Source organism: Peromyscus eremicus, chromosome 9 (genome assembly GCF_949786415.1).
Source record: "Peromyscus eremicus chromosome 9, PerEre_H2_v1, whole genome shotgun sequence".
Classification (NCBI taxonomy): Eukaryota; Metazoa; Chordata; class Mammalia; order Rodentia; family Cricetidae; genus Peromyscus; species Peromyscus eremicus.
The window spans coordinates 92560126-92632214 of NC_081425.1; the positions used below are offsets into that span (position 1 = coordinate 92560126).

The window sequence follows — 72089 nt, forward strand, 5'->3', positions numbered from 1 at the left end:
ACCACAGATGGGAAGCAAGTTTTGAAAATTTATGTGTAATTTACACTTTTGCACATCTCAATTTGGGCAAGTTACATTTCACAAGTGGCCAGTAGCTACCATAACAGATATCCTGGAAGCCTGTTACTTGAAAGACATACTCAGAAGGAAGCTTGAAGGCCAGCACCTTCCCGTGCCAATGGAGAGTTTTCATGGCAAACTCCAGACATGCAGTGAGGGATGGAATAAGCCAGAGGCCTCTGGACCATTAAGATGCCACACTGGCATGTTCGGGGTTAAGTTGAGAGTCTGAGAGGACAGAACTCACAGTAAGAAAAGTAGCTCCTTACCCACAGGCACCAGATGTCTCCAGGGAACTCTCACAGCCCAGGGAAACACAGTAGGCTCACACCTGGGCAAGCGTCCCAGGTGTGAAATAGACTTACCTGAATGAAACACTTCCCAACTTCCAGTGAGCGCTAACTCCGGTAGCTCAGCTTCTACTTGGGCTTCAGAACTTCAGCAATCCTGAATGAGGTCCTGCAGAGCATCAGCTACAGATGGTCTTGCGGTAGACTACACGGCAAACCAGCTCCCCAGCCTTGAACAAAGTGCTCAGCAAGGCCCTCTCTGAATGGCACACTGCCAGCTAGTTAGTGCCTCCCCTCAAGCTCCGAACACTTCCTGATCAATGGCTGGGGCTCTGCAACCCCCTTTCTGTGTGGCCAGTCCTTCCCTATAGAGTCTACCAATCCAGTGCACTAGTGGAAATCCACTGGCTGGGTCGATTGCTCTGGAACTGCTGCCCCTCCGGGAGTACTTCCTGTTGCTCCTTCACCCATCAATGGCTTCTCTTCCCAAAGATGTAAAGGAGTTCAGTTTGCATAGTAACACCTTTCAAGCCAGTCTCAGGGTGTGTCCCTATGGGACAGCAGCATGGTCAGGTCCCCGCTGCAGCTTCTCAGTTTTATTTTATTTGTGCGTGTGTGCGTGCGTGAGTGCGTGCGTGTATAATACATACCTACCTGTGCATTCACCTGCAGAGGCCTGCATAGAACAACAGATATCATCTTATCAATCTCCTTATCTTTTGAGGCAGGTCTCTCACTGAATCTGAAGTAACCATTTTGGCTAGGCTAGCTGATCACTGTGTTCCCAGAATCTTCCTGTCTTATAGGCACAAATGGCCATGCCCATCTTTTATGGAGTGGTGGATATTTGAACTCAGATCCAAGTGTGCTTACCCATTCAGCTCTCTCCTCAGTCCCCAGATTCCCAATTTTAATTCATCCAACTGGTCCCTTTATTCTGCAGCCCTAGGATGGGAGCTTCCTGATACAGCTTCTCCCCATACATCTAGAATTTCCTCTTGGTTTTGTGCACTCAGTCAACAAATTAATACAATAATTTATAATAAATTAATAATTTAATTTAAGCTTGTGAGTATTTACAATAAAGTCTTTCTGGTGAAGCAGCTGGTATATTTTGGTTTCTGAGTCTTACAGTGCTTACACACTGACATTACCATCATTATTATGGGCAAGTGGCTCCACACATGGGCAAACTGTCAGACACTATACAGACGATGTATCCTTCAGTCCTCTCAACCTGCATTTCCACCCAGTTCTCAACTTCCCTCCCTGAAAAATCTCTCCCATCCATATTCTTACAGGACCCCACTGCTCTTTTACCCCATTGGCTAACCAAACATTTTAAACAAACCTGGCCAATCAGAATCCTTCCTAGAACATCTCAACTTGGAATTGAGGAAGGAAAAAATCAACTCCTCATCAGTAGCAAAAATCCTAAAACATCCAATCAGGGTTAGCCTCCTGGAAAACTCAGACAGACTTTGAAGGGTTGTGTCTCACCCACACAGAAGCCCCATGTGACTTAGGAGTCCCTAGTTTCTCCCCACCCCTCCCACAATTTCACTGTCAACCCTTTCTCAAAGCAGGCAAACCTAAATGAGCCAATCTAAGAGGGTCTTCCATGTCAGCCAATACTGCTTCATTGTCTTCATTTCTCAAATAGGGAGCTGGGAGAAGGTTCATGAGATGGATCTCAGACTTCAGGTCTATTGGGCTCCGCGAAGCCCATGATCTTTCCCCTAGCTCCCAGAGTTAGGAAGAGTTGAATAGAGGCCATACCCAAACTTATCCAGAAAACCTACAGGGAGAAGAGACGGAACCTCAGTTCATTACCCCTGAGTTTAGTGGGAAGTCCACAGAGCTGCCTCAGACATCTGTTTAATTATGAGATAACATGATTTGATGTGTGCTTCTCTGGGAGACAGGCCATGGGTTCAGTTTCTGGAGAGTCAAACATCAGGTGACAGTCTGTCTCAGGAGCTGAATGTGTGAAACAAAGTAAGAAGAATTTGAGTCTACCTCCTCATCCAAGTTATTCCCGTCCTGATTTATACATCTCTCTTTCCAGGGCTGGAGAGACAGCTGGAGTCAAGAGCAGGTGCTGTTCTTGCAGAGGACCTGCATTTGGTTCCCAGCACCCACATCATCAGGTGCTACATCACCGTCTATACCCACCTCCATCTTTTGTGTGATAACCGTCTATACCCACCTCCATCTTTTGTGTGTTTAACCGTCTATACCCACCTCCATCTTTTGTGTGTTTAACCGTCTATACTCACCTCCATCTTTTGTGTGTTTAACCGTCTATACCCACCTCCATCTTTTGTGTGTTTAACTGTCTATACCCACCTCCATCTTTTGTGTGTTTTAAGGCCACACCCTGAAGAGTAAGAAGAGAGAACAGACCATAGCTTCAGAATAATTAAGGATAAAAATGAGATACCTCAGTTTTTCCTCCATGGAGATGAAGCTCCGGTGCCAACCTACTCTGACAAAGCCTAGAAACCTGAGAACCATACCAAAGCTCACAGCCAATGACACAAGCCTCCCTCCTGCTGTACGCACTCGGGATGAAGAGGTGTGTGTGTGTGTGTGTGTGTGTGTGTGTGTGTGTGTGTGTGTGTGTGTGAATAAAGCAAAAGGGTGTAGGGGGGTGCACAGCTTGTCCTCGAATGTACATGGAGGACAAATGTCAACCTTGGGTATGGTTCCTCAAGAGTCATTCTCCTAGTTTTTTGAGACAAGGTCTCTCATTAGGACCTAGAGTTCATTTATTGGGTTGGACTGTCTGGCCAGCAACACCAAGGGTCTACCCAGTGGTTGGATTATGAGTACACAGAAGCATACCTGGCTTTTTACATGGATTCTGGGGTTCAAACCCAGGTTCTCAGGGCTGCATGACAAGCATTTTACTAACCGAAGAATTTCCCCAGCCTCAGAAAGAAGGTTCTTTTTTTTTTTTTTTTTTTTGGTTTTTTTGAGACAGGGTTTCTCTGTGTAGCTTTGCGCCTTTCCTGGAACTTTCTTTGGAGACCAGGCTGGCCTCGAACTCACAGAGATCCGCCTGGCTCTGCCTCCCGAGTGCTGGGATTAAAGGCGTGCGCCACCACCGCCCGGCTAGAAAGAAGGTTCTTAAAAGAGGCCTTCCCTCTAGGGAAACTTGGCATCCATCTACCACCCACAAAGGGCTACAAATGACATTTACAAAGTGGAACAGGCTGCCGGCTTCACAAAGCACACTACCTCACAAGAGCTATCTCAAAGTTTTCACCAGCAGGCTAATATTCTTTACTCTGAATGTGTGGCCTATTTCCAGTCTCATTTCTTTGAAAGTCATGCCCTATTTACATATTTACGAATGAAGGGACATGCATTTAAGAGAGCTTTGGGCTGGCCTCCAATTGACTACTTTGATAAACTCTTTTCAGAGTCAAAGGGAACAAATTCCAAGTAAGTGGTGATATTTAGACTAGGAGAAAACAAGCCATGATTACCCAGCCACACACCCTCCTTGAGGTCACAAAACTTGAAGAATGGGGAGGGGGTCCTTTAGGGTCAATGGAGATTCAGGTTCTCCTTTGATTAATCCTGCTCCTTTGAATAATCCTGCTCCTTTGATTAATCCTGCACAGATTCAAGGAAACCTTGAACTAGTTGTTAAAAAGGAAAGTCCTCTTTAAACTAAGTAAACAACCTTCTTTAGTTCTGCCCTTGGCCAATTATAGTCAGATTTTTCTTTGGGTCACCAGCTCACAAATAATGTTATGGAGACTTGTTATTAATTATGAAAGCTCGGCCTTAGCTTAGGCTTGTCCCACTAGCTCTTATAACTTAAATCAACCTGCTTCTATTAATCTACGTTTTATCATGTGGCTTTTTACCTTTCTTTCATTCTATATGTCCGTCTCCCTCTGTGTCTCATTGGTGTCTTGCTGGCATCTTCCACATGCCTAGATTCCTCCTCCTCTTCCTCTCTCTCTCTCTCCCTGGAAGTCCCACTTATCCTTGCTGCCTAGCTATTGGCCATTCAGCTCTATACTACACCAATCACAGCAATACATCTTCACATAGTGTACAAATAACCCACAACAGCAAACATTTGTTGAGTTCATACTCTATCCAAGGGCATGTGAGAGTCACGGGGATGTAGAATGGGCTTCTTGGGCTTTGCTCTCCAAGAGCTCATAGTCTTGTGGTATAATTGGTGTGTCTATTGAAACCCAACATCCATAGCACAGGAGACTGTGCAGCACATCAGAGTGGCTACCCCTAGGACCAGCTGTTACAACTGCACAGGTAAGTTAAAAGATCCATAAAAGGCAGTCTCTGAGTTAGTATTTCTATTGCTGTGATAAAACACCATTATCAAAAAGCAAGTTGGGGAGGAAAGGGTTTATTTGGCTTACACTTCAGCATTGCTGTTCATCACTGAAGAAAGTCAGGACAGGAACTCAAACAGGGCAGGATCCTGGAGGCAGCAGCTATTGTAGAGGCCATGGAGGGGAGCTGATTACAGGTTTGCTTCCCATGATTTGCTCAGCTCACCATCTTACAGAACCTAGGACCACCAGCCCAGGGATGGCACCACCCTCCATGGGTTGGGCCCTCCCCCATTGATCACTAAATGAGAAAATGCCTTACGCTGGATCTCATGGAGGCATTTCCTCAGCTGAGGCTCCTTCCTCTGATGACTCTAACTTGTGTCAAGTTGACACACAAAACCAGCCAGTACAGGCAGCATGAAGAATCTTAGTTTAGATTTCTTTTTTTTCAGTCTTGTTCACCATGTTCCTGCCATGTAATGAGCCATCAGTATTTGATGGATGGGTGTAATAATCAATAGTGACAGTGGACTTGTGTTTTGAAGGAAAATGAAGATTTAGACTTATTTGAACGGTGAGTAAAACATTGGCCATTGATGGGGCAGAGGCTTTTGGGGAGGCAGGAGGGAAAACATCAGGAGTAAATGTACAGAGTGGGAAACCCAGGCCTGCTGGGGAATTGTGTGTCCTTTGCAATGAGACTATATGATACAATATAAAGCAAAGGACAGGGAAGCTGAGATGGAGAGAGAGATTGCTGGGGTCAAGCTGTGTTCAAGGGTTGGGCTTATCTCCAGTGGGGACCCCCTCACACTCCTGTGTCCCGGGGTATTTTCTCCTGCTGTCCCAGATTGATCATTATCAGGGTTCAAGTACCCCAGTTTAGATGATGAAGTAAGTACTCAGTTGCATTACTACTTTTCTGTTGCTGTGATAGAATACCCTGGCAAGAAGCTAGACAGGAAAGAAAGGGGTTTATGTTGACTCATGGTTCCAGACGGAGAGAGTCCATAATATAGGGGAGAGGTGGAAGCAAGAACAGGAAGCTGAGAGATCACATTTCCTTCACACACTGGAAGTCAAAAGAGAGAGAGCACAGGAAATGTGACAAGGCTATAAACCCTCCAAGGCCCACCCCCAGTGATACACTTCCTCCAGCGAGGTTCCATCTCCCCAAACAGTTCCACTAACTGGGGACTGAGTATTCAAATACATGAGCCTACATCGGGCATTTCTCATTCACACCACAACCACAGTCTTGCATAACCATGTGGAGCCCCTGCAGCCTCACAGAGATAGCAGCTGAACCTAGAAAGGTCAGTGTTCACAGGCTGGGTGGATCACAGAAAAAAGAAAGCAGATATACTCTAGACCAGGTAATTCTGGACAAAGACTTTGGTAATGGTAAATGGTAAATCTTCAACAGCAGCCCAGAGCTGGAGAAATGGCTGGGCTTAAGAGCAGGTACTGCTCTTACAGAGGACCCAAGTTCGGTTCCCAGGACCTCCATCATCAGGTGCTGCATAACTGGTTGTCTATAATCCCAGCCCCAGAGTTCCCAACACCTCTGGCCTCCAGGGGCACCTGCACTCATGTTCACAAACCAACACATAGATACACATGCTTACACATAATTCAAGATAAAATAAATCTTTTTTAATAAATAAATCTCTCTTTCCCACCTCCATCTTGTATGTGTTTTATGGCTGCACCCTAACAGAAAGGAGAAAGAGCAGAGAACAGCTTTGGAATAATTACTGTACTCACCACTGTACCCCTCAGAGCTAGTACAGCATCTAGCAAATTTGGTGAACAAGTTAGTGAAAGAAATATGGACAGAAAGAGAGAGAGAAAGGGAAAGAGAGAGAAGGAGGAAGGAAGAGAGGGAGGGGGAAGGAAGAAGAAAGAAAAGAAAAGAAAAGAAAGAAGGAAAGAAGGAAAGAAAGAAAGAAAGAAAGAAAGAAAGAAAGAAAGAAAGAAAGAAAGAAAGAAAGAAAGAAAGAAGGAGCGAGCTGGGCAGTGGTGGCGCACACCTTTAATCCCAGCACTCTGGAGGCAGAGGCAGGTGAATCTCTCTCTGTGAGTTCGAGGCCAGCCTGGTTTACAAAGCGAGTTCCAGGAAAGGCCCAAAACTACACAGAGAAACCCTGTCTCGAAAAACCAAAAATAAAAAATAAAAAATTTTTAAAAATTAAAAAAAAAAAAAGAAAGAAAGAAAGAGAAAGAAGAGCCAGTCAGTGGTGGTGTACACCTTTAATCCCAGCACTCAGGAGGCAGAGGCAGGCAGATCTCTGAGTTCAAAGGCAACCTGGTCTACAGAGCAAGTTCCAGGACAGCCAAGGAAGGGCTACACAGAGAAACCCTGTCTTGAAAAAAAAAGAAAAAATCAAGCTAAGCCACGTGTGGTGGTGCCGGCCTATAATCCCAGCACTCAAGAGACAGAGGCAGGAGAATCACAAGTTGGAGGCCAATTTGGACTGTACGGTTAGTTCCACAGTAGCCTAAGTCACATAGCAGTAGCCTGTCTCAGGTGAAATAATCCTTAAATATTATGTACATGATCCTTAAATACTATATAATGTAAATATCAATACATACACAATTTAATCTCAGTAATATTTTTTAAACGGACACATGCATGTACTAACTAAAAATGAGCCCCAAAAATATAAGCAGTGATTATCTTTGAACAATGGAACTGTGGACAATTTCTTTCTTTAACTTTATTTTGGAACATGTTTACTTTTGAACGGGATTACTTTTAAAAGGCAAGTCAAGGTTGTTTATTGAAGAGGAAAAGGCTAGAGTCAAACAAGATTGAGCTCTTACTGCCAGGATTTGATAAGGCTTCACATAGTCTCAGAACTCCCTCCCAGGCTTGCTTTGTGGGAAGGTCTCCAGAGCTAACCCCAGCCCTCCTCCACGCGGAAGGGCTACTAACTTGGCCATAGGAGCCTTCCCCACAACCACCCGCTGCGAGGAGTTACATAGGAATGCTGAGGGGTGCCAGCAGTTTCTGAACTGGTAAGCAGCTAACAAAACCAATGGGAAAATGTTAGCAGTAGAGTTTTATGTGACGTAGAGCAGAATACAAAGGGCAGGCTCCCTGTGAATGGAGGTTTGCACCCTATGTATTTGGCAAGTATTTATTGTAATAATGGAAAAGCTGCACAAAAAATATGTCCACATGTGGCCAGAGAAACAACAGCCAAAACAGAATATCTCTTTTTTAGCAACTCAACGTTTAAAGCGCTGTTCAGAACATAGATCCACTTCAGCCCCCAGAGTGTACATTTACAGGTTTTCACCCAAGCCCCGGGATGACCTACTTCCTAAGCAGAGCTTCCTGTCTTCAGTGTGCCTACAATTAACCTACATCTTCTGGCCAAAAGCAGGTTCATCTTCAGCACATCTGCAGCAAAGACTGCACATCTAACAGCCTCCAGGTGCAAGGGCGACTGGTCTGCAGAACATGCTCAGGTTGGCAAACATCAAGGAAGCTGGTAACCATCAAATCCTGAGCCATTAGACGCCAGGACACTAGGATCAGGAAACGGCCATCCGGGTAGGCTAATGTCATCCTAACCAGGGTTGGGGGACGGGGACAGAATAGACACTCAGGTCAGCTTCTATATAGCATCTCAATTCCTAACACCTTCACCAAATATCTAACCTGAACCATTGGCATCTTGGCCCCATTGAGCCTAATTAATGAAAAGCATAAATTCTAGGAACCAGAACCGTATCTGGAGAAGGCTGAGGTCCTGGTTGTTTGTGTGTGTGTGTGTGTGTGTGTGTGTGTGTGTGTGTGTGGTGTATGTGTGTGTGTGTGTGTGTGTGTGTGTGGTGTATGTGTGTGTGTGTGTGTGTGTGTGTGTGGTGTGTGTGTGTGTGTGTGTGTGTGTGTGTGTGTGTGTGTGTGTGGTTTGGATAATGACATCTTGCCAGGGTGGTCCTGAAAGTCTAGCCTTTGCTCAAAGTTGGTCACTTGAAATAGTCAGCACTAGCCTCTAGCAGAGAACAAGAGTGCCTCAAACACTCATCTCTCATGATGTGTGTGATGACTTATGCTTCAACCAGTGCTGAGAAATGAGGCTTGGCAGGAGCTCTAGGCCAGCCTGGGCTACACAGTAAGACCCCATTTCAAAAAAGAAAAGAAAAGAAATCTCAAAATCCAGGAACAAAGGAGTTAGACTGGAAATGTGACAACGCTGACACGAGCTGGAAGGAAGTGGTGGCCGGAAGCACCTGTCCTGGACATCAGTTACACATGTGCTTGGTAAGGGACCAGGGCCGGGAAGCCCATCAGACACTGCTCAGAGTGGGGGCAGGCCTTCCATGGGACTGGTGTATTCACTGTACTGGAAGGTGGCTCTACACAGACAGAACTGGGCTGCAATATCCCATCGTATGTGGGCCAAGAGCAATGTCGGCATTCCCTTCTTTCTAAGGACAAGCTGTCTCGTGGGTACACTGAGGATGCCTCGAACCCAGTTCAGCAGCCAGGAGGGGCACTGAACTTTGACCTCCATAGATGAGATAGTCACATTCATTGTAGCCCATTCCTACTGTCCCTGTTCCTTTATTAAACAGACTTCCGACTCCCTGAACATGCTTCTGTCGAAGGCTACTGGGACACCCAGCATCCCTTGAAAGAGCATAAGTTAGCTGAATGCCCAGGACGTGGATGAAGGTTCTTAGGCCGGGCATCTGTGCTGAGTGGCTGTTAGCGCCCACCGTCTCTGGCTGTAACACCCTGAAGCTCAAGCGCCAAGTTCACTGTGTAATCTGCAGAATCTGGATTCAAAATTCTCCCACAAGCAAATGTCTAAACCATCTGACTGCCAAGCTTCAAGTCTCTTGCCAGCCTATCTTAGTTTTCCCAAAGCCAAAAATAACAGGATGCTAACCCGGTCTGCAATGGGTCTACTTAAGCTAAGTGAAAGGGTCTGTCAAAAGAAAATGGTAAGGAAAAGCCTGGACAGGACTACATGAAGTTAGACTTGCTACCCAGCCTCAGAGATCCTTTGGAGAGGTCCGTGTGCACAGTGGACAGGGGCAGATGGTCCGACTCCCTCCGGGGTGACCTGCAATGGCAGGTCAGCACCAGGGCCTTCATATCCTTCTTGAAGTTGGTGTTGAGAAAGCCATAGATGAAAGGGTTGACACAGGTGGAAGCCATGGCAAGCATGTGGCATAGCAAGAAGATGAGGTTGCCATGGCAAGCAGGTATGGCCTCCTGGTACCAGTCCTCCAGAGTGTTGAACACATGAAGGGGCAGCCAGAGCACGGCAAAGGCAGCCACCATTGCCATGAGCATGCCATTGATCCGATTCATCTGCCCCACTCGTGAACTGCAAGTGTCCTTGTGGAAAGCACGCCTCTGCCTCCGCAGGCGCTGGTAGATGCGTACATAGCAGACCAGGATGAAAACCAGAGGGATGGAGTACTGGAAGAGCAGCAGGAAGCTGGTGTAGATGAGACGGTGGTGGTCTGAGGACCAGAATACAATGCAGACCACCTTGTCCTCCAGAAACGCTACAGCCTTAGAGTGGTTGTGGTGGAAGAGGTCACTCAGGATGCTGTTAGCCAGAAAGGGCAAAGAGAGGAAGAAAGAAATGAACCAGATGATCACAATCCCCAAGTAGGCATGGAAAATGCTGGGCTTCCAGCCTGTTGGATGGATGATGAGCTGGTGCCTTTCCAAGGCCACGAGGACCAATGAGAGGATGGAGACTGTCACTGACATGCACTGGATGAAAGTTAACATCTTGCAGAGGACTTCACCAAAGATCCAGTAGTCCATGATGGTGTAGGTGGCTGTGAGCGGCTGGCATATGAGGCACATGAGGAAGTCAGAGAAGGCCAGGTTGGCAATGAGTAGGTTGGTCACGTTGGACTTCTCCTTTTGCCTGGTGGTCACATATATCAAGCAGAGGTTTCCCAGAACCCCCAAGATGGTCTCGATGCTGTAGGTGGTGATGATGAAGGCTAACAGGTCCACTGAATCCTGGCAGCCAACAGAGAAGTTGTAGAGGAAATCCAGTGGATGGGTCCCATTCTTACCCTGCAGGAATCCTGGGAAGAGGGAGGTCAGGAATTGGGAGGTATTCATGGTGGGTGTGAGAAGATCCAGGAACTCCAGGACTGAAGGGCCCAGTGCAGAGGTGCAGCCTGCAAAGCAAACAAATAGGATTCCGAGATCATGTCTCTAGGATGGAACCCAGGTAAGAACAAGGGTGAGGGAGAAGGTTCTTGGCTCCTTCTATCCATGGCATTAAGAGCTATCATATAAGAGTTAAGGTAATAAACTGGTATCCAATAATCACTACCTTGTAGGCAGCATTTGCTGTGTGCCAGAGACTGTACTCAGTGCTTTGCATATTAGCTACTTGATTCTGACAAGTATTATCAACCCAGTTCATTGATGAAAAACCTAAAAGCCACACAGGAAGCCATTTGCCCACACTCTCACAGCTAATAAGGTATCTGACTATCTAATGCCATAACTTGCCTGACAAGCTCCCTCTGACCTCAGGATTTGAGGCTGTTCTGATGAGAAGGAACTTGAAGCACAGAAAACTTTTTTGTAGCGTTATCCCAACAAAGACAGCGATAGATCCTACTGCATATAGTGACCCTGGCAGTCTTTCATGACGCTCGTGGAACCTGAACTCGGGGGCTTGGCACACAGTGCACCCTCCTGGTTTCAGACCCTAACACACTGTCATCCTTGATTCCGAGGCGGCACACGGTGAAGGAGAAGACTTCCAGGGATACAGATTGGTTCATCGGTACACTGCCTTCTCAGTGCTGCCCACACTACTCATGCGCACTCCTGGCCACCAATACACGATGCTCATCACCCTCCCTACAGCATACCTATGCTCAAGTCACCTGACATGCCTCCACCCGCTGGCACTAGCTACCCTTCCACATGGGCTTCCTGAACAAGTGGATCCTCTAACGACACTGACTCTTCAGACCCTGGGCTCCAAATCCTTCAAAGAGTAATGTCAGTGATGGGCAGCCTGATATGGAGGATCACCCGCCCTACTGTTGACTATCCCCTGGAAATCATCACTTAGATTTTCCAGCAATCATTAATCCTACAAGTTTGCCATTCTCAACCTTCACTAAACGTCAGGGTCATCACAGGGATATGTTCAAAGTGAAGATTCCAAGGCCCTCCCCAGAAGAACCAGTTAAGTGAGTATGGGATGGAGCCAAGAAATCTGTATTTAGCAAGTAACCTGTAAGACTTTGCTGCATGTCGTTTGGGGACCCTTTGAGAAATGCTATTCATAGCAGAATAGTCTGTTTGATATATTTTTTGGTGTCATATGTTAGCTATGCTTGTTTTTAAATATACATTCCATTCTCATACACACTTACCTTCATGATCAAATGCAGTTTTGACAAAAAGCAGGATTTCCGGCTGTCACAAACGTCACTCACTGTTTACTTGACCTGACCTGTAGAAGTGAGTCTCACCTGGCCATTTACAAAATCAATGAATCTGACTGACAGTTTACACTCTGATTATCTGGGCTGCCAGCTCTCCAGGGAAACGGGGGTTGGCCAGTAACACAGTCTTCTGGACAAAAAGCGTTTGGCCAAATATAGCAAGATGAAATAGACCAGGCCAAACACAAGCACTAGGGTCTGAGAGGAAAAGGAAGCCAGAGCTGCGTAAGTCTGTGGTACATGCCCCGTCTGTGAGACAGCAAAAGGAACAGAAGCCGGACTCTGTCTGACCATCAGCCAGGTGAGGACATCAGTGAAGGGCAGCATCAGCACGACCACAGGGGAGTTAGCAGACAGGGACAACTCCAGACGGTGACCAATGGTTTGACCATCTGCTTGACCAACATGGGCCAAGCCCCGGGAGAAAGACAAGGGTCACAAAATGGCTTATACAGCCATGAACCCCCAGACCAGAGAAACTGACCACTGGGACTGCAGGTGGACCTCAAGGCCACAGTGCTGTCGCCACAGTCAGTACTGTGTGTACCTGGGACCTGGGAGATCAGAGATGGAGCTAAGGGCAGGGAGAGAGAAGAGACGGTGTAGAGCCTAGATCCCACAGGCTGAAACGGATCAACTGGACAAAGGGGAAGAGAGATTCGAGGCAGGGGAAATCGCACATACCACAGAGGTGCAGAGGCGGAAGGACAGCAGCCTCCTGAGACAAGCAAGTAGCTCAGAACAGCTGGATCCCAGGAGGAAGAAGGAAGGAAAAGTGATGAGGCTGGAGAGATAAGCCAGACCAGGAATGACAGGTGAGCCATAGAAAGGCTGCCGGCGAGCCATGTGCGTTCCAGGGAGGCCTCTTAGATGTAGAGGGTAGGTGGAGGCTCGGAGAAAGTCAAGACAGAAGATATTTAAAGGTAGCATTCAGAGTTTTGCCCAGCTCCTGTCCTTTCCCTCAGAGAAACCATTGGTGTCTAACTCAGAGGATAGTTGTTTATGGCCAGGACACCACCATCCAATGCTGCTAACCAGTCCCTCAAACCCTGAGCCCCAGGTCATCAGGAAAGCTAATTCCTTTCACAGAGCATGCCAAAGGTGGACTGTCCCTGAGGGGAATGTCTGAGTAGAGTCTGGAGAGGAAGAAAGACCAGGTGCCACCGGAGCCTGAGGAAAAGCTATCATGACTCAGCCCATGTGTCACCAGTTAGGACTAAAGAGACCAAGATTAAGAATGGCCAGAGTGAGACCATAAGGTTGAACGGCTCAGGTCACCAGGCAACAGGGGGTGGCGAGGACTTTTCCTTCAGGAGCCTATGTCTAGTCCCCAGGTCATCTGAGAGCTTCTGAGGTCAGTGACAGGATTCCCTGACACACAAATGGAACCATCACTTGTGTGTAAGAAGTGAGCAAAGTGAGGCAGAGCCAAGTGGATCTCTGTGAGTTCGAGGCCAGCCTCGTCTACAGAGCGAGATACAAGACAGGCACCAAAACTACGTGGAGAAACCCTGTCTCGGGAAAAAGAAAAAAAGTGAGCAAAGCACCATGCCAGGATCCCACACAGGCCAGCAGGCTATACACTTGTCCTGCCTTTAGATAACTACTCTGCCACCCATCAGTAGAGTGGCTTTGTGAGTCACTGAAGTGTGTAAGCCCCAGTTTCTTTGGTGATAGAAAGGAGGGAAGTGGATGCCACCTGTGTCTGGGCAGTCTGCCTCGGCCTCAGGGCAGGACGACAGGGAACTGGGGTAGTAGTAGGAAGGAAGGACTTGGAGCGCCCAGACCCTGAACACCTTTCAAGCCAGTCTCTGTCTTCTTCAGGCAAACAATGGAGTTGATGCATGGACAAGATCCCTTTCAGGAACTTTCTTTGCCACCTCCTGGGAGGTAAAGGTACCCAACGCCAACCTGACTCATCATAGGTGTCGATCAAATATTAAATCCCTTCCCATTTATTCCACCAACTCCACCCTAAGGGACTTCATCTCCCAGCAGGAGCTGGACGAAAGACCACACAACCCCATTCCAGGCCTCTGATCTACCTGACTACAGCTGATGCCAATCCAGAAGGGATATCCCAATGAAGGCATATGCCAGGACCCATTACCCACTCTGCTCCTTTACCAACACTGGCCTCAAACAGCTCTCGTGTGTGGTACCATCATGCCCTGCCCTGCCCGGAGCTCACCTGTAAGGCAGGACCCCTCTGACCCTAGGGCTGGAAGGGGTCACACTCCTGTTCTTCCTGTCACAGAGCTGCGTGCGGACCAACCTCATCCACAGCCAGCGATTAGCTCAGGATCACTCAAAATGAGCCTCGTGTGCCGCCTCCACCATTCTGCCTAAAGATGAGGCTCCAGATAGACACGGAGAAGGCGCAGGGACGACACATGTGCAAACATCACTTCTGTGAGCCACGGACAACCTGAGGGGTGCCTGGCTTGGAGAGGAGCTGAGCCAATTGAAGTAGGAGGAACAGAGTGGGGTGTTTGGAAGGGATTTTGGAAGACAGACTACAGGTAGTCCTTCAAGAAGAGAGGCAAGAAGAAACTTACCCTGAGAGTCGGTGTTTCCTAGGAAGAAACATTGGTTTCCCACTGAACTATAAGACATATATAATTTCCCATAGTCCCACCAGAAAGGCATTACTAGGCTGAACCATACAGCATGGTCAGTAGCGAAACTGTAAAGATGACAAATTCACGTGGTCCTATCTAATGCTAGCACCATTTAAACTTTTATTTTTATTTTATGTGTACGAGTGTTTTGTCTGCATGTGTATCTGCATACCATATGCATGTCTGGTACTAATAGACACCAGAAAGAAAGAGTGAGATCTCCTGGAACTGGAGTTACAGATGGCGGTGTGCTGCCATGTGAGTGCTGGGAATCAAACCCAGGTCCTTGGGAAGAGTAGCCAATGCTCTTAACTGCTGAGCCATCTATCTAGCCCCATTGGTTCCATTTTAAAGAGGAAGTCTACCAAGATGAAGGTCCCTGGCCAAGGCTGCAGTTTGTGAGAAGCAGAACTGGGTCCCTGGCCCACCTGGCTCTAATCTCCCTGACACCCCTCTTGCCAAACACAGATTTTGAAAAGAAGAACCAGAAGTGAGCTCGTGGCAGAGCTGAGGCACAAGTGGCCAGGGGATGCTGAAGACAATATCCCTGATCCACTGACAAAACCCGGCCTGATCGTAGGGATGCTGGGATGTGGTTCAAATACATGAGAGGATGTCCCCAAAGCCCTCGGTCCTCTGTCAGATAGTTCGCTGGCCTGTAATCCCACAAAATAGCTCAGAAAGCCCACTCCACGGCAGTACCAACAATGAATGGCCTGCCTCTTCAATCCTAGGTCTTTTTCAAACCGGTGTGGACTTGACTCTCCTCCTGATGACCTCATTCACTTTCCAGGGTTGCTGGTGTCAAGTCCCCTAGGAACCGGCAGGTGGGATAACCCTGCGTGGAGGGGAGCATATTATGCCAGGTCAGCAAAACTCTGCCTGGATTTCAATTTGAAGCGTGTTAAATAAGTGCGCTGCACCAACCCCACCCCCACTGCCGCCCATGACCCAAAGTTCTGCTGCTCCCTTTACTAACCAATCTAAGGAAAACCAATGGACATCAATGTCAGTCACCCCGGGAAGGAAGATTGCTGGCAACGATCTCCTAAGATCTCCACAACCAGCCACCAGCTCTGAATGCCTGCCTGCCTGCAACACTTTGACACTTCAGATGTGCAGCTTACTTCCTCAGATGCACTCACCTGGGGAAGTATCAGGCCACCGAGTCCCAGGTGAGGAGACCGGAGCACCAAGGTCAGGTCCACAGCCGGGAGATATGGCGCCAAGTCCGGGCTAAGAAGCCCACCAGGAACCCTGCTGCAGGTGCCCCGGCCAAGCAGCTTGCTCAACTTCCCGGAAGATGCCTTGAACTCTTTGGCCCCCTTTCCGGAAGCATCCTGAACCTGCTGGGTGAACAGTAGTTCTGCACTGGCCTCACCTCCTCCTCCGGCAGCAGAGCTGTATTCCTTATCCTGGGGCCACCCGCCGGTCCTCGCCTTAGCCCGGTCCGCCCGCCCACAAAACTCTAGCACCGCCCGCTTCGGGAGCCGCACCCACCGCCAGCCTGCAGGCAAGGAGGTTCAGGCTGCACACTGGTCCGCCCAGGAAGCACCCTGCAGCCTGCCGACCAACAAACTACACCACTCTTCCTCCCTCTGGCTTCCTCTCAACCTCGGTTTCCTCAACCATGGAATGGGCTTAAGAAAATGTGCCTTCCTACAGTGGGGCGTGGTGGCTCATGTCTTTAATCCCAAAACCTAAAAGGCAGAGGTTGAAGTTCCAAGACAGTCCCCAGGTACATTAAAAAAAAAAAAAAGTTCATGAACTCACTCAACCCATTCAGCCCGATATGGCTGCATCCTTGTCCAGCTGGACACACATAGCTGAGTGGGACACAATCTGGTCCAGGTGTCTTCCAGAGCTGACATCATTCCAGAGCTCTGAGGCTTGGAGAAACAGACAAGGGATGAGTAAGCACAGAAATGAGTTATTCCAGAGAGCAAGTTGACCTGCATCCTCTTTAGATGAGTGTCCAAGCAGAGGGCACAGCAAGGACTAAGGCAGAGCTGGGGGCATTGGGACAGTGTGGCCAGGAGGAAAGAGGTGGGCTTCCAGAACTGGTGAGATTCCGGAAGCAATCAGGACAATCCTGGAGAGACCTCCAAGGTTGTGGCAGAGGATTTGACGAGGAGCCAGGTAACTACTTCTAACATACTAAGGAAGCCCTCCCTCAAGAGGCCACACAGTAAAGTCACATTTGAGCTTAGAGGACCTTCTGTGGGTATCACATCTGTTTCAAGGGCAGCCTCCTAAATACTAGGTCTCCACAGCTCCCTGCAGACTCCTCTGGAGCTCCCAGGGGAAATGGTTCCCGACTCTGTGGCCAGTGGCCATTCAGTTGTCACTTATGGCACTGAAAACTGTACAGAAATTACCTTATTTAATCCTCACAGCTGCTCTGAGAGAGGGGCATCTTCATCCCTGCCTCCCTGTGAAGCAATGGACCACAATTGAGCAACTTGCCTGAAGTCATTCTGCTAAGCAGCAGCGAGATTTAGGACACTGGCCTGCTACATGCTCAGGCTTCTGCTCACAGGCTGTGGATTTGTGCCAGTTGTCTGCTCTGTAGGGACCACTCTCCTCCCAGTGGACAGGCTGCAGCATGCTGCTTCTCCTTCAGGCCAGCCTCCATATCCCTGCTGCTTAATGCATTCCCCCAACCCTCCAGCCCTGCCGCTGAAGCAGAAGAATGGCGGGGGATACACTTGTCTCCTCGGTCTATCTTCCAGGCACAGTCCTTGTCCCTGTCATCCAGGCCTCCCATAGGTGCACACATGAAGGCGGCTCTGACAGAGGAAGGAAGGAATTTTACAGGGCCTGATGGTAATGGTGGCTTCTGGAAGTATAACATCTGAAATTGTTGCCTGTATGGAAACCACTCGACTCCAGGAGACATCGATGAACACCGGCCCCCTAGGCAGCAAGTCAGATGGTCCCACTGCTACCTCACCCAGTGGTTATAAAGGGTCTGGGCTGCCTGTAAAGCTTTCGGAGGCAGGCTTCCACATGGACACATCTGAGCCCCCCTGCCCAGTTTCACAAGCCTGAGCACCCATGGGCTAGAGAACAATAGTGAAGGAGTTCATTCAGCAAAACCAGCCCCATTCCTGCGCCGGGTAAGAGCACTCACCCTTATTCCAATGTCATGACTGCCTGGTAAGGTGTGACCATGCCCCTTCACTCCTGAGAAGACTGAGCGTTGAAGAGTGTGGTATCCTCCAACCAATTCAACTTGTACCCGGGAGGACTGGGATTTGAGCCCAGGATCAAAGGTCCTTTTCTAGGACCATATGGCCCCTTGGAAGATAGGTAGCTTCTCACCTGTTAGATCCCTAGTGTGACCAGCATGCTCCACACTGGCTCCTGGATACTTTGTCTCTGCTAGGGAAAGGAACAGCACCCTCTAGTGGCCTCAGAGCCAGACCTAACACAGTGGTTCTCAACCTGTGGGTCATGGCCCCATGGGGGTCACATATCAGATATTTACCTTATGATTTCATAACAGTAGCAAAATTCAGTTATGAAGTAGCAATGAAATAATTTTATGGTTGGGGGGTCACCACAACATGAGGAAGTGTATTAAAGGGTCTCGGCGTTAGAACGGTTGAGAACCACTGCCCTAGCACAAGTGGATCATCTAAGGATCCCGGTGTGGAAAAGCCAGGAACATTCCCACTCTCTGGCACCCGGGGCCAGCTGACCTATCTGCAAAGTTCTGCAGACAGGGTGCATTCTCCAATCCCAGATTCGGCTTCCCTTCTGCCCACAGCAGCAGCTGGCTCGTCTGCTCTTCCTTGGTAACTTGCAAATGGGCCTCACTTCTTATCCCTCAGAATGTTCCACACGAATCTTTTGGAATACCGGGGGAGAAGTGATCCCTCTGGTGTGTGCCACCCTCCAGTCGGCTGCTGGTAAGGCATTTTCTCGTCCAGGAGTATTCTTGGACCTCTGAGTCCACTCAAGGTCAGGATGTTCTTCCACCTAGTGAGCCAAGCAGAGAGTCAGAAAGACAGACTTCTCCTTGATGGGAGATTCCCTAAGACTAGGAGTCAGGCCTACTCACGACTGCTGTCCCCACTCTGACAGCCAGTGTGGGAAGTGGTCACAGTCTGGACACTGAAGGCATCTCGTTACTGTGGTAGTGTTACAGCTAAACTCTACAGGGAATGCTATGAGAAAGCATGAGATGTGAAGAAGCGTCCACAGAGCTGAGCCATATTCTCTCCCTGAGTTTCCGCAGACCCTTGCCCACCCTTCCTAATAAGCAACCCCTGTCATTTAAAGCCTGTCCAGACCCATGTCATGTCTCACATGCCTCTCTGGATTCTCCCATTGTATTCCTAGGAGGACCCAGAGCTCAGGCATGATGAACAGCTAAAACCACCCTAACCACAGTTTTCTTTGAGCCCTTTATTGTTACCTCCCTGAAATTTCTTCTCTATTTAACGCTCTTTGTGTTTAGGAACTATTATTGAGTTAATTTGTAGATAATGCTCACCAAGCCCATTTTCCACATGGAAAATTTGTTCTCATTCTTGGAGCCCCACCCATCTGTAAAATATGCCTTTACTCTCCCCTTCCTGTGCATATACACACTGCAGTATATGCATGCACACACACACACACACACACACACACACACATCTGCTCATCCTAAGCAAGCCATCCAAGCATGGCCCAAGAGCACAAAGGCCCCATGGGTAAAGCAGTTGTCCTACTTTTCCCTGGAAGGTGCAGCAACACCACATCAACCACCCGGGGGAAAGCTTGCTTGCTCACTCCTATAAACAGTTGCCTGTATGGTCAGAAAATCAGCAGTGCAGAGAGGATGTATCAAAATGAATAAACAAAATAATTGGCTTCTCAAAGGAAAGCGCTTTAAGAGATCAAACGCTTCCTGTTAGTCCTTAGACTGCAGACATGGTTAGATTCATCCAACAGAAGCAGCCAGGCATGAAGCAAGAGAAGCTAAAAGAAAAAAGAAAAAAGCAAGAAAGGACCCTTGAAAATTAATAAAACACAATTGCTGAAAAGTGTAAGCCATTTCAAGTCATGTGTGGTGGCACAGTCCTGTAATCCCAACACTCCAAAGGCCAAGGCAGGACAGCCATACATTCAGGGCCACCCTTGTGACACAGCAAGAGCCTATTTCAAAATTAAATGAGTAAAAGTGAACACTACTTAAGTAAATAACATGTCGCTGCAAAGAGTAGAAAAATGGATTAAGGAAGCGTGCTGTGATCTGGAGCAAAAACCACAGAAATGTGGAAAAGCTCAAGTAAAAACGAGAAACCTAGATGATTAGCATAGATGATCATAAACATAGACAATTGACATAAATGGTCATTGTGTAATCAATAAAATGTCTAGGAAGGGGGAACCCCAACAGCGAAAGGTAAATATGACCGTCACAGTTAGGGCAGGAAGCAGAATTCAGCTCTTCATAGTCAAACGAAGAGACTCTATTGGGAAGGTAATTTACGGAGATGAGGGTGAGGTGAGGGAGTAAAGCATGGAGTAAGGCCCTTGGACACAAGCAAAAGCAGGAAGCAGTTACCTCTCCACAGCTTACAAATGGAGGGGAAATCAGGCTAGCTCAGCTGAGGGAATCTGAAGGAGTGTAAAGAAGCAGTGTTTCGCCAGGCGGTGGTGGCACACGCCTTTAATCCCAGCACTTGGGAGGCAGAGGCAAGTGGATCTCTGTGAGTTCGAGGCCAGCCTGGTCTACAGAGTAAGTTCCAGGAAAGGCACAAAGCTACACAGAGAAACCTTGTCTCAAAAAATAAAAAATAAAAAAAAGATGGAGAAGAAGCAGTGTTTCACAGGACCTGCTGGGTCACTGCTCCCAGACTCTGCCTGAAAACAACGCAAATAAAAAACATGCTAGCTTCCACTTCCAGGATCCTGTATTTCCCATTAGCTGAATCCAGCAGTGAAGGCCTGAAACATCGTCAAACCACATGCCCACACACACATATATAAACATATATATGTATACACACATACATACATTAATTAGAAACTAGATATACTAAGAGACTAATAATAACTAATAATAAAATAGAGCAATTTTAATAAATTCATTTTAAATTTATTGGTTTTTTTTATTTCTGGAAGTTTCTATTTAATATCTTCAAACTGCATTTGACTGTGAGAACTGAAATTTTGGAGTATAAAACCAAGATATGGGGGAGGCTATTGTCACCCACACATAGAATTACTACTAGTAAAATAAACTACCTCAATATTGTAGACTGGTAGGATCCCTGAGTTATCAGCATGTTTAGATTAAGAATCACGCAGAACATTAATGAGGCACCCTCCACTAGTGAGGGCGTGTCTGTGAGGGCATTTCCAGAGAGGATTAATAATGGAGAATACCTACTTTGAATACTGACAGCACCATCCTAATGGCCTGGATTTAGAACTGAGTGAAAGAGGAATGAAGGAGGAAAAGCCACTCGAGCATGAGCGGATTCCCCCCTTCTCTGCTTCCTGACGCTTGGAGACGTGACAAGCAGCTGTCCCAGCTGAGAGCGCCTCCCACATCCACGCTTCCCCTCCGTGATAGACTGTGCTTAAATCACAAACCCAGATCGACCCTTCCTCCTTAAACTGCTTCTTGTTGGGTGTTTGGTCGGAGTGGCAAGGAAGTAACTAATACACTGGATACCACCCCACACCTAGACCAGACACTGGAGAACTGCAAACACTAAGGATAAAGGCAAGATTCTAAGATGCTCCATAAGGGGCTGGGGGAATGTCGCCTACAGAAGGAAAATGTACAGAAGGTGGTTGGCCACTGTTCTCAGCAGCAAAACAATATGATGAAGTTAGCCGGGCCGTGGTGGCGCACGCCTTTAATCCCAGCACTCGGGAGGCAGAGCCAGGCGGATCTCTGTGAGTTCGAGGCCAGCCTGGGCTACCAAATGAGTTCCAGGAAAGGCGTAAAGCTACACAGAGAAACCCTGTCTCGAAAAACCAAAAAAAAAAAAAAAAAAAAATGATGAAAATTTATGAAATGATGAAGCATGTTTAGGACACATGTTTTTATACCTAAGCTCTCATTTCAGCCATAATATCAAAGGTAAACATGGTGTATGGATATTTTCAGACTTGCAAATTCACTTCTCATGAACACTATCTGCAGGCATTCTAAATTAATAATATATATATTCTTATTTAACAACCAGCATTATTGATGCTAAAAGCAAGTAAAAAAAAATAAAGAAAAGCCAAAGAAATGACTAACTTGATCCGGGAACTTAGAAATCTCAATCATCCTCAAATAGATAAATCAGTATCATCATGCCACAGAGAAATGTCAAAGGCGACGATATCACCAAAGACTACTGGACTCCCCTATGCAGAAAATTGCTAGATCTTAGAGAATGACAGTGGATTATCATAAATTTAATTAGACAGTGATGCTTATTTAATTGCTATTCTAGATATCATACACAACCACTTTCCCATCCCTGGATTTTAGTGTGTATCTATTGATCTGATTCTTGTTTTCTCCGTATAAATCAAATGGGACCACAAATTTCCTTTCACCTGGTAAGGACACAGTACAAGACTAGTGCCAGTTCACCAGCTTTCTTTTCTAGTATAGTTGATAGACTTAGATCACCTGAACATTTCACAGATATGATGTCATTCTGGTGCACCGGAAACACTATAACGTCACACTAGTGCACTGGAAAGACATGCTGGATGAATTGATAAGCAGGAAAAAATATAACCATTTGCCTTCGTAAGACACTTACATTCCAGTACACTGTGGAAGTTCAGGGGCTACCACCTTGGTAAAGGTTTCAGAAGCACAATAGATAAGGAACATGTTAGAGGGTTCCCACAACACATTACTACATGATACATTTAAGTGAGCCCCTCATAGACAGCCAGTTTGGAGCAAGGTTCAGAAAAAAGGGGGTGTTATAGCAGGCCTATGACATAAGTCTATGACTTACAACCCAGAATGCTCAAAAGTACTCAAAGTGCCTTTGACATTTGGATGTGCTGTATGGAGCCCTTGGCTAACTCTCACGGGAGAATCATGACAAACGTCCTAAGGATTCTAACAAAACTCCACCTCTCTTTACAAATACCAACTTTTTTAAAAAAGCAACTTCTGATGGAGGTGTGATTGTGCATGTCTGTGATCTCAGCACTGAGTGGGTGGGGTGGGGATTGAACATAGCGGCCCCTAGGCAGAACTGGCTGTGTGAAGAATGTTAACAGGGGTTGACCAAGGAGTGGCGTGTCAGGACATGTGTTTATCTTCTCTAAACTTTTTCCATCAAAAGGGAATTAAATTGGGTTTTTAGCTCAGTAGTAGAGTTCATGCTTAGCATATACAAGCCCTTGACTTCCATCCTTGATGCCCAACATAGATAAGTGGATGGATGGATGGATAGATAGATAGATAGATAGATAGATAGATAGATAGATAGATAGATAGGATAGGATAGGATAGAAGGATAGGATAGGAGAAGAGGAGAGAAGAGAAGAGGAGAGAAGAGAAGAGAAGAGAAGAGAAGAGAAGAGAAGAGAAGAGAAGAGAAGAGAAGAGAAGAGAAGAGAAGAGAAGAGAAGAGGAGTGGGCTTTAGACATGGAAGCACTATGTGTCCTGGTGGTATTAGGACTATGAGCTCAGTCAGCATCAGAACTGATCTATCAGCTTCTGCATTCTCACCTCATGGAAGAGTTGTCCAAGCTGAATACATTATGATATGAATATATTGAATGACATGAATACATGAAAAATAGTAGACCAGTCATTGGAATCACACATAAAGATGGAATCTTTGGAGTAGAGAAACTCATCCTTTCAGAACTGTGTGCTTTATTTTTATTTTTCTTGGTGGAAAGGGATTGAGCCCAAATCTAACTTTGACTGTGGTGCTTCACTAAAGCATCCTTCAGTCAGAGCCATGTTCCTTCCAGGTATGTGCATTCTACCGGGCCATCCAGCCTTTGGGCTACAGATTTGTACAAGGGTCTCATGGTGTTTACGGTGGTGACTGTGTCATTGGGTGTTTCATTTTGGCCACTGGAACTGAGCCATGAGCATAAACAGGCAAGTTGCAAAGACACACAGATAGAAAAGCCTTAGACAAGATAATGGCTTGATGTGACATTCTTAGAGAAGTTACAGCTGACTAAGGCAGTACACACCTGCAGACCCAGCACTTCAGAGGCTGAAGCAGGAGATTGTAGGTTTGAAGCCAGCCTTCATAACATAGCAAGTTCCATGCCAGCCTGGGCTATACAGCTAGACCACGTCTCAAAGGAAAAAAAATGCAAGTTAAGGGCAAAGCTTTGGAACTACCTCTGGGTTGATAGGTTATCTAAAGACATGAAAATGTTCCAATAGAAGGAAGAAGCAGAGAAATATGCTGAGTACATTATGACAGCCATGAAAAATAGTAGACGAGTCATTGGGATCACACATAAAGATGGCGTCTTTGGAGTAGGAACACTTGAAAGACGAAATAAAATATGAAATGGCAAAATGCGGCATTTTCTTCAGCACTTGCTCTGTTCTTTCTACTACAGAAAGAGTCCCAGAATGCAGGAGGATGAGGCAGGAAGATGCTATGAGTTCAAGGCTCATCTAGGCTACACAGTGAGTCCTAGATGAGTCTAGACTGCAGAATAAGACCCTTTCTTAAGAAACTAAAACAAAAGAAAAATGAAAAAAGATTTGTTCTGCAGTCTTACGTAGCTCTTCAACCCCACTAACGTGCTCACTAACCAATATTTTCTAAGATCTATCTTATAAGGAAGAAGGAATAATTAAAACTTTATGAGGAAAACCACAAATGAAATCAATTCAGTGGTATTTTGCATCACAGGTGAGAAAGAATCTTGTTAACAGCGATGCTGGCCTCTACATCATTGTTTATAGAGTAGTCAATACGGGTCCAGGCCTATTAAAAGCTGATGAGGGTACAAAGGATGAAGAGGGCTGAGGACACAATATTTAAGTTGTTTTTAAAAACCTCACAGAAGGGGATGATGAGGGAGGCAGCCAGGACTTCAAAGTTAGGGAAAGGACAAGGGTCTGCCTTCCAGGAAACACTCTAAAAGAAATTCCGGCTACCAGAGCCAGCAAGAAAAACAGACACTTCCAGTGACTCCCAGGTCCAAGGCATCCCTTGACTTGTGTGCTGGTTAGTTTTATGTCAACTTGACACAAGCTAGAGTCACTGGAGAAGAGGGAGCCTCAATTAAGAAAATGCCTCCCTATGATTGGGCTGTAGACAAGCCTGTAGAGCATTTTCTTTGTGATTGATGTGGGAGGGCCTGGCCAATTGTGGGTGGGGCCACCCTGGGCAGGTGGTCCTGAGTTCTATAAGAAAGCAGGCTGAGCAACAGGGGAACCAAGCCAGGGAGTAGCTCTCCTCTGTGGCCTCTGCATCAGCTCCTTCCCCCAGGATCCTGCCCTGTTTAAGTTCCTGTCCTGACTTCCTTCCAAGAATAGTAATGTGGAAGTGTAAGCCAAATAAACCTTTTCCTCCCCAAGCTGCTTTGGTCACTGTGTTTTATCACAGCAATAATACCCTAACTAGAACAACCTTGTTTGTCTTCACTCTGTGTGGTGGCCATAAAGAGGCTGAGCTGGAAAGTAATCTCCTTAGGCCACAGGAAGAGAAGATAAGAGATGCCAGCTGAGTAGCTAATACCTTCTCTGTCTTCCTCCCCGGATGATTGACACTGCCATCCTCACTCCCACTCCAGATGATTGACACTGCCATCCTCACTCCCACCCCAGATGATTGACAATCTCATTCCCCACTCCCACCTCAGATGATTGACAATCTCATTCCCCACTCCCACCCCAGATGATTGACAATCTCATTCCCCACTCCCACCTCAGATGATTGACAATCTCATTCCCCACTCCCACCCCAGATGATTGACAATGCCATTCCCCACTCCCACCCCAGATGATTGACAATGCCATTCCCCACTCCCACCCCAGATGGTTGACAATCCCATTCCCCACTCCCACCCCAGATGGTTGACAATCCCATTCCTCACTCCCACCCCAGATGGTTGACAATCCCATTCCCCACTCCAACCCCAGATGGTTGACAATCCCATTCCTCACTCCCACCCCAGATGATTAACAATGCCATTCCCCACTCCCACCCCAGATGGTTGACAATCCCATTCCCCACTCCCACCCCAGATGGTTGACAATCCCATTCCCCACTCCCACCCCAGATGGTTGACAATCCCATTCCCCACTCTCAGCCTCTCTTCAGGAAAGGGCTGGATTCCCAAGAGCCTGCTCTTTGGCCCCAACTTTATCAATGCCTTCTTGGTTCTCTACTCCAAAAAGCTGCGCTCTGCCACTAAGTTACCCTCCCCATGGTCAATCCCCGACTTGGATCTTAATCTAGACACCCCAGAACAGTGTGGGTTTTTTTCCTTTCAATGGGGTAAGAGAAAGAGGACAAAAGCACACCCACTAGAGGCCTAGTTTCCCTGACCTAGCAACCAAGTACAGTTTCCATGTACCTAGCAACCAAGAAGAAACCAACTGCTCCTGCAAAAGGGATGTCCCCAAGCAGACCAGCAAGCATTCTTAGTTTGGGCTCTTCCAGCCTTGTCTCTACCTCCTGAAACCACAGATTCATTCAGCTCAATCCTTAATAAAAGCTTTAACATGCTCAACATTGGATAGACATTTTAGTCCCTAAAACGTGTTAAACTGTTTGCAGACTGAATGGTAAGTAAAATACACACCACATTACCATATGCCTTGACTTTGACAAAGACTTTAGCCTTTTCTATTTCCTATCTTAGCTATATCATGCTACCAAATCTATCTGAGCCAGATGTTCTCAGTAACAAACAACCATAAAATCTTAGAACCATAAGCTTAGCTACGTGTCAACCAGAGAGTCACTGGTCTAGGCTGGGCTCCAGAGGGCATCCTGTTTCAAGCCATGGGTCCATCAGGACTAGGCTCCTCACCAAGTATTGGGCTTCTCTGTCTATTTCCACCCTGGCACCCAGGCTAAAGGAGAAATTCAAAAGATGCTTCACCGTCACCGTGGACATGGCTGGAGTGCAAGAAGAGAAGCTCAGCCATGCAAGGTCACTCCCAGCCTGACCTGAGGCACATCTGCTAACATCTAACGGCCAAAGCAAGCCCAAAGACTCAGCACAAGGTCAAGGGACAACAATTGCCCTCCAACCACCAAAGCAAGCCACAGAGCTGTACCCAACATCAGCAGAACCAGGAAGTAGTCTCTTCTGGTGAGGGAAGAGGGGGCAGAGCAGGCATGTTTGAGTAATAGTCTGATCTATCACAGACAACAATACAGTCCAGGAACAAGCAAAGGAGACAGCATCTGCCCCTCTCCTGCTCAGCAACCAAGATTCTGCCATCCATCTTTATTGAGTCAACTCATTCTTCTGTGCAAATGAAGGAAACTCCAACTCCATTCCCTCCATGGGGTGTTAAACAAACAACAAACAAAAAGCTGAGTGCTGGGGGATGCCTTTCTGTATGCTGTGAATATATGTGGCTCCCATTGAATAATAAATAAAGCTGCATTGGCCTATGGAATGGCAGGATAAGGTTAGGCAGTACATTCAAACTGAAGACGAGATGAAAAAGGGTGGAGTCAAGCAAGATGCCATCCACCACCCAAGGAACAACAAGATGCCAGCAGACCTGTAACTCCATGGCCACATGGCACCATATAGATTAATAGGAATGGGTTGAGTTAAGTTATAAGAGCTAGCTAGCAAGAAGCTGAAGCCATAGGCCATACAGTTTGTAATTAATATAAGCCTCTGAGTAATTATTTTATAAGCCCCTGTGGGACCTCGGGTGGGAGAGATTCTTCTGGACTGCTGGGCAAGGTGGGACACAGGGACATCTCTGTGTGCAGCTGGGAACTTTCCTTTCCCTACAGCAGTTTTCCTGTGGGGCAGATCCAGTTCCTCACCACTCTCAGATCTGATCATACAAAGTTCTAGAAGAAAGGCAGACAAACATGCACACAGAAGAACACTGCAATGTTAATCATGCATATGGTTAGCATGTACATATAGATTAGATGATAACAGCAACTTGTAACTAAAATGCCGATTCCAGGGGCTTGGGCGATGTTTCAGTGGATACAGTGCTTGGAATACAAATGTGAGTACCTGAGTTCAATTCCCAGTGCCCACGTAAAAGAAAGAGAAGAAAAGACAATGCAGGGCTAGGGGTCGGGAGAAATGGCTCTGACCTTTTATGGCCTCTGTGGGTAACAGGCACACATGTGGTACATGAACATACATGCAGAGAAAATGCTCACACAGACAAAATAAAACTCTAATTTAAATTTTTTTTAAAAAAAAAAGCAGGGCAGGAAGTGAAGACCTGTAATCCCACAGCTAGGGAAGAAGATCCCTGAGCCGGACTGTCAAGCCTAGTCAGCAAGCTCCAGGTTCAACAAAAGACTCAGTCTCAAAAAAGTAATGTGGAACACAATGAAGATGCTTGATATTGACCTGTGACCTCCGTGTGTGTGTGTGTGTGTGTGTGTGTGTGTGTGTGTGTGTGTGTGGACAGCCTGTTGGAGTTGGCTCTATCCTTTCACCATATGGATTCCAGGTATCCAACTCGGGTCACCAGACTTGGCAACAGGCCCTTCTACTCACTGAACCATCTCACTAGGTCAAGATCGAATTCTTTATGTAAAAATAAACAAGCAAATCTGTCTCTCTAGTATGTACATTTTTTCACCTTTAATAAATGGTAAAATTATATACATAAAATAATTGTTTTGACACGAATTTATTAATGACATTGTCAGAAAATGTTTGATTTGTAGACTTCGTTCATTTACCTGTATATCCAGGGTCATGTGGATCTTTCTCATCCTAAAGGGCTTGCTAGTGGAAAGGGTTTGGGAAGCCCTGTTCTAGACCATCACGTTCCATGATTATGATGGGGGTTCTGTAGAGCTTTGTGCTTTCTGAACCGTGAGGGTATTGTTACTTCATGATTATAGATGCAAGCAGGAAAGAGACAGGCTCTGAGTCTGCTTCTGAGGCAGAATCAGTTCTGAGCAGGCCTTCTGGTTGATTGTGAGTGTGCTCTGATGTGTTGTCAGACTGGCCATCATGTCAAAAATGATCTCCAGTGTGGTAACCATGGAACTGTGTCTGCTTTCCCCTCTCCAAAGACATGTTGAATTGCTCCAGACCTCCCTGATGGCCTCACTGGAGGACCCACCTGCCCCTATGAGTGAACCTGGCTGGTTCTGAAAGATAGTCATGATCAAGGTTCTGCTGATACCCAGTTAGGACCTCACAGCAGAAAAGAAGTATCAGCATCGTCCTTAGTGTTCCAAACATGATCTTCTCTGGGGCCTTTCATTCTGCTGCCCACAAGGCACAAACTCTGAACTTCTACAGGACACCAGAGCCAGTGACAAAGCTCTGGTGAGAGAAGCTAAGACCTTGAGTCCCCACATACACCCTCAGAACCAGCCCCCAGGCCTCAAGATACAGTAAAATATACCACAAGTTCAGACTCCAGTCCACTCATGTGTGTATCTTTTTTTTTTTTTTAGATTTATTTAGTATGTATACAGTGTTCTGTCTGCATGCATGCATGCAGGCCAGAAGAGGGCACCAGATCTCATTACAGATGGTTGTGAGCCACCATGTGGTTGCTGGGAATTGAACTCAGGACCTCTGGAAGAATAGCTAGTGCTCTTAACCACTGAGCCATCTCTCCAGCCCTGTGTGTTTGTATTCTATATGTTATATGTTGTGTGTGTTTGTGTGTGTGATCTGGTATGTGTGATATATAGAGTAGCATACAAATGCTGTGGATGTTATATGTTGTGTGCAGTATTTCTATGTATGTAGTATGGTGTAATTCATTGTATAATCTGAAATATTGGTATGGTGTGGTGTATGCATGTCATCTGGTGTGTGAAGCGTATGAACAGTGTGTGATGTGGGTTGTGTATGGTGTGGTTTGTGTGTATGTGTTATCTGATGTGTGTGTGTGTGGTTGGTATGCCTGCATTTGAGTGGAGAGAGCCAGTGGTGATATTTCAGAGACTCTTGGTAATAAACTTTCCGTCCACATCCATGCCTGGCTGCATCATGGCCCTGAGAAAATCTACTTGTCCCCACACCCTCTTAGGAAGGCAACTTGCCTCACCTCTCCAGTCCCAGACACAGCAGTTTGGAAGTCACATGACCCTGCCTTGGCCAATCAGTCCATCCTAGTATTCTTCAGCAGGAGCCGGAGAAACCCTTTAGTCTTTGCCCAGGGACTGCCTGTCCCTGCAGCCTGCCCTGGGGAGTCAGTTGAGCTGAGCCGTGCTTATGGCTAGGAGTTACAGACTGGAAACCATCTTCGGTAAGAAGCTCCTAATTCCTTAGGGAATGAAAAAAATGGGTGCAGTAAAGAAACCAAAATAAGCCAGATGGTGGTGGTGCATGCCCTTAATCCTAGCACTCAGGAGGTAGAAGCAGGCGGATCTCTGAGTTCAAGGCCAGCCTGGTCTATAGAGTGAGTTCCAGGACAGCCAGAGCTACACAGAGAAACCTTGTCAGAAAAAAAAAGAAAAAAAGAGAGAAAGAGAGAGAGAAACAAAGAAAGAGAAAGACCAAAAATAGCCAGTCAATGGGTGAAAAGGGAAAAGTGTATTCCAAACTTTCAAGGTTATCTCCCAGGAAATCAGGGAGAAGCGCCAGAGGAAAAATTTCCAGAGTTATATGGAAACTGAAGAAAGGGAGCCTGTGAGCTGGGGTGGGGCTTTGGGGGTAAGGGAGGGTTCCAATAGAGAAAGAAAGTAAATGTCTTAGTAAGCAGGGAGTTGCCATGTGGTGGGCGTCCCACTGGGGCTTACGGTCAGAATACGGTCAAAAGAATGACGCATGGGGAAACAATGCCTTGGGGAACTACAAGAGAGGCTCCAGGAAAAAGGGCCTTTTACCTCAAGTACATTTTATTCCCTAAATTGTTCTTGGATGTGATATCGTGCCTCCTGTGACGAACATTTACATTCAATTTATAAGACATGTTCATTCTTGTCGGATGTCAGAACACAGCTATTGAAGCCAATCTGGTCAGTGTGCCCTGGATCTGGATACGGCCTTCTGCCTTGCTTTCATGCTTTCCCAGATATAATAGTAGGTGCCAGGCAATTGTGTTTAAATTGGTCAGTCCTGAGAAAGTTCTGGGAAAGGGCTGCTCTGTTAATATTCAGTATGTGCTTATTGGTGTTTTGTTTTAAACATGTTTTTCTGAACTCAAACAACCTTCCTTGGGTCATTGCTTTCTTAGTTTCATTCATGTATAAAGAACACTGAAACTGAAATAAAGTTGTCTGCAGCATGAGACTGTAGTCTGTCCCATTCTTTCAGGTCCTCAGATCCCAGGTCCAGCAAACAAGATCTGCATAGGTGGGCTGAAAAGCTGACACTTACTGAGTAGGAGAGGAAAGATGGATGGTTAGAGCAGGTGAAGGGAAGAAGCAGCTGAAGAATTGGACTCAGAATTTGGAGGGTGGTAGAAGCCAGCAGAAACAAATGATCCGTACACACCTTAGGAGAGTCAAACTAGCAGCTTGGTTCAGAGACACTGAGTCCCTTGGAAAGACACTCATATATGCCAATCCTGGGTTTTGGCACTAGAGACATGAAAAAAAAGGGGAGGGGAGGACATGAGTGCTCCTCAGTATGGTGGAGGAGAAGGTTTGTTGTAGATAAAAGGGATAATGTAGGCAGAGACAGGGACATCTGGGAGAGTCCAGAGTGGACATGACCCTGAGCCGTGTGAGGAGAGGGGGATATGGGAGGGGAAAGCCAGAGAGTAAGGGTAGATGAAAGGGCCGGGTAACCAAAGTGGCTGGGTCATATAGGGAAGGGAACTGGGGAAAGAGCAGCCCAGCCCCTGGACTGGAGAAGTTTAGGATAAGGGGCAGGGTGTGCCAGCCACACACTGTAACAGGTGAGGGCTGAGGGATGCTGGGAGAATCTGGTGGCCACATCCACTTTGATATGTTACACAGGCACTCAGCTGGCCATTTGGCCCAGGTTTGAGACCTAACAATTAGGAGCCTAGAATTCAGGCTCAGTTCTCCCTTTCGATGGTAGGGAGAATGCTGGGGGACAGGGCTGTCACTTCTCTGAGTGTCACCTCCAGCGAGCGGCTCTCACTTCAGATCAAGCCCTGAAGATGAGAGAATCTCCACACTCCAAATCTCCACCCTAAGGAAGTGGACAATTGAATTACGAAGGCCCATTTTGGGATTCTTCGCAGATATTTAAAACAGAAAAGGAAGATAAACGTGAACTGTTGTCCTGACAGGGAATCCACTATGGCTGTATAAAAGCAAGTCTTGAGAATGAAATAGAAACAAGGAAGGCAACCTAATAGCAGCCGTGTCACTGAGACAAGAAGAACAGCAGTGAAGTAAATACTGTGCAACTGTGTCCTCCTGGTGGTGGTTGTACCTTGACAAAGTATCATAACATGATTTGGTTTTGAATTCTGAGGATTGGAGCTCTGGATTTAAGAAAAACTCAGAAAAGGACTTTTGTCTAAAGCTAGAAAAACAATTCTACCATTTTCCCCCTGCCACAAAAGGGTGTGGATTTGGGGGCCAACTACCCCTAAGTTCACTTTTCAGTCAGTGACTCCTAAGTTCCCTTTACCTTGACTTAAAATGGGGTGACACTATATCCCCATAAATCCATCGTAAGCTGAAGCCATCTTAAGTACAAGATGCACTCACTCTACCTAACCTACAGAACAGCCCAGCTTGCGCCACAGCGCACCGTGGAGCGCCATCTACTGCCCTTGTGATCAAATGACTCTCTGGGAGCTGCACCCTTTACCGCTGCCCAGCAGTGAGTCAAGACTGGACCACATATCACCAGCCTATGAAAAGACCCGAATTTAGAATTGGATTGTAACCCAGTAGTAGAGCAGTTGCCTACCAAGTCAAACACTCAGCAAAAGTAAAACAAGTTACTTAATTTTTCGAAGTATGATTTCTGCTGAATGCATATCACTCTTGCAACATCCTAAGGTTAAAAATAAAAATCTTAAGTCACCACACAAGTTGAAGACCATCTGTAATTGGTTCATTTTACCCAAGGGCTTTGGGAAGGTGACTGAGCCTAGGCGTCTCATGTGACTAACATGTCAGGATCCACACATGTGGGGCTGTAGACCCGTGTTAGTGCTTCGCTCGAGAGCATCCTCTCTTTCCAAACTTTCCGACTCAGTCAGTTCCTCATTGTGCATCCCTGTGGCACCATGGCCTCTTCTTGGAGGCATATCCCTCAAGTGTCATTTACAGTTAGATATGTGCAATCGTCTTCCTTCCCTGAGACAACCAGATCCTTGAAGGTAAAGACCCTTTGGGGAGGGGGGGGCATCACCATGGTGCTTAGTATCTTGCTTATTTATTAATTTACCATGAATTGATGAGATTAAAAAGTGGCAACAGAGAGCCTAGGAAAATAGAATACGATGAAAGAGGGTGGTTCCAGGGAGGGCCGAGTCTACTGCAGGGAGAACCACTCCTGGGCATGTCCCTGGTTGTGCGGTTAGTATGAGCTTGTGAGTGAGTTGTCTAGCATCAGCACCTCCGTGGTCCCTGCTACACTCCCCTGGCTGTGAGTGGGTATCCTGGCTGGAGGAGTACTGCGTAGACTAGCAGGCAGCCTCAGGTTCCTGCCTGAGCTCCTGCCGTGGTTTCCCTCAATGATGGACTGTGACCCGGAAGTCAAAGATGAATCAAACCCTTTCCTCCTCTAGTTACTGTTGATCAGAGTGTTTTATTATAGCATCAGACTGAAACTGGAACAGTCTAGTTGTGTCTTTTCTTTTCTAACTGTATTTTTTATTGCTGGGTTTGGGGTATGTTGTGTTTTCCATATTGATCTGATACTACATAGTTTTCAAATAATTTCTTGTCTCTCTTAAGTTTTTACACAGTAAGAAGTTTAATTTTAATAAATTTTAATATATCTACTTTTTTTTCCTTGTGGAATATGCTTTGGGGTTGAAGTCTAGGAACCATCTCTTAAAGATTTTTCTCATATGATTTTTTTGGCCAAAGGTTTTATATCCTACATTTAAATCCATGATACAGTTTGAGGCACTTGTAAGATTTGGGTTGAAGCCCCTTCTTTTGTTGGCCTGCGAAGGTTCAGTGGCATGATATGACTTGCTGAAAAGATTGTTCTTTCTTCATTGAATTGCTTTTGTACTTTGTCAAAATTAGCCAGGAATATTGTTGTGGGTCTGTTTCTAGGTTCTCCTTTCTCTTCCTTGATCTATGTGTCTGTCCTTCTGCCTGCAGCATACCTGATTATTGCAGCTTTGTGATAAATCATGGCATTAGGTAATGTGAACGCTCCAAGTTCATCTTCTTCAAAACTGATTTAGCTTTAATGGGTTTCATGCTGGGAGTTTTCATCTGCCTGCATTCTTTTCTCCTGCTTTATTCTAGGGAAGCAAGTTCTCTCTACCTGCCTTTCACATTTCATCCCCTGACACTGCTGTTGCTTGAGCCCCAGTCTATCCTCCAAACACTGTAGGAGAGGCCCAGCGGCTGCTGACATCTGACTGGCATCTTGATAAATGCTGGGCCACTGTGGATCCTGACTGCTGATAAAGCTGGGAATCCTCCTGCCTTGGAATTTTCCTGGCATTGGACCTTTCCTGGCATTGCTACTCCTGGTTCAAGGCACACTTGCTCCATGCTGGTATGAGACACAATATGTTCTGGATTCCAGCTCTCTCATATCCTGAGCACTTTGGGGTCTGTATAGATTGGAAACAAGTATACAGTGTATCTGACCAGTCTTTGCATTTTTGTCTTCTATGAAACAAGGAAACATAAGTCTTACAGAGCTCTGATCCAGAGGGGAAACTGAGGTCTGGATGTAAAATACATGAAAAAAATAATTTAAAAAAAAAAGAAAAAAAGAAAAGGCTCTGACCCATTCTCTGGTATATGGCTTGTGTATAAGCATCAATGTGAAAGAGCAATGGTTATATGGGTGTGGGAATGACACCAGCCTGCAACTCTTGAGGCATGCCCTGTTACTTCAGCCAATGTCTCTGCCTCTGTTGAAGCCAGAGAACTGCTCTGGAGAAATTTCTACTCGATATTTTCTTTTATCAGAACATCTCAAGGTGGCCTTCACCAAAGTACAAAGAGCATTCAATGGAGAAATAACTGTGCTGGGGGCACATACGATGCCCACAAATTAATTCAAAATGGATCGACAACATAAAGATAAGAGCTAAAATCATAAAACTCGTAGACCAAAGCATGGAACTGTATCTTCATGACCTTGGATTCAGCAATAGATGCTAGGATACCAAAAGTGCAAACTAAAAGGTAGACAAAAATGTAGACTTCCTAAAATAATAACCTTTTTTACATCAAGGAAATCTCAGGATGGCAGTGAATTAAATATTTTTTTAAATAGCCTAGTGGTGGTGGCACACGCCTTTAATCCCAGCACCCAGGAGGCAGAGGTGTCAGATCTCTGTGAGTTTGAGGCCAGCCTGGTCTACAGAGTGAGTTTAGGACATCCAGAGCTACACAGAGAAACCCTGTCTCAAAAAAATGAAAAACAAAAAAAATTTTAAATAATGGAGGGCAGTGGAGGCTGGGAACAAATGGGAACAGAGTTCAATGCCATGTGTGTATAAGATGCCAGGAGGGACCCACCACTTCATATGCTATCCTACAGAACTGGATCAATACATAAAGTAAAAAATTAAATGGGAAGTATCAAGAAAGTTAAGACTACCTACACAATGAAGGAAAAACTATTTTCAAATCAACATGCTAATACCCAAAATACATAGGATTCTTACAATTCAATGATGCAAACATTCTCATTAAAGTCTCTATAAAGGAATTTTATATTCCATTTCTCCAAATAAAAATCTATAAATGCCAATAAGTACATACAAAGATAGGCAAGGTCATTGGTGATTAAAAACACAAAGATGCATCATGTCATATGCCCCAAGATGAAGAGAGTCAATCCCTGGAAGCTAACAATGTTGGCGAACATACAGAGAAAGCATAGCCCTCACATATTATGGATAGGAATGCAAATGTACAGTAGTTGTAGAAAACACTTTGATGATTTCTTACAAAGTCAAATATAAAATTACCGCTTGGTCCCACAATCCCACCCCTAGGTTTATATACAAAAGAATGAATAAATACTTCAAACAAATATATATCCACATCTGTCTATAACAGTGCTGGGTATAATGGACCTAAGGTGGAAACACCTCCTTATGGTTTACAAAATAGATAAACAAAATGTGATGTATAATGGAATAATGTTCAGCTATGAAAGGGAATCAAGTACTAACGCTGACCCGTGATATAGTGTGGATGACCCTCTAGATCCTGCTAAAGTTTATAGGAAATACAGCAGACAGTCATGTCAAGCCTCTTGAGAATGCAATCAGCAAAACCCAAACTTTGGACCCCTTCCCTGGACTCCATATTCCAGCCCCAAACTCCTGCTGTTTTACTGGAGGCCAGGCCCATTCCAGGGACCCCAGGCAAGACACTGTCCACTGCATGTTAACACTCCTTAAAGCCAGCCCAACAGCCCCAAACTGCACCCACCCCCAGGCTCCATATTCCGGCCCACAACTGCAGAAGACTTGTGCTGTACCAGAGGCCATGCTGGTGCTAAGGACCCCAGCTAACACCCCTAACACCACCCACTGCCTGCTAACAACCCCTAAAGCCTACCCAACAGCCCCCAACAGCACCCCCTCCCCTGGGCTCCACATCCTGGTTCACAACTTCAGCAGAAGACTTCTGCTTTATCAGAGGCCATGCCATATTAGGAACACAAGAGACCAAGCAGGTACCCAGAACCCTAGAGGCCACACAGGTACTTGGAACCCCAGAGGCAACAGTGGCACCCAAAACCCCAAAGGTCATGCAGGCTTCAAAAACCTCAGTGGAGACTCCATACTGGACCCAAAGACTCGCTGATCACCAGAACCCTAGGCTACTCAGGCCAGAAGACGAGAGAGGAGACAGAAACCAAAGGGAAACATCCATTTAACAAAGAAAAACTCAGAAATCAGCACTAAACCTGTAACAACCCCAAGCCCAAATGCCTAGAGGCCAGTGTAAGAACACAACCAACAACAGCCAGGGCAATGTGGCACCATTGGAGCCCAGCTCTCCCGCTACAGCAGGCCCTGATATTTCAACACAGCTGAAGCACAAGAAAATGACCTTAAATCCAATCTGTGACGATGATAGAGGCCCTTAAAGAGGAGATGAATAAATCCCTTACAGAAACCCAGGAAAACACAAACAAGCAGGTGAAGGAAATGAATAAAACTGCTCAAGACCTGAAAATGAAAATAGAAGCAATAAGGAAAACACAAACTGAGGGAATCCCTGAGATGGAAATACAGGTAAGTGAACAGGAACTACAGATGCAAGCATCACCAACAGAATTCAAGAGATGGAAGAGAGACTCTCAAGCATAGAAGACATGATAGAAGAAATAGATACATTGGTCAAAGAAAATGTTCAATCTAAAAAGTTCCTAAAACAAAACATCCAGGAAATCTGGGACACTATGAAAAGACCAAACCTAAGAATAATAGGAATAGAAAAGAGAGACAATTCTCAGCTCAAAAGCACAGAAAATATTTTCAGCAAAATTATAGAAGAAAATTGCCCTAACATAAAGAAAGAGATGCCTATAAATATACAAGAAACTTACAGAGCACCAAATAGATTGGATCAGAAAAGAAAGTCACCCTGCTACATAATAATCAAAACACTGAATGTACAGAAGAAAGAAAGACTATTAAAAGCTGCAAGAGAAAAAGGCCAAGTAACATATAAAGGCAAACCTGTAATAGAATTACACCCAACCTCTCAACAGAGACTCCAAAAGACAGAAGGGGCTGTACAGATGTCTTGCATACTCAAAGAGACCACAGATGGAAAAAACAAGATATTCCATGACAAAACCAAATTTAAACAATACCTATCCACAAATCCAGCCCTACAGAAGATACTAGAAGGAAAACTCCAATCCAAGGAGATTAACTATATCCAAGAAAACACAGGAAATAAAAAAATTTCATACCAGCAAAACCAAAAGAAGGGAAACACACACACACACACACACACACACACACACACACACACACACACACCCCAACATCATCAAAATAACAGGAATTAACAATAATTGGTTATTAATATCTCTCAATATTAATAGACTCAATTACCCAATAAAAAGACACAGGCTAGCAGAATGGATATGAAAACAGGATACATCATTTTGCTGCATCCAAGAAACACACCTTAACATCAAGGATAGACATTACCTCAGAGTAAGGGATTGGAAAAAGATTTCCCAAGCAAATAGACCCAAGAAGAAAGCTGGTGTAGCCATTCTAATATCTAACAAATAGACTTCCAACCAAAATTAACCAAGAGATAGGGAAGGATACTTCATACTCATTAATGAAAAAAAAAATCTACCAAGATGATGTCTCAATTCTGAACATCTATGCCCCAAATGCAAGGGTACACACATTTGTAAAAGTAACATTACTAAATCTTAAATCACACATTGACCCTCACACATTAATAGTGGGATACTTCATTACCCAACACTCACCAATGGACAGGTCATCTGAAAGAAACTAAACAGAAATAATGGAACTAACAGACATTGTGACTCAAATGGACCTAACAGATATCTACAGAACATTTCACTAAAACATGAAAGAATATACCTTCTCAGCACCTCATGGAACCTTCTCCAAAACTGACCATATACTTGGTCACAAAGTAAGTCTCAACAGATACAAGAAAATTGAAATAACTCCCTGTATCTTATCAGACCACCGTGGATTAAAGCTGGATTTCAACAACAACAGAAAACCTACAAATTCGTGGAAACTGAACAACTCTCTACTGAGTTACCACTGGGTCAAGGAAGAAAGAAAGAAAGAAATTAAAGACTTCCTAGAATTCATTGAAAATGGATGCACAACATACCCAAACTTATGGGACACAATGAAAGTGGTGATAGGAGTAAAGTTCATAGGACTAAGTGCCTACATAAAAAGTTGGAGAGATCTCATACTAGCAACTTAAGAGCACACCTGAAAGCTCTAGGACAAAAAGAAACAGACACACCTAAGAGGAGCAGATGGCAGGAAATAATCAAACTGAGGGCTGAAATCAATAAAATGGAAACAAAGAGAATGCAAAGAATCAATGAAATAAAGAGTTGGTTCTTTGAGAAAAACATCAAAATAGATAAGCCTTTATCCAAACTAACCAAAAGGCAGAGAGAGAATATCCAAATTAACAAAACCAGAAATGAAAAGGGACACTGAGGAAATCCTGAGAATCATTAGGTCATACTTAAACCTGTACTCCACAAAATTGGAAAATCTAAAAGAAATGATCAATTTTTGTGATAGATACCACTTAACAAAATTAAATCAAGATCAGATAAACAATTTAAATAGACTTATAACCCTTAAGGAAATAGAAGTCACTAAAAGTCTCCCAACCAAAAAAAAAGCCCAGGACCAGATGGTTTTAGAACAGATTTCTACCAGACTTTCAAAGAAGAGCTAGTATAATACTCCTCAAATTATTCCACAAAATAAAAACAGAAGGAATATTGCCAAATTCATTTTATGAGGCCACGGTCACCCTAATACTCAAAACACACCAAGATGCAACAAAGAAAGACAATTACAGACCAATTTCACTCATGAACATTAATGCAAAAAAATATTCAATAAAATATTTGCAAACCAAATCCAAGAACACATCAAAAAGATCATCCATCATGATCAACTAGTCTTCATCCCAGAGATACAGGGATGGTCCAACAAATGAAAATCTGTCCGTGTAATCCACATATAAACAAACTGAACAACAACAACAACAAAAAAAACAGAACACATGATCCTCTCATTAGATGCTGAAAAAAGCCTTTGACAAAATCTTACACCCCTTCTGATAAAGGTCTTAGAGAGCTCAGGGACACAAGGGGCATACCTAAACATAACAAAGGCAATGTACAGCAAGTCTATTATAGACAACATCAAATTAGAGAGAAACCCAAAGCAATTCCACTAAAATCAGGGACAATACAAGGCTGTCCACTCTCTCCATATCTATTCAATATAACATTTGAAGTTTTAGCTAGAGCAATAAGACAACTAAAGGAGATCAAGGGGATACAAATTAGAAAAGAAGAAGTCAGAGTATCACTACTTGCAAATGATATGATAGTATACATAAATGACCCCAGACATTCTACCAGGGAACTACTACAGCTGATAAACACCTTCAGTGAAGTGGATGAACACAAAATTAACTACCCCCCCCGCCCCCCCCAAAAAAAACAACCAGTAGCCCTCCTATATACAAACAATAAATGGGCTGAGAAAGAAATCAGGGAAACAACACTCTTCACAATAGCCACAAATAATATAAAATACCTTGGGGTAACTCTAAACAAGCAAGTGAAAGACCTGTATAACAAGAACTTCAAGACTTTGAAGAAAGAAATTGGAGAATATATCAGAATATAGAAAAAGCTCCCATGCTCATGGATCAGTAGAGTTAACATAGTAAAAATGGCCATCTTACCAAAAGCAATCTACAGGTTCAATGCAATTCCCATAAAAATCCCAACACAATTCTTTACAGACTTTAAAAGAATAACACTCAACTTCATATGGAAAAACAAAAAATCCAGGATAGCTAAAACAATCCTGAACAATAAAGAACTTCTGGAGGCATCACTATCCCTGACTTCAAGCTCTACTGTAGAAAAATAGTAATAAAAACCACATGGTATTGGCATAAAAACAAACAGGTTGATCAATGCAATCTAATCAAATACCCAGAAATAAATCCACATATCTATGGACACTTGATTTTTTACAAAGAAGCCGAAGTTATACAAGGGAAAAAAAGAAAGCATCCTCAACAAGTGGTGCTGGCATAACTGTATGACTGAATGTAGAAGAATGCAAATAGATCCATATCTATCACCCTGCACAAAACTCAAGTCCAAGTGGATCAAAGACTTCAATGTAAATCCAGCTACACTGAACCTGACAGAAGAGAAAGTGGGGAATAGCTTTGAACGCAACTGGTACAGGAGATAACTTCCTGAACAGGAAGGACACCAGTAGCACAGACACTAAGATTAACAATTAATAAATGAGACCTCATGAAACTGAAAAGCTTCTGTAAGGCAAAAGACTCTGTCAAAAAGACAAAACAGCACCCTGCAGAATGGGAAATGTTCTTCACCAACCCCACATCTGACAAAGGGCTAATAACCAAAATATATAAAGAACTCAAGAAACTAGATGTCAACAAACCAAATAATCTAATTAAAACATGGGTTACATATTTAAAGAGAGAATTCTCAACATAGGAGTCTCAAATGGCCAAGAATCACTTAAAGAAATGTTCAATATCCTTAGTCATCAGGGAAATGCAAATCAAAATGACTCTGAGATTCCCTTCTTACACCTGTCAGAATGGCTAAGATCAAAAACACAAGTGACAGCTCATACTGGAGAGGATGTGGAGCAAGGGAAACACTCCTCCATTGCCGGTGGGAGTGCAAACTTGTACAGCCACTTTGGAAATCAATATGGTAGTTTCTCAGAAAATTGGGAATCAATCTACCTCAAGAAACAGCTACATCATCCTGGGCATTTACCCAAAGGACACTCACTCCATCATACCACAAGACAGTTGCACAATTATGTTCATAGCAGCTTTATTCATAATAGCCAGAACTGGAAACAACCTAGATGTCCCTCAACCGAAAGAATGGATAAAGAAAATGTAGTACATGTACACAATGGAGTATTACTCAGCTGTTAAAAACAATGACATCGCCGGGCGGTGGTGGCGCACGCCTTTAATCCCAGCACTCGGGAGGCAGAGCCAGGCGGATCTCTGTGAGTTCGAGGCCAGCCTGGGCTACCAAGTGAGTTCCAGGAAAGGCGCAAAGCTACACAGAGAAACCCTGTCTCGAAAAACCAAAAAAAAAAATAAATAAATAAAAAAAAAATAAATAAAAAAATAAAAAAAATAAAAACAATGACATCATGAAATCTGCTGGCATTATTCATAATAGCCAGAACCTGGAAACAACCCAGATGCCCCTCAACTGAAGAATGGATAAAGAAAATATGGTACACATATACAATGGAGTGTTACTCAGCAGTAAAAAACAATGACATCATGAAATTTTCAGGCAAATGGATGGAACTAGAAAATATTATCCTGAGTGAGGTGACCCAGACTCAGAAAGACAAACATGGTATGTACTCACTCATAAGTGAATACTAGATGTAAAGCAAAGGATAACCAGACTACAACACACAGCTCCAAAGAAACTAGAGCCTTCATCCAGTAACTGATGGAAACAGATGCAGAGATCCACAGCCAAGCACCAGACCCAGAGAAGCTAAGTAACAGAGAGGGCTCAATGAATCCCACTGTGAAGGGAAAATAGAATAGATGCAGCTAGCAGATGGGAGGAGGAGTCTAGACGGGGGAATGGGGTTGGAAACAGGAGGCATTAGGTGGGAGAAGGATGGATGGAGAGAGTACTGGGGGATACCGCTGGAGTTGGAGGGCATCTCTGGAACAAGCTAGAAACCTAGTGCAACGGAACTCCCAGGAACCGTGAAGGTGACCCTAGCTAAGACTCCTAGCATTTGGGGACACAGAGCCTGAATGGGCCATTTCCTGTAACCAGGCAAGACTTCCCAGTGGAGGAACTGGGACACCAACCCAGCCACAAAACCCTTGACCTACAAGTTGTCCTGCCTACAAGATGTGCTGGGGTAAAGGTGGTGCAGAAATTGTGTGAGTGGCCAACCAATGACTGGTCCAGCTTGAGATCCATACCCTGAGAAGGAGCCCACCCAGACACTGCCTGGAGGGCCAGGACCCAGAGGCTGAATGTCCCAGAGACCTAGGATAGAACCAAACATAACTGGCAAAATAAAATAAAAGTCAATGAAATGATTCCTAACGATATTCTGCTACACTCATAGATTGATGCCTAACCCAGTTGTCATCAGAGAGGCTTCACCCCAAACTGATGGAAACAAATGCAGAGACCCACAGACAAACATTAGGCAGAGCTCAGGAAATCCTGTGAGAGAGGGGGAGGAAGGATTGTAGGAGCCAGAGGGGTCAAGGACACCACAAGAAAACCCACAGAATCAACTAGCCTGGGCTCACAGGGGCTTACAGAGACTGAACCACCAACCAGGGAGCCTGCATGGGACTGACCTAGGCCCTCTGAACATATGTGACAGTCGTGTAGCTTGGTCTTCTTGTGGGACTCCTAACAGCAGGGACAGGGGCTGTCTCTGACTCTGTTGCCTGCTTCTGGGAACCCTTTCCTCCTTCCAGTTTGCCTCATCCAGCCTTAGTAGGAAAGAAGGTGTCTAGTCTTATGGCAACTTGATGTGCCATGGCTGGTCGATATCCATGGGAAGTTTGCTCTTTTCTGAAGGAAAGGAAGAGGAGTGGATCTGGGGAAGTGAGGGCATTGTGGGGAGGGACTGGGAGGAGGAGGGAGAGGAAACTGCTGTCGGGAAGTAAAATAAATAAACCCAAACTTTGGGAAACTAAAAATGATTTGAGTCTTTAACAAATAAATTATGGGGGCAGGGCACTAAATGACGATTTATGTACTAGCTGGCATTTGAAAGGCATTCGTGATTTTCTAAAACAGGCAAGACTTAACTGTAGGGTCTAGGTATGCATACTCGGATAATAAACTAAGAAGTAAAGCAGGGAAGGGGTCACTGGAAATCAGATAGGGGCTGGTTGGATTGGAAGGGAGGGGAGGAGAGGTAGAGATGGGGCTTGGGAAGCTGCCTGGGGAGGGACTGCCAGGTCTTCCCTTACTGCTGGGAACAGTTAGTGTGTGGCATGAATTGTTGAAAGGGGGAGAAGACAGGCTGTCGGGGCACTGTGGCATCTGCAAGACCCCGTGGCACCAACAGAGGGTCGCCGAGGGAACTCAGGGTCGCCTTTCCTGTGGTGAAAGGCTAAAGCTGCCCACTGCTTCCAACAGCAGAGCCGTCATCCGCTGCCCTTCAACTGTTCGTCCATCTCACCAGACAGAGAAAGGCTCTGGGGAAGTGGCCAGCATCTCTTCATTTGGCCACGGGAAGGAGGGGAGCGGGACCTCAGAGAGAGAGGTGCTCCAAGGAAGAAAGTCACAGGGTATGATCTTGTCTCAGCTTCATGCACTCATCAACATGCCATGTATATCCCCTTTCCTCACGGCCCTTCCTCTCCCTTACCACGGCTGAATGCCTCCTGCCCAAACCCTGTGCCACCCACCCACCCACCCACTCACTCACTCACTCACTCAGATGACAAGAAACCTCCAAATCTTGCCATCAAAGCAATAGCCCCAGAACGGACAGTTGGCTCTTGGGATTCATATAAAAGAAGCGCAGTGGGAAACCAGGGTGCTTAGCCACTCCAGGGCCTGCAGGGGGCAGGGCTTAATTTCCAGAGAAAAGTGTGCGTGTACAGTCCAGCTTCCTGGGGCCGGTGGATAGGAAAAACAGAACACCACAGCCAAGTGCCAGCTACCATCTACCGATGCGGGACCAGAGGAATACTTGCTCTCCCCGCTGCTGGCCCTGCTTTGTTCTTTGTGCCAGTGGCTGTCTGGGACCCACCTCACTGCATAACTTCATGTCTTCGGTTCCTCTCATTCTGACACTAAGGGGCATCCTCTCTGCAAGCAAAGTCACCCAGACAAAACCTGAGCAGGGCCCCATCTGAACTTCAGGATTTGTGTACAGAAACATTTTTTGAAATTTTTATTGTTCTTGCGTTGACATTTTGAGACAGAGTCTCACTGTGTACCCTTGGCTGGCCTTGAACTAAGAGTTCTACTCGACTCTGCCTCCCAGTGCTGGGGTTAAAGGCGTTTGCCACCATGCTGGACAAGAAATACTCTGAAAGGCAGGAAGATCCTGGAGGGGACTGTTCCAACAGGTAGGCGGGACTGAGCTTTAATCACACCATAGACTGTTCTACTCAACACAATTTATCTCCCCCTGGCTATGAACTCCTGGTGGGTGGAATCTGCAAGCAGCCAAAACACAGCTAAATGTCTGGCACACGGAAGGCACATATAAATGCATGCCAAGTGAGCACTTCGTAAACAGGCCAATTGTTGATTCTATGAATGGATGATTTGGAAACACAGGCGCTGCCCTGCAGAGCTGTATCTCCTCCAGTCCTGTATGCACCTGACCTCGACTTCCGCTCACAGCTGCAGGGAGAAGTGTAGAGTCTGTGAGACCGGCTGAGCAGCCAGAAAGCACAGCTCTCGCTCATTGTTCCCCTAGCTTCCTTTATTTGCCTCTGGCTCTGCTGAAATCGTGGGAAAGACGGAAGTGGAGGCGCTTGGATTTAAAAACATTAAGCTAGAATGAAAGGTCGTCAGGCTTGCTCAAGCAGGGCCCTGATCCCTGTGGGATGCCCATAGGTCTTCAGCCAGTAGGTGCTAGTCACATAGGAATTGAAAGAACAAGATTTAAGCCAATAATAATAATAATAATAATAATAATAATAATAATAATAATAGAGGAAGAGGAAAAGGAGAAGAAGAAAAAAATTAAAATCACACCTCTGGTAATGGAACTCCTTCTTCGCTTGAACCTCATAAACAAAGCCCCCAAACAATAGTCAGAACTTCTGAGTTCTTTCTCACTCGTGTGAGTTGATGTCACTCTTTTAAGATCTTTAAAGGTTTGTTCAATTTGTATTTATGTTTGTGTCTGCCACATATGTGCAGGTGCCTGCAGAGGCCAGAAGAGGGCGCAGGATCCCATGGAGCTTGAGTTACAGGCTTTTCGAGCTGCCCTGCATAGGTACCAGCAACAGAACTCCAGTCCCCTGGAAGAGGAGCAGCCAGTGTCCTTAACCACTAAGGCAAGTCTCCAGACTGTGCTGCTGTCAGTCTTGACAGGGTATTTCTTCCTGATCTACACTACTGCGCTGCTTTGCGTGAAGTTCCATTGCTATTATTCTGCAAAGGTGTGCCTTCATTTCAACGCTTTGAATAAGATGCCAAGCGCTTGGAAGGATGTGGCCCAGAGAGAACCCTAGCTAGGTAAGGAGCTCTAGGCATCCAGGCCTTTGCTCACGGCAGACCCAGAGTCAAGGGATCCACAGCCTCACCTTGCTGCAGGATCCCAGGTGGCAAAACCAGCCACGGCTGGGAGTCCTGAGGGCTGAGAAGGAAGGAAAGTTACTTAAAGGGCCTTTGTGAGGAGCGTGAACACAGAGTGGTGGCCTGTGGGAGGGACCCGTGAACAACAACACAGCAGGGAGGAGGAATGATGTCCAGAGATGCCTCCCAGTCCCTACATGGAGAAGTAGCTGTGGGAGTCGTGTGGGCCCTAGTTAAAAGTCATCCATCCAAAGGCAGTGTAAGAAAATCGGAGTCTAAAAAGCTAACCAGAGAGAGGCTGACCACCACGAAGGGAACCATGGCGTGCATAGAGAAGGCAGCGTTTCTGCCTGCCTCTGCTACCCTCCTTGATCCTATCACCTTGAGCAGACCCTGGTGCGGGATTAGTAGTGACATCTGGGTTAGTCGTCCAGGTCACCAGCATTAGTAAATGATACACATGTGACACTGGTCAATTGTGGTTTGTCAAAACAAAAACGAGTTGTGAAAAAAACAAAACAAAAACAAGAAACACCTTTGTTTAGCAATGACCCATATAATCTGTAAATGAGGCTTCGCCCGTCACCCTCCCCCACCCTGTGCAACAATCCCTCAGAATTGTCCCATTCCAGGGTGAGGAGGCTTAGATACTGTATCTACCACTTCCTGCCCCTCGATGATCACAGGCTGTTCAGGAAGCTGTTGAGTCGCTGGATTTGGGAGCCTGTGGGTGGGTTGGACTTACTCCTGTGACCACAGGAAACGCTGGGACAGACAGATCCGGGGGTTCAAGGTGGAAAGTTCTTGGTGCTGAATCAGAACATAGAAGTGTGCTGAGGGGGGATGAGATGAGGCCCCAGGAGTACCTGCTGTGGGATGGTCTGTATGTCAAATGTGTTGCTGATTGGTCAATAAATAAATCACTGATTGGCCAGTGGCCAGGCAGGAAGTATAGGCGGGACTAACAGAGAGGAGAATTGAGAGAACAGGAAGCTGGGTGAGGGAGACACTGCCTGCCGCCACCATGACAAGCCGCATGTGAAGATCCCGGTAAGCCACGAGCCATGTGGCAAGGTATAGATTTATGGAAATGGATTAATTTAAGCTGTAAGAACAGTTAGCAAGAAGCCTGCCACGGCCATACAGTTTGTAAGCAATGTAAGTCTCTGTGCTTACTTGGTTGGGTCTGAGCGGCTGTGGCGGGTGACAAAGATTTGTCCTGACTGTAGGCAAGGCAGGAAAACTCTAGCTACAAGTACCCAATGCTGAGGGAGGATGAGATGAGACCCCAGGAGTACCCGATGCTGAGGGTGGGGATGAGGCCCCAGGAATACTCTCCGAATCCCTGCTCTAAAAGGAGAGTTTTGCAGGCTCCTAGATCTTAAGTTTTGACTTTCATCCCTTTGGGTCCCGTGGCTTTTCTCCAGATGAGGGGCTCACCTGATGCCAGTGGAGACCTGCAAATCGTTAGGGCAACAGTGGTCTCAGCAGCTACTTTCCAGTGTTCAGCTTCCTCCTGGCTGAGACTTTGGCCTGGTCAGTCACTTCAGGCTCCAGTTTGACTTTTTAAAACTCTGTGTTCCCTTTAAGGCCATCCTCAGGAACAAGTGCTGGAAAACAAACCTAACAGCCAGTATCCCCATCCCTGAGAAGCTCACGATGGAGTAAGGAAGGAAAAGAAAAGTTCTACATTATTCCTTTAAGAAAGCACACGCTCTACATTCAAACAGAAAGGGGTTTGTGAGGTTTAAGAAATGATGTTTGGGGAGTTAGATATATTTAAGCTGATTTAAACAATGTAAGTGTATGCATGTATCAAGACATCACGTGGTGATATGTACAGTTTTATGTTTTCTTGTAGCAATCAAAAATAAATTCAACTCTTAAAAAAGAACAAGGATGTACCATAAGCATGTCGAATCAAGAACTCGGGTGCCACGGCAAGGGTTTTGTCTCAACTTGGGTTGCACTTCTTGCTTGATGACAGTTATATTGTCCACACTGTGGCAGGCCCAGGCCTGCTGATGCCTGGGTCTGTCAGCACTGGAGATAGCTCGTTCCTCGGATGGAGAGGATCCCACTGGCGGGTGCTCAGGTGAGTTCCTCCCGGCTTGCACCAAGCTTTTCAACACCAAGTCTGGAAGGCATGCAGTTACAGGACACCTGGCTCTGGGCTCCCCCAAGAGGCTAGGTATAGGGAGGCTCTAGTCCATCAGACAGAGAGGCTCTACTCTCTCCTCATGAGGCCACTGCCCAGCTGTGGACTTTCCAGGCTTCCAGCCAGGCCTGGAGATGACAATCGGAAAAAGTCCAGCTAGAAGTGTGGATCCTAGGCAGCCCTGGGGGACAGAAGGCAACCCACGCAGGCCCCTTTGCCACTAGGACAGCAAAGCCTTCAGGGTCAACAATGCAGCCAGCAGAAGAGTCCTGGTCCTGAACATCAGGACACTTCTTTCCATTTTGAAACCTGCCCAGGGTTGCCTTCCCCAATCAGGCATCTCCAGCTCTTTTGCCTAGCTGTTCATGTCCCGTGGGGCTCTTCCACACCTCTTCCAGTTCATTCTACCGCTTCAGAACCTCCCAGAAGCAACCTCCTTCCTCCCTCAGTGGCCTCTGCCTCTGCTCAGGTGACTTCTCTGATCCCTCAGCCTGGACCACACCACCAGGCACCTTACAGGTATTAGCAGGTGCCACCAGCACTGGGCTGAGTTCAGCCAAAGGAGCTCGGCCGCTCCCTCTCTACCAGTAGCTTCCAGACTATAGAGAAGGCCATAACTTGGTCTTTGGGCCTGTTTCCCCAGTGTGCTGGTTACAGCGCATAGCTCACAGCAGGTCTCAGGCAGTGTTTACTGAATGAGTGGTTGGAGGAATGATTTTAGAATGCTAGGCTAGCAGAGAGTTCCAGGGTACAGCAGTGGCCCCTTCAATCAGGCGAGGCATCCGGGCTTAGACAGGATGCCCAGGGTGTAGAAGCAAGCCTGAGAACCACAAAGAGGAAAGCTACAGTGGCCTGACTTGGGGCTGTACTAGGTGACCTGTAAGAGGAGGCCCTGCAAAGCCATCCATGTTTCTTGTGCAACTTACTGATTTACTGCAAACCTTGACAAGTGGCCCGGTAGTAGTAGGCCAGGCTTGGGAGCAGTGCCAGCTCCACCCAATACTCAGGCACACCTCTGGCCTGCTGGTGTTCATCTCCACACTACACAGCGGCAATGATGGGGCTCATCCGAAGACTAACCGAACCTGTTCAGGTGGGACCCTGACCCCATAGGACTGTGGCTATAGAAAGGCAGGAAAGGGCAGTAGGACACATAGGACATTATGTCTAGGTGCTACCCTGTGGTCGACTGCAAAATCTCTACCAGCAGAAAGAGCCTTACCAGATATGGCCACCTGATCGCCAACATCCCAGCCTTCAGCATCACGAACCGAATAACCCTTGTTCTTTGTAAGTTATCTGACCTGCAGCATTTAGGAAATGGACTAACATGCTACTTCCTGTGGCTATGAGAACTAGAGTGATAAGAATGAAGATGAGGGAAGCCAGGCATGGTGGCTCATGCCTGTAACTCTAGGACCTGTGGAACTGAAGCACGCGTTCTATGCCAGCCTGGACTTCAGAGTAAGACCCTATCTGTAAATAAATAAACTAACAAGCAAACAAATAGTACTTGGCATATAACTTGGCATCAATCCATGAGACTGGTAACCACTGTCAAGGACCCTGAGCCACCCAGAAGGAAAACTACCAGCCAGGCTCTGGTATTCCCACAGGCTTTTTCATTGGCTCCCAACCTTGGGAGATGTAGAGAATGCTACAGAGTCCAGAAAAGGAGAGGATACTCTAGGTTGAGCTTTCGCTAAGCCAGGGCTGAGGGAGGTTGCACATATTAAATGCATTTTTTACTTAGGCCAGGTTTGAACATGGGTGAGTTGATCAGGACACAGCCCATCACAAGTTGAGGAGCACTGTGAAACAGACAGCTGAACAGCTGAGGCCTGACTACCGTTTTCATCCAGCTCAAAGTCCTGTTCTACATCAAGATCAGACACACTGAGCCAGGCCTAGTGGCTCACGCTGGTAGTTCCATCACTTGGAAGTCAGGAAGAGCTTCAGTTTGAAGCTATACCAATCTCAAAATACTCCATGAACACACACACACACACACACACACACACGCACACGCACACGCACACGCACACGCACACACACACACACACACACACACACACACACCTGTTCTTCAACCACAAACCAAGCAGGGAGCCTCTCTCAGTGAACTCATATCCTCCATTTGGATAGTCCAAACTTACCAGAGCAAGGGACCCAAGCTCCTGGGTTCTGGGAGGGGGACACGTTAAAGCTGCCTATCTTGGTGACTCGGACCTTCTCTTCCCTAACCCTCTAAACCCTCTCCTCTTTCTAAGGGTAAAGGCCAAACCTAAGAACCCAAGAGAAGGTGTGACTGGACACTAACTCCCTGGTGTCCTTAGGCAGGTTGCTTGACCCGCCTCGGCCAGTCTCCTCCCTTGCTGAAAAATACATTGGCTTGGCTGGTGTGACAGTCCTCGGAAGGAAACCGTAGATGGGAAAAGTGGGGCCGCATGAGCTGTGTTCCAGAGAAGAATGTCACACTGGTTCAGAACCAGAGATAAAAATCAAACACTTTGATAAAAAAAAATACAAATGACTTATATATGAAATTTATTAAGACACAAAGAGCTCCAGTCAATTAATATGCAAAAGAAAAATCCAGAGAAAATAAGGAATCGATATGAACTGCCAGATCATAAGCCAAGAAACCCAAACTGTCACAAAAATATTACATAATAATATTCATTAACTTACCACATATTTAGAGACGGGGCGGTGTTAGCATTTACACGATGGATACCTTTGAGCCTTCTAGTCCAATTAACAAGGCAAGGACAGCTGCTTAATTCATTTTATAGGTGGAGGGACTGAAGTCCAGAGACATTCAGTAACTTACCCAATATTACACATCTTGAAAGTCACCAGATAAAGAATCTCACCCAGGCAGTCGGAAAGAATACTATGTCACTCGCTCGTAGTGAAAGCCTTGTGGGAAAGACCTTTTTCACTTGTCAAATTGCCAAAATACTGAAGTTTGGTAGGACACAGTCAAACATGGGTGTGAAAATGAGCATTTTCAGGCATTGTGGATAAAATTCTTTTTGAAAAGTAATCTGCTGATGTATTATTGGATGAAAAAGTTACTCTACAGGTAGTCTCACACACACCTACGAAATTTTGTACACAGTGATACTTTAGCTTGTGTTAGCTAAAGATAAAAAAGGTGAGAAACAAACCTCTCCTATTTGCTAGTGGGAACACAAATTTGGGTGGCTGCTGGGAGAGATGGCTTTGAATTGGGAGTTCCTAGAGCCCCGTCTTACCACTCAATCCGGTATCATGCTCCTAAGAATTTACCCAACCGAACTGGACTTTTGTCGCATCCGTATGACGAGGTTTGTAGAAGCCTTATTTATGAATCCCAAACATAGCAAACAAGATGTCCTTCAGCAGGACAGACAGACTTTGGTGCAGCCATACAATACAATACTGCTCAGCACTAAAAGGAAGTGAACAAACTGAACGGCTTCAGAGGGGGTTCAAGGACACTGGGACATATTACCAGGAGTACAGAGTTTATGATGAAAGTTACTAACGTCATGGACAGACAGAGAGGCAATAGCCGTGGTGGAGGCTCCAAGGAGAGCTCAGGCCAGCACACGAGACAGACAGCATGGCAGGGTCTCTGAAGAGAGGGCACAGAGCCCACACGGAGTTCAAGAGTTTGTGTCTGAGGCTAGGGAAGGTTTCACAGCAGGAGTCTGCAGCCAGGCTTTCTGATGCCCAGGCAAGAGGTAGGGGAGGGGGTGGGGAGCAGGATATGTGGTCAACCAGTACCCCCTTGGGTGTAAACTCACTTCCCAGGTGAGAGAGTCTGGCACTAGAAGTCCTTTAGTTAAGGACTCCCCGGTAATGTCTCAGTAGGGTACCAGTATCCGTGAAAGGGAGGAGCTGCCACAAGCTTGTGTTGCCTCAACATGGCATTCTTACTCACAAGTGGTGAAGACTTACACGTGGCTTCCTACACAAGCCATGAAGACACAGAAGAAGGTGACAGAAGCCAGTCTGAAAAGGCTGCCTGCCACACAAGTCCCCACTAGACGACATTCAAAACCACAGATGTCATAAAGAGACCACTGGTTACCAGGTCAGGAGACCGGAGACAAGCATTCTCTACTATTGCCCCCTCCTGAGGGTTAATGCAGCTGGCCTGTCAATCACCTGGCCAGGACCACCCCCCAACTTCCCTCCCCAAGTTTGGTTTACCTGAAGACATGCTAAGGTGAGAGGCTAAAGTTACCCCTTGAATGAGATGATGCCCTTGTCCCTCCCAGAACCCGCCCTCACTGCAAATGCTCTCCGAATGTCACTGCAGAACCTGCTTGCTTTTCTGCGTTACTCGTAAAAACGTAACTCCTCCTTGTCTTCTATTTCTTTTTCTTTCAGATACTGGCCAAAGCCTGGGTATGAGTTCCCAGACACTCTGGGATGTCTCCCTCTTTTTCTGGAGCTGCACTTACTGACCTCCAGCAGACTGGAGCTGGTTTAATCAACCGGTGTGGGTTTCTCTCCCCGTCTTCATCTACTCCATCTCCTTCCTTCTGGCAACAGCTCAGACACATAGCTTGCCTGCTGGTTTTCCACCCTCCTCACAAATTCCAGTAAAACCACCCTCGAATTTCCTCCAGGGACCATTTTTAAATTATTTTATGAACCAGACTAAGAAACCCAATTTTCAGTCTCTTAATATGTGTGCCAATATCTTCTTGTGGCAGATTTGGATGAGGATATGATGCCCGGAGGTGCAGCAGCTATCATGTGACCACAAGGTCAGCCCTCACTAAGACCCTAAAGATGGCAGAGCAGACAGCTGGAAAGAACTTGACTCCTTGGTATCTGTGTTGAACCACAGAACCAAGCCTGGAACCAGAGACCTCCTGAATTCTTAAGTGGGAAGGAAGCGTTCTAACCATTCCGGTAACTTTCATTTCACAATTCAGTTACTCGAAGTCAGGAGAGCCTAAGAGCCCCATGTGAACATGGAGAGGAAGGAGCGCTTGCCCCACACTCCGGAAGGGAAGCCAGCCAGGGCAGCTGCTCACATCCCACTCTTCATTCCCATGCATACCCATCATCCTCACTTCCTTGGTGAAATCCCCGTCCTCTCACCCACCATCCGTGAGCAGCTGCGCTCTCTAGCACCTCTAGACTCCCACTACACTTTGATCCCCAGCCAGCCTGGGGCTCCAGGTAGAGATGCTGCCTCCCCACAAGGAGCTTTAGGTCCAGTCCATCTCTTCCAGTCACCCCCTGTGGTGGCTCACTTTCACATCCACCCTATTCCTATTCCCCTTCCTCTGCCCAAATCAAGGGGAGCCCTGACCATCCACACCCTTTCCTCGGGCCTGGGGAGACCGTCTTGGGTGAGACAGCCAAGCACATTTGAGGCTCTGGGTGAGTTGAGAGGCGAAGGTAAGCCGACGTTAGATCTACACAACCACGTGGGTTAGGTGGGAGGGACGGGTTCCCACTCAGCCCCTCACCCACGGAGTCCATATGGAGTGGAAGGTTCAGGGAGAACGGGTGTCCCTTCCAACGGTGCCTTACGCTGCTGCCCTGGCTCTGCCTTCCCTGTCTTCTCTGAATCCTCTTACTGTGGTCCAGATCGACCAGAGCCCCCACAGGAAGGGAGTGTTACGGGGTTAAGTGTCAGAAATGGACTCAGCAGTGAAGAGACTGCCTGCCCAGATGGCCATCCACCAACCCTGCAGCTCCACCCTTCACCGTGAAACTGGACACTGTTGATACATCATTGCTCCCACTCCCCACCCAGTACATGGCTCCCATGCTGTGCCCCACCTTCCCACTAGGGGGCATCTGGTCACCCTGCTGACAGTGTGGAGCAGCTGCAGTGTGTCCTGGAATGAGCATCTGCTCTCAGCCCCAGTTCCAGAGCAGGAGGGGACTCAAGAGCCTGGCCCAGGAAATCAGGCAGTGGCTAGGAACCAACTGCACAGGCATGCCAGAAGATTTTGTAGTTAAGACCAATAATGTCTTAATGTAATATCTTAAAGCCAAACTAATGAAAAAATAAACAGTAAAAATCTCTGTTAAAGCATGGCTGTCCTTGCTGACTTGGGCCTCAGCAATGCTCTGCACTATTCCCAGGCCAATGATCTGTGACCACATTCCTAGCTGCTGCCCTGCCCAGAGGAGTGTCCGCCTCAAGAAAAAGAAGCCATGCACAGTGAGTTTAGGAATGGAAACCTGCACAAGAAACCTTTTCCCTCCCTCATACCTCCGGTTCTATGATAAGAAAAGCAGAAACTCTTCAAAGTAAAGCATCCAGGAAGCATACATACAAAATGTCACCCATGCCCACTGTCTTCTCAGACCTTCCTTTAAAACTGAGCGAAGAAAAGCAGGAACAGGGGACAGACAGACAGCTCTGTCCAGCGAGGACAGAAGTGGTACGAGGTGAGAAGACCATTCTCTCTTTGCCCCTGGGCTCCAGCATCCCAGTTTAGCTCTGGGGGAGCAAGTAGAAAGTTCCGGCCCGACAGAGGCTCCTTACTTCTGCGCTACTCAGGTCTAGAAGGGAGATGTAGGCACATGGCGTCAAAGTCAGAAATCTTCTGACCCAGTCTCTAGACCTGACTTCCTGGATAGGAGTCCAGTTCCACACAGGAAAGACACAAGCATAGGACAGTGTTGCTAGGCCCACCCCCAAGGAGGCTCAAACCACACCCAAACCTATCGAGCAGAGCAAGATTCTGAGCATTCAAAGGAAGAGACGACCTACCTCGCGCCAGCAAGTGTGCCCAGCAAACTGAGAACTCCTGGGATGCCCCTCTAGTCAGCCTGGCATCCTTGCATTCACCCAGCAGGACCACTGACAAGCAACTTCCAAAGCAATGGGAAGCCAGCAGAGGGACCCCAGGGAGGCCTCCCTGTCTAAGGGTCTGCTCGGAAAGCATTTTGTAAACACAGTCCTTTAGTGTGTGTCCAGAAAGAAACAGAACAGGTGGAGGAGAAGGGCTGAGCCCCCCAAAATCAAGGACACTGAGACCCAGACCAAGCCTTGGCCTAGGGGAAATGCTCCAGATCATAGGAAGAGAAAGACTGAGGTTTGGGGTGACAGAGCCAAGGCAGGACAGGCCCCTGACATAAACTGAAGGAAGCTCCAGGGACAGGAATATTGGGACAGTGGAGAGAGAAAGTGTTCTAGGGACAAGAGGAATTGAGACAGAAAGGGGAAGAGACGCTGGAGAAAGAACGTGGAGGGGAAGAGGGTAGGAGGCCACCTTGCCCTGGGCTGCAGAGACACGTGTGCAAAAAGGGCACGCCAGGGTTATTCTCCAGAAAGATGCTGTGAAATGAACTGTCCCAGGCCAAGGCAGACTAGGCAAGTCTGTGGGTACCTGTAAAAGGAAACACACTTCACAGTCTAAGCTTCGAGCCCCCAATTCACATCCCCTCCTAATAAAGTGAGGCCACAGAAGTGAGTTTTAGGATATCTGTTTGGAGAGCTCATGTTTCAGGACCCAGATCTGCCTTCTTGCTGCACAGTCTCTGGCTGGCAGCTTGAGGGAGGGTGGCCCATGACTCAGCGTGAATCCTGCAGAGTCACGGCTCAAGGATAGCAAAGGTGACATGTGCCCAGCTCTTGCAGAAAGAGTCGGACACTGCCCAGCTGCCCCAATCCGATCCGCCTGCGACACTTTGGTTTGTCTTAGTTTTTTAACAAGTTCAAGGTTTCCAGGTGCCCTTACAGCTCTGTGACCACAGACCCGGCACAAATCCTGTGTTCTCCCAATCCTACAAGTAAACATGGTTCTCAGGTCCTTCTAGGGACTCCCTCCAAAGCAGGTGAGCCAACTGTAGGGCTCAACGAAGTTTCTAAAGAACAGATATTCAGGAGGTTCCTTGCTGACCCTTGATGTCACCTTCCAGGAAACTAGGAGGTTAAGCCCCGTGTGCCAGGAACAGTTTTTAGGAGGCTACGTGGGTGTGCCAAGGCTGAGAGTGGAGCTGGCCTCTGTTCCCCAAAGGACAAGAAGATGGAGTCTAAATCTTAGCTCGCTGATCTCCAAGTGTGTCAAACAGAAGCAGGTGAAGCAGGAGAAGGCAGCCCTGCTGAGTGGTGTCGTCCCCACCCCCACACCCCCCACACCCCACACCCCTGTTAGGTCACACCACCCTCCTTTGTTGAAGGAGAGGGTCCTGGGACTGGACTTAGGTGACGCTGATTTTAACAAATTGGCCTTGAATGACTCCCCCAAGGTGTTTGCGAGGATTGTGGGGGAGGGGTGCTGGGGACCATGATGACAATAGAGTAATCCAGTGTCATGCTTTAGACACCACAGTGGCCCTACCCAGTCTGACATGTTGGATGAGAACTCATAAAGGACTTTTATCAGATGATAAAACTGGGCCAGGCCAAATGACAAATGAGAACTCAACATGGAGAGATGCCAAGCTTCACCTTCAATCAAGGTGAACTGTTTTTAATTGTACCTAGAGGAAAGGCCTGGGCAGTCTGTGGACCACAGGTGGTATGGACTGGGTGATGGGCAGATGCAGGCACAAATGCACATACCTGTGGGTACACAGCACTCACTCCCTTTGGGACAGACCTTAGGGCTCCATGCAGAGGGCTACCTCAAGGCTCCTGGAGCTTCCTAGCTGCATACCCAGGAGCTAAATCACCCCGGGGTCTACTGTCCACCCTGGGAGACCCAGAGCTCTGCTGTGGGTCTAGGCTGGCCTCAGGTCGCACCCTTGCTTGGCTTCTGTCCTTCCCTACCTTATTCTCCTTGCCTCAACAGACCGGCAGGGAGCGATCTCCTTCTCTGTGTGGCTCTTGGAACTGATTTCAGAGGCTCCGCAGCCAGAAGGCACATGTCCTATACAGAGCACAAAACTGGGGGTGAAGACCTGGGATGAGGCTCTGAAGGAGGAAAGTTCAAGGAATGGGATGTGGGCTACAGGAGCAGTCAGGCCAGCAGCAAAGAGCTAGTAGCCCCATCCTGCAGCCATGAAACCCTGGGCAACACCAGCGTGTGAGCCCAGGTTATGCAACTCCATTCCCACAAGCCAAAAGTGAGCTCCTGCTACCACACCATTGTAGAGCTGAAGAAGTCTCAGGTCTCCAGGGCTGGTGCCTTGACCAAGATTTTATGAACATCAGTGTGAATCCAGAGTCCAATCTCCAGCTCTAAACCCCTAGGCTATGGTGGCCCACCCCAAGCCCAAATTATTAGGACCTACATGGGGAGGGCCCACTTCAGCCACTGTCAAACAATAATCTAACATATCCAGCGGACAGAGACTGGGACAGGTGATGTCACAGTGGAAGAGGTCCTTCTCTACGTCCCACCCTCCCCAGTACTGTGACCACCAGCAGGGAAAGAGCCAACATTTGAAGTGGTTCCCTGAGAGAGTGATGCAGCCTGGAACCAGACAAGGCCTGTGCTCCTTGTATGCTACCCACAGGAAGGCAGTCCTAGGGGTGGAAAGCCCCGGGAAGCCAGGCTTCAGCTGTCCAAGGCCCAAGGTGCCTCCGAAGGAGAATAATTAGACAGAAGCGGGTAGCCCCAGAAGACAGAGAGGAAACCTACAGAGCCCTTGAATTCTGGGGTTTCTGCCTCAGGACAGAATTCACCAGAACAAAGGAAACAAGACTCGGCATGCCCAATGCCCCAGTTCTGCCAAAGCTTGGCAAAGCTCTGATCTCTTAATTTGTATTTATTTTTAATTCAAAAGCAGACAAACACAGACAGTGAGTCCACCACCTCCAAGGGGACCCCAAATGTCCAGCCAGAAATCAAGAGTCCAAGGGCAGAAGTCTATAAGGAAAGCCAGTGACCTGGTCCAGTACCCAAATCAGGCCTTACCCAGGAGGGGGCCCATAAGGGACTAAGAATGGGTCCAGTTCAGAAATTAAGTCAACAGGCGCCACAGGCAGACCTGGGAACAGGCGCTGTACAGCTGAGCTAGTGGGTGTTCCAGGCGTTCCAACCAACACACAGGCTGGGCTGGGTTCTAGCACCATCATACAGATGTTTATCAGTCAGGATGAAGCTGAAATCAGATGAGGATGAAGAGGGTGGCTGGCTGGTCTGTCCTGACCACAGTGGGCCCACCCTGGCTTTCATCTGGGTACCAGGTACAACACAGGAATTGCAGATTGGCACAATCTGCCCAACAATGAACTTGAGAGCTGCATGTAGCAGGGGAGAAGGTCTTGGTACAATAGGTCTCACTATCAATAGGCAAGCCCTTGTTTGTTTCCCTTCATGTGGACCTCCGGAGCTTGCCCACCCACCCTCGCTTGTCCCAGAAAGTGACCTCACTGTCCTCCTGCCCCAGATGAAAGGATCTCAGCCTTCTTGACTTCTTTTCACTGAACAGACTATACACACAGGTGTGGGAATCTTCCCCCACCTTCTGCAGATCCTGTCAGCCAGCCTCCCAGCTGATGAACACCAATGGTACCCACAACAGTGGCTCACCATATTTCAGCAGAACAGACATCTCCAACCTGTCTCCACGTCACCCACCTGCCCAGGCCCTTTGTGTCAACAGCTTCTCAACTGTGGCCCTGTGTGAAGGTGGCATTGCCCCCAGGTCCCCAAAGCTATCCACTCACTCTCATTCAGGCTCCGAGGCTGGGCTGCTGGTACCCATGTGTGAAGGAGACGAGGTGATCATATGCCATACCCCAGCGCATGAAGTACCTGCCTTGTATCACACAATATTCACACGTGCCCAGGACTTTAAGGGTGTGCTTGCTCCCTGGGAAAGGCAAGGTACCAGTAAGACTGATGCTCCTCACCCAGAAAGCCAGCCTATCTTGCCTGTTTCTTTGACCCATTGGCATGCCATTCCTCCTCCAAACCATAAGCCACGATGCAGAGTTTTCCCTACTTCAGTGAGCACCAGGACCTTGCAGATGGGGCAGATAAGCCATCTTTCAGGCCCCAGGGTCCCAGGAGTGGCCTCAGCCCCGCCCCCTTGCACAATTTATTAGAGCTTCAGTCCTACAGGAACATGGCCAAATCAGAGGCCCTGATTCTACCTAACCCCAGAGCTATCTCACATGTATGACCTGAGGGGCTCTACTCCAGGAGCCTAGGATCTTCAACAGACTACCCCAATCCTCCTGGGCCTTGAGAAGCCCTTGGGTAATAAAATCAGGCAGCTAAGGCTGTACCCCCTCTCCCCACCCAAATCTACTGGCCCCTATTGCCTAGCCCATGCTAGGCCATTTCTAACATAAGCCATTTCTAACCCTGACATTGAGAGCCTCTCATCTCTAGCCATTTCCTATCTGGTGGGAACCCCAAGGCCAGGCCCCCTGGCCAGCTCCTTCCCAGAAGAACTGTACCAGCTAGGATAAAAGTCAATGGAGTGGGGTGAGGAAGGCACCCCTTTCAAGTACTGCCACACATTTGGGGACAGGTGGCCACCTGGTCTCCACTTCCTGAGGCGGGGGCCTGATACAGTGACCTGCAGGGGCAGGCTTTTGCAACCCCCCTCCAAGTGATATACACACAGCCCTTCTGTAATGCTCTGGTCCCTGCACTCCATGGGCAGTGACTGTGTCTCATTCCTCACAGACTCTCAGAACCTGGCAGAGATTATTCATTCAATTAGTCCTTCCTGTCACCAGCTACACTGAGCTGGCCTAGGTCTATGTCTCAGGCCAGCACCAGGGCTCAGCGAGCCCCAGCTCTAAACTTTCCATACTATACCGAACTGTCTACCTCAGAGCTCATCAGCTAGATCCTTGCCAGACTTCTGCTGTGACATCTGAAAAGGGGTGAAGCCTCAACAAGGTAGGTGATGAGCACAGGATATGGCAGGCAGGAGGCCTCCAGCAATGTCACTTCTCTAAGAACCAAGACAATCCCCGCCACCTGGACCTCCTGCATAATGTCACAATTCATTACCTCCTAGCAATGCTATTAAAATAAAACCACCAAGAGTCCTGGGGGAGCAACAGCAAAGTTCTGAGGACGGACTAAACAAACGGTTAAGTACTTTTACAGGAAAGAAATCAGGATTTTGCTGATGTGCAATGCAAAAACCCTGTCCCAAAGTCCAGAGCCCGGAATGGAGATGTGGCTCTTGGGAATCAAGCCCTTAATAAGACAGCCCAGCTGCATGGAACGGCAAGCCCAAGGCTGATGTTCAAGTGAGAGGGTGGGTTCTGGTGACACAGAGTCTCTGCTGTGACTGTCACTGGCGTAGGACCAAGTCTAGAGACAGGGCCAGCTTCAGGGTCACAATTCCTCATTCTGGAGCAGCTCCAGAGCAGCCACAGCAGCTGGGGCGCCTCAGCGACTGCATGACAGCCCGCAGAGGGCCCCTGCGGCCCTCTACAGATAGGCTGTCCTCACTGGCTGGTGCCTGCTGCAGCTGTTCAAACTGCATCTCCAGGTGCTTCTGGATGGCAATGCCGAGCACCTCAGGATCCACTGAGGCTCCATACACCTCCCATGTCATGCCCTCAGCATCCCATCGCACTTCCCTCACGGGGGATGAGGCCTGTTGAAGGCCGGACCCCAGAATTACCTCTGGGAATATGTTCAGAGTCTCAGGTGCTTCCAGGGATGGGCTGGTAGCCACAGCCTTGCAGGCTGCCACTGGAGCTACCTGAACCCCAGCATCCTGGGCTGATGCCACACCCAAGGCCAAGTCAGTGGCTGAGGTCATGGTCCACACATCTTTGGTCCTGGAGCCAGACTCTGTGGCTAGCCCTGTAGGCCCCCAAGGGTGGACACAGCAGTGAGGGTGCCCAGAGATGCCCCCAGGCATCTTACAGTGGAATTTCATCCCACACTGAGCCTGCAACCCAGACTCACTCACTGATGCCACCAATTTGGGAAAGGCCAGGATGCCTGTGGCAGGCAGGGCATGGCAGCAACCACCAGCTGCAGCCTCCCTCACAGTGCAGAGCAGGGCTGCTGGGGGCAGAGCATGGCAGGAAGTGGTAGACAGCTGTCCAGTAGCTTTGGGTCCACCCTGGGGACTGCTGATGAGACCAGTTGGACCTTCCAGCTTCACAGCTGGCACTAACACCTGACTCTCCCCCAACACGCAGGCTGATTTAGAAGTCCCATCCTCTGAAGCCAGGTCACTTTGCAGGCCTGTAGGGGTCTGCCCTTCTTGACCGGTAACACTTCCAGGCTGCAGCTGCGCCCTCTGGACAGGTGAGCCGCCAAGGGCAGAACAGCTGAGGCTGGCCTTCTGAGCACCGCCATGACCCCGGGTCTGGGTACTATGGACTAAGTCTGAGTGGCTCCTCTGCACAGCTACCGCACTGGGGGCCCGTAGGCGACACAGGTCTCCGATGCCCATGGTAGACACATTGCCAACGGTGCTGCTTCTCCAGTGGCCTCCAGCACCGGCCTGTGACCGAAGGCTTGAGGTCTGTGTTTGCTCCATGCTCTCAGTCTGGCACCCCTCTTCCTCCAGGGTCCGGGGACTAGTGCTGGCCTCACCTGGCGGTGCCTGCCACACAGTGCTGCTGGCACTCTTGCGCAGCTCTGGCCTCTGCTCCTGGCCTTCACACAGCAAGCTGGAAGAACTCTGGGACAGAAGCTGTGGGCGGGGACTTTGGGGTTCCCGGGCACCTGGTTCAGGGTGGCTAGAACTCATGGTTGCCTACAAGAGAAAAAAAAAAAAAGGAAGTGAGTGAAGCCAAGTTGGGTGTTGGTACTTCAGCTGCATTCTTCTCTGAGCTTACACTGTCCCAGTCGACCTGACTGATCAGAGCCATAAGGGTATCAGACACACACCAGACACTTCAAATCAAGGCTTGCTGTGGGATGCACAGATGACACTGCAAATGTCTAATAATCACCACTCCAGACATGGGCCCTGGAGACCACCACCATGCCAGTTGTTTACCATACTTATGAGATAGGTGTGGGTGTAGGGGCCAGTGGGAGGGGAACCCAAGAGTGGGCATATGGCATCATAGGGAGGCTTTGGGAAAACAACTCTCAGCCAAACAACACAGAAAGATTGCAGATTTAAAGCCAGCACAGCTGAGTATTCCTGGGACTGGCAGCATCCACTTGAATAGGGACTGGGGCCTCCAGGGTAGAGCCTCAGAGAAGGATTGTGGGGTGAGGAAGCAATGAATACCCGATATGCTGAGAACTTCCCTGGTTCTGCTCGTGCCCTTCTCCCATCCTCTCTAGCCTGACCTGCTGAACTGGGACACATCTCAGACCGTCTTGTCAGAGGCAAAGGGAAACAGGTTCCTGACTCTCATCCTACCCCTAAGAAAGGGAGACATTGCAATCAGCCCTTAATGCCGGTCCTCACCCCATTTGCTCACTCATCTGCTGCCATTTCCTGAACCCCTGCTGAATGCTGCACTCACTGCTCTGCAGCTGGGAATGTGGCAATCATTTCTAGCTATTCCTAGGGATGACCATCCAGCAGGGAGAAAAAGATGCCCAATGGCAAAAATCAGACATACCCTCTGCAAAATGTCAACTCTCTTCCCAGTGTGCCTACTCCAGCACAAGATCCACCACCATCCCCGGAGCTGCCTAAACTCAACACAACCCCCTTCCCACCTCACCATCTCCTCCTGAGAACCTTTCCTGGCTGGCCCAGCTGGGCTGCCTCCATCCCTGGCTTTAGCATCATGGAGCCTGAACAGAACGCTCTAGCTGACCCTCAGCCTGTCTCCCCAGAGCCCAAAGTTAGCAGAGTCGGGACTATTATGGTCTGTTATTTACCATCAGATTAGCGCTTTGCCCTGATGCGCAGCTGGTATTCAGAGGACAGCTGCCACATGGCAGACAGAGAGAATGAACTCCAAAACAAGGCCATGGAGGAGTGGGCTGAGCACCCAGAACTGTCTGAGGAAAGGCCCTGCCACGGCAAGGAACTTGCAAGGATAGTAGGAGAAAACTTTCTGGAGAATTATCATGGAAACCGAGGCTGGGGAGAGAGGGAGGTGCCCAGAAGTACGAGCAGATACTCGGATGACACAGGAAAGTGACAGGTAGGTTGGGACATGGGCAGGGCCAGAGGGTCAGGATAACTGGGCCAGCCCAGCCCTTGTCAAATGGGGAAGATCACCTTGGGACTCCCAGTCAGGAGGGATGGGCTAGAGAGGCAAGGCAGATGCAGAAGGCAACAGTTTTGGTTTAGGCAATCCAATCCTCCCCACCTTAGGCTGATAAAGAGTGACAGGAAACCAACCACCCAGCCCGGTAAGCAAGGCCACCCAAAATGGAACGTGGCAGTGCTCCTGAACTCAGCTTCTGCTATCGGAATTAACTCCCCGTCTCGAGTTCAGAACAGTGTGGGGAGTCTTGAAGCCTAAGTACAGAGTCTGTGATGGAAAGGCTAACCCTTGCCCTGCGCAGTCGGGTGGACACCAGTCACATGTGGCACCTGAGCACCTGTCAGGCAAGTACTGTGACCAAGACACTGAATTTCCAATGAATAACTTAAATAACTGCCTGCATGTGGCTAATGGTCACCGTATTGGGCCAAGCCACACTGAACACAGCCAGTTTGGTAAGTGAGAGTGTCCCATAGTCCAGAGCCAGACTGGATGGGTGGTAAAGAAAGGGCTCTAGCCCACGGCTGCCCTCAGGGAGCGCTCACACCCAACAAACAGGGGTAAGCACCAAAGCTAATGACAATGGTCACAAGAACAGCTTTGGATGCTGCAGGCTTGGGCCATAGGCTTTGCAAACACTGTCTCTCTCATTCCGCTGTCCCAGCAACCTCATGATGCAATCCATCATCCCCATTCTACAAATGAGGCCACAGCTCAGAAGCTTAGTGACCTGACCAAGGGCACAGGGCTAGCCAATGGCTCCCAAGCCCATGAGTATGTGAGGGCCTCTGAGCGGTGTGCAGCTCTCTGGCCTGACCACTGTTAACACCTGCAGTTCCAGTACCTCTCCCTGCCACTGTACTCCCGATGGTGTTCATGACACTCCAAGGGAGCAAATGAGTAGGAGCAAAGCTTGACTACCACCCACCCACTTCGCCTGATTCTTAGGCTGCATGGAGTAAGGAGGGCAGAAAGATACCTGCAGACGGGCCACCAAGTGGCCACCAAGTGGCATCTGTGGGCAGGGAGACAACCACCCAACCATGGGGTCCGAGAGCCCTAAGGAAACCCCATCAGAGGAATCTACCCAGCCCTGGGTGAGATCCACTACTTTGGATCCTCCTAGGGAACAGAACAATAAAGGACCGGCCCGTCTCTTGGCCCCCAGAGGAAACAGGTGAGACAAGACTGAGGGAATCCCAACCCCCTCCCCAGACACAGCCCATCCCCCAGAGAGACCAGCGACCACAGAGTCCCCAGTAGGAAGCTACGTATCTACTGGTGACCTCATTTATTCCACCACTCTACAAGTGGCCAGTGACAACACTCAGCCCTGGAGCAATTGAAAACTGTCAAGGAACCCACAGCTGCAGATGGCCAATATAAAGCTCACCAGTGTATCCACCACCCTCACATACAGCAAGCCACCAATGGCATTCTGAATTAAAAACCCCAGCTTTGCAGAAACTTCCAGACTAGCTTAGCCAAAGAGATCCACTTGGTCAGGGGCTCCAATATTTGCCCCAGCCCAGGAATCTGGGCCTTAGGAATGCTCAGTAGGATGGCCAAGGTGCCACCTCAGACCACACTTTGACATGTATGTAAACTCCCCCTTGTAAAGCTAGCTAGTCCTCCTACCCCACAAGGTTGCTGGGAGGACTGAACATAATGGCATGAGGTAATCATCTTTTCCTCCTCCCTCATCAGTGACCTGAGGCCACAGCACTGTAGGAATTAGCACTGGGAAAGTGCTAGAAGCCATGACACCCTTTTAGGAAACCACCAAGATGGCCGACAGTAGGCTTCGTCTTCCAGTTCTTGCTACCTTCAGCCTGTCTGTGACATCACCATTTTCCTCGGAGCCCCGTCACATACTTAGTCTCCCAGGGCCTATTTTAAACCTTCATCTAGGTAGACTGTGCATGTACACAAGGCTGAGGTTACATGCCACATGCCTAGAGAGCCATGTTACAGTCCTGGGCAGGTTCTAGTTTTGCCCAAAAGAGATCCTGGGATGCATCTGGAGAGATGGCTCAGTGGTTGATGGCACATATTGCTCTCGCAAAGAACCTAAGGTTCCCAACACCCATGTTGGGTGGCTTTCAGCTATGTGCATCTCCAGCTCCAAAGGATCAGCTGTCTCTGGTCTCTGTAGGCATCTATACTCACATGTACGTACCCACACACAGACACTCTCCTGGGAAGATGTTTCAGCATAACATAAAAGGCAGACGTATCCAAGAGCATTCGCGTTGAGAAATACCTTGATGTCCTTTCTCTGGCCTCGTTTAGTGCGAAAGTTGTGATGGCTGTGGCTGGTGTCCTGCGGTCGCTGCTGGACTGTCCTGCTGCCTCAGGTTCTACTGTCAACAACTAAAGAATCAACCACCCTCACATGCAGCAAGCGGCCATTGTCATTTTGAATAAGCACCCCCCAAATTTTCAGAAACTTCCAAACTAGCCCAGCCTGAGACTGTTGGCTTTACTTGGCCTGATCCTCACCCCAACTGAGAAGTGCACACCTTTGGGATGTACCCACGAAGACTTCCAAGAGGCCCATCACAGACCTCACTATGTCATCCATGTAAGCAGCAGGTGCTTAGATGGCGGCCTCTGTGTCCAGAAAGCCACTAAATGAAAAGCAAGTCCATAAAGGAGGGAGCGGGGGTGAGCAGAGAACCAGACTGGCCACAGTACTAAAATACAGAAGTTACTCAAGGACCGGGTAGGTATACCCCCCACAAATCCCTCAGATCCCTTGTCTAGAAGGGTGTGGCCACCTACAGCAGGTGGTTTGATCCATTCCAGAGCAAATAAAGGGCCTAACAGGAACACTCAGGCCGAAGTTGGGGAACGCAGCGGGGAGCATTCCTAAAACGGTCCAGGGGCTAAAATCAGCCCCTCATAGCTTCTAGTCTCATCAAGATGACATCATGCCTAAAGACAGGATGCAGGGAAAGGGTTCTCGGGGTAAGTGTGGGGCAACAACCTCCAAGATGCCACCCTGCTCACCATGGAGCGATCTAAACCCCTAAGAGTCTCAGAGACTGAGCCTGAGCCAGGCCCTGGGAGGGTTTGCTCACTCCCTTAGAGGTGCTTCTAGTGGGTCAGCTGCCACAGCATGGAAGCAGCCCAGGTGGCCACTGCGATCCTACCTGAACTCCCCAGCACAGTGCCCCAGCATGGGCACATGCCTCACAGTGGTCACCCCAGAGATCAAGGCACAGGCCGATTTGCAGTGTGAGCCTGCAGGAGAGAGCGTTCATACACACAGCAGCACTCTGCATGCCAAACACAGGCCGCCCCTGCTGCGGGCAAAGGCCTGAACGCACCACACAACCACGCAGCCTCCCTGGCCAGGACTCCCTTCCCCGCACCTCCAGTGCAAAGCCCACAGGGGTCTTCGGGAGAAGGACCCAACACAAGCCTCAGAACTAGGCTACAGACCTTTCCAGGACAAAGGCAGTGGCTCAAAGACGTGGGGCAGGGAGCTCGCGGGTAGGGATGCTCCCTGGCAGAAGAGGGCGGGGTGTTGGCAACAGAGGACAGGGTGGGGGATGCGGATGGAAGAGAGGAGGAAACCGGGAGGGAAGAAGCAAAGGGAGGCGGGGTGGAGGCCGATGGACACAGGTCCGGGGCAGAGCAAAACAAAAATCAAACAAACGAAAACACACGGAGGCTGGGCAGAGGAGACACGGAAAAGAGGACCGGAGAGGGCAAGGGGAGGCGACGGTGCAGAGGAATGCGGCGCAGGCAGCGGTGAGGAGTGGGTTCAGGGTTTCAGGAAGGGGCGGCGCCGCCCACCCCACCCTAGCACCCTCCACGGCTAGCTTCTCACCCTGTCGCCGCCGCCGCCGCCGGGGCCGCGCAGGCCGACGGAAGCGCTGCTCCTGCTGCCGCCACAGGTGCCCGGCGCCAAGATGGAGCCGGAGCCGCACCGGGTCTGGCCCGCCGAGGTGCAGCCGGCCGCAGAGCCCGCTCTGCCAAGGGGCAGACAGGGAAGCTGGCACCGGCACCCGGTGCAGGGGCGCTGGAGGGTGGGGGGCGGCTCTCTCACCTGGGCGCGCCCCGCCTCTCCACTGCCACAGCGTCCTGGCCCCGCCCCTGTCTCGGCCCCGCCCCCCGCCCACTCGTCTAGGCTCCGCCCCCAAGAGCGCCCAGCCCCCTTCCGGACCCCTTCTCAAGGCTGTTTCCCACTGTGGGATCATCCATGTTTGCATCCCTCTTGGCACAGCCAGACGGTGTGTTCCAGTCTCACGCCCCCCAAAGGGCGCCGCTATCCTGTCCCAGTCTCGGCCATGTTCCACCTAGCATGGTTAGCGCCTCATGATCCTCCTGGTCCCAAGTTCACTCCCTTAGAGCTTTGCCCTCTCAGCTCTTCCCTCTGGCACCAGCATCTGTACACCCTTTCCTCAACGACCCGCCCCTATGTTCTTTTCATCCTGCCCTACCTTTCGAAATTCTCAGGCCTCAGACCCTGCTCGAGAGACCTTTCCCCCAGGTCCTGCTCTCCTGAGGCCTTGTAGTTCCACAGCTACTAGTTAGGGATCATCAGGCCTGGGTACTGCAGTGCTATCTTCTCAGCTCCACACTCACCTCAGGGGAAACCCAAGCTTGAACCCAGACCTTTCAGGTTTACGATCTGTCTAGTCCTCAGAACACCTGCCCAGGCCCCGGACCCCAACTTCACAGTCTCCTTTCCCAAAGTTACATCCTCAGCCACATCCTTCAAGGTCAGTATTCTTGATATCATGTCAACCCATCCACTCCAGGACCATTTCCACCCTTGCCCTCTGACCCAATCCAACTGAGGCCTTCAGTTTCCCAGTCTGCTCCAGGGATGCCAAGAGCTGACATGCACAGTGACTACCAGGGGCACAGACCTCACTGGAGCCTGGATTCTTCTCCTATAGTTTCCCGGAGCCCTGATACTTCCTCCTTCCTTCAGCCTTACTTGTCTCTTCCTAAAAACTCCACAGACTCTGGCAATGCCTGGTCCCTTGGGAGACCTAGGAGCCCCATAACATTCCTTCCACATCCCCAGACACACAGGACAGGAAGCCATCCTACCCAGATCTGGCCAGACCCAGTCCACCTTCAAGGAATTCCTGGTACCCAGGGCCACATGGAAAGAGGAGCCTGGGCTTCTTCCAAGTCCCAGTGTCACCCTCCTTTGTTGACAGTAGCCCCAGGGACCCCAATATGCCTGGGATTGTCTATGCTCCTTTGAAACAGTTATAGGGAGCCAACGCCATCTTTGTGCTAGGGGATCTCTATGTTCTCAGAAAGACCTAGATTTCCCTGGTCATCCCTTTCCACCAGGGTCTCAGCGCGTTCTCTCCATTTCAGCTATCCTGGAAGAGATGAGCACTATAAAAATAACAGGGGTATCCAAGTAGGGGCCTCGGGTTCTTGCTTCCCCACGACTCTCAGCCTGCCTGAGGGATGCTGCCCCAAGAGCCTATATAAGATTTCTGCGCAGGGTCACTGGCCAATGCCTGTCCTTCCCAGAAATGGCCACTCTTCTCATACTCATATTCCCATTTCAGAGAAATCACTTGAATCCCAGCAAGAGATGAGGTTACATGTGGCTACACTGACAGCCAGACCCAGACCCCAATCCCTGGGCTCCTAGGTACCAGGGCATCCAGACAAGAACCTTGCCATGTATGCTCCAAGGAAGCCTGTTGGATGTCAACAGATGTCTGCTATACTAGATACACCTAGGTGTGGTCTGGTTGGACCATACCACCAGGACCTCTGAACATCACCTTGCTCTTAGCCTCTTGGCTCACTGGTCCCATGGCTTGGCAAGGAGGCTGCCTTGGCTGTAGTAGTGACCTGGGATAGGAACTTCCAACTTCCAGCATATTCATTTAGCCTGCAATCCCACACCCAGGCAAGACTGTTCATCTCTCTGGGAATTAGTTTCTTCATCTGATAAGCAATGGTAATTACCTGCCTATCTCATGGGCTGAGAGGAGGCTGGAGTTGTGAAAGTGTTCTGTGCAATGTTCCTGCTGCTGTCACTCAGCTGATCACATATTTACCAAGCCCCTCCTGTGCTGGGATCTGGGGGTGCATGCTAGGACTGTCGGGAATGGGGAGGAACGGGACTTCGTAGAGCACTGTGGTAAGGAGCGGTGTATCTGGCTTGATAACCATATAGGCCAATGCCATTTGCTGAGAGGAGCATTCATGGAATGTTCTTAGAAGCTCATAGTGGGCACTTTGAGACACTGGTGTCACTCAGTAGAGAAGCAGGAGCTTCTTAGGAGGTCTGAGCATCATAGACACAGAGGTGACCTCTAATGTCTCAGGGGTAAGATCTTCAGAGAAAAAGATGAGTAAGAGGAGGCCTAGGGACCCAGTGATGAGAAGCCAAGTGGCAAAGACTGGGGCCTAGATAGGATAGAAGAAGACAGGTACACTGAGTGACCCAGGTCACGAGAGCATATTTTTCAGAGAGCTGCTGGAAGCAGACACTGCTGGAGTGGGTAGAGGAATAGTTAGGAGAGGAGACACTGGCACAGTACGTACCTAGTCAACTAAAGCTTGGCCACAAAGAGGAGAAGACAGATGTCACTAGAAGGAAAGACGGGAGCCAAGAAAGCTGTTTTTAATTTACATGGTTTTGTTCCCTTTATTTGTTTTTTTGTTTGTTTGTTTGTTTTTTGTTTTTTAAGACTGGGTTTCTCTGTGTAGCCCTGGCTGTCCTGGAACTTGCTCTATAAACCAGGGTCGCCTCTACCTCACAGAGATCTGCCTGCCTCTGCCTCCCGAGTGATGTATCAGAATTTTCCCAGGGGCCTGCCCTGAGAATATCCTTCCCAGAGTCCTGAGGAAGACACTACGTCCAGCATGGGATTATCTGAGGGAGAAGAATCTATTTACACCATGCTCTTTCATCTGTTCCTTTATTCTCTAAGACAAACTTCTATCTACACAGCTTCAGTTCCATCCTGACACTCAGTTCCTCTCTGTCCCTTCTTTTTCTGTCCTCTCATAGCCCTAGTAATAATTGAGCTCTTATGCTCTCGATCTCATCCTCATCTTCCATTCCTCCATCCTCCATCTTTCCTTCCTCTTCTCTCCTGACCTGATTCAAATCCACCTACAGTCTGCAAAACTTTTCCCTGATCCTTACTCCTCAGCCCAAGCCAGCCGGCTTTACCTTCTACAGAAACTCTGCCTTGTTCTCTTCTCTCCGGCTGGAGACTCTGACTGGACCAGGAGTTCTGCTCCAGTCTTTACTGCACCTGGTTGTGCAAAAAACTCCTTTGTCTTGAGTCAATAGCTCTGGGATGCCACTAGGCATGAAGGAAAGGGATGGTCTGAGCTTCATTTGCATAAGAAACAAAGCTATGCATCTACAGTCCACCTGTCTTCTAGGCTCTGTAGGGGTGTTATCTAGTAGATCAACCATAGGTCTGAGAAGCTTACACTGTTTGTCATATCGCCTAGTAGTGTATGGGCACATAAGAATTTCATAGCAGAAGACAGCTGATATATTAAAAGCTGAATAACACCAAATACTCCCTGATAAATGGCTTCCCTCTAGAAAAATTCCTTGGCCTTTCAAGGTATAAATTTATTATATTCAGCTGAATCTCTATAATATATTCTTGCAGCTTGCAGCAGTGATGGGACTAAAGGAGTGTACCACCACTGCCCAGTCCTTTGTTTCATTTTTAATATGCTCTATATTGCCTTGTTGTCACACAATTAATTCTGGTTAAGTTAAGCAAAAGGGCTGTGTGTAGGGAGAACACAAGAAGCACCATTGGAAGCTGACTTCGAAGAGCCAGCTTGTCTCTGCAAGACAGGAGCCAGATGACGCAATGCTCCCTGACGTCGCACCCTGTTACTGCCTTGGAAGGCAGCACTTGGCTCCTATCTTAGTTTCTTTTCCTGTTGCTGTGATAAAATACTCTGATACAAGCAGCTTGGGAGAGAAATGGGTTATTCTATCTCACAGTTCTAGGATATAGCCCACTATGGCAGGAAGTCAAGGCAGTGGGAGCTGGAAGCAGCTGCTCGCACCATATTCATAACCTGGAAGCAGAGCACAGTAAATGTATGCTAATGCTCGGCCCACTTTCTACTTCATCCAGTCCAGGATCCCCTGCCTAGGGAATTGTCCCATCTATAATTAAGATTGATCTTCTCACATCAATTAACTTAATCAAGATAATCTCCACAGGCCTTACCAGGAGCCCATCTCCCAGGTGATTCCAAATTCTGTCAAGTTAACAATTAACACTAACCATCATAGCTCTTCTGTAAGAATGCGTCTCTGGGAGCCCATTGCTCCACTGAGAACACACACACACACACACACACACACACACACAAAAGCGCATGCAAATACAAACATACATGCATGCAACACTAGCCATGATAGCTCTGCTGTGAGAATGTCTCTGGGAACCCCATTGCCCCACTGATAACACACACATACACACAGAAGCACGCACCCACATGCACACTCACACACACCATGCTTGCCCTCAAAAGAGGAATGGAGGTAGAGTGGCCGAAAATAGACAGGGTAGTGAGCATAGTGCTGAGTTGAGCATGTTCAACATCGAGGGAGTCAGATCTGCAGAGAGAGGAAGTGAATGGAAACAAAAGCATGGCATCACTGCTGTGTAGTCTCCAAAGGGCTGAGATCCAGAGTGAGTTGAGGAAGAAGAAGGGTAGGGATCTTTCCTGTTTTTAATGTAAGGGGAGCAAGAAGAAATAGTATAATAGTGAAGGGTTCAGTCTCTTTCCTCTTGGTAACCCTGACCTAAAAATATGATCTAAAAAAACTTGAAATCTAAAAAGCTCAC

General features: G+C 47.7%; 2 protein-coding genes and 1 pseudogene across 2 annotated transcripts; all 3 read right to left on the bottom strand.

The window, feature by feature from the left end:
- Positions 1 to 9371: 9371 nt before the first annotated feature.
- LOC131920144 (neuropeptide Y receptor type 4) lies at positions 9372 to 10802 on the bottom strand. Its single transcript, XM_059274548.1, has one exon. It carries the CDS (start codon positions 10785 to 10787, stop codon positions 9660 to 9662), a length of 1128 nt encoding a protein of 375 aa, XP_059130531.1. The 5' UTR covers positions 10788 to 10802; the 3' UTR covers positions 9372 to 9659.
- A 4736-nt stretch (positions 10803 to 15538) lies between these two features.
- LOC131919083 (lys-63-specific deubiquitinase BRCC36-like) lies at positions 15539 to 36648 on the bottom strand (annotated as a pseudogene).
- A 23668-nt stretch (positions 36649 to 60316) lies between these two features.
- Positions 60317 to 61823, bottom strand: Gprin2 (G protein regulated inducer of neurite outgrowth 2). Its single transcript, XM_059273149.1, has one exon. The coding sequence runs from the start codon at positions 61821 to 61823 to the stop codon at positions 60456 to 60458; it is 1368 nt and encodes a 455-aa protein (XP_059129132.1). The 3' UTR covers positions 60317 to 60455.
- Between the last annotated feature and the right edge of the window lie 10266 nt (positions 61824 to 72089).

Coding starts and splice junctions, on each gene's coding strand:
- LOC131920144 (XM_059274548.1), bottom strand. CDS start 10,787: ATGAATACCTCCCAATTCCTGACCTCCCTCTTCCCAGGATTCCTGCAG.
- Gprin2 (XM_059273149.1), bottom strand. CDS start 61,823: ATGAGTTCTAGCCACCCTGAACCAGGTGCCCGGGAACCCCAAAGTCCC.